At 44.5% G+C, this 72,089-nt stretch overlaps 2 protein-coding genes across 3 annotated transcripts in view; one reads left to right on the top strand and one right to left on the bottom strand.

Annotated features, from left to right (window-relative positions):
* Positions 1-6,844: 6,844 nt before the first annotated feature.
* On the bottom strand, positions 6,845-21,278 carry CCNQ (cyclin Q). 2 transcript variants are annotated; one of them, XM_032211795.1, is made up of 6 exons: positions 20,920-21,278; positions 19,226-19,337; positions 15,979-16,162; positions 14,579-14,711; positions 13,768-13,995; positions 6,845-7,262 (listed from the first exon to the last, which is right to left on the bottom strand). In XM_032211795.1, exons 2-6 carry the CDS (start codon positions 19,311-19,313, stop codon positions 7,176-7,178), a joined length of 720 nt encoding a protein of 239 aa, XP_032067686.1. In that variant the 5' UTR covers positions 19,314-19,337; positions 20,920-21,278; the 3' UTR covers positions 6,845-7,175. The 2 variants fall into 2 exon arrangements, with proteins under 2 accessions (XP_032067686.1, XP_032067687.1); XM_032211796.1 differs by lacking the exon at positions 6,845-7,262 and adding an exon at positions 13,487-13,632.
* Positions 21,279-70,825: 49,547 nt separating this feature from the next.
* The window catches only part of DUSP9 (dual specificity phosphatase 9), an 18,566-nt gene continuing 17,302 nt past the window's right edge, over positions 70,826-72,089 (top strand). The window contains exon 1 of the mRNA XM_032212092.1: positions 70,826-71,399. Coding sequence (XP_032067983.1) covers positions 71,042-71,399 — 358 coding nt within the window. The 5' untranslated portion in view covers positions 70,826-71,041. The remainder of the gene's footprint in view (positions 71,400-72,089) is intronic.

The raw sequence follows: 72,089 nt of genomic DNA on the forward strand, positions 1-72,089 counted from the left end.
TACTTGGCCAGTTAGCAATGTAGCCTGGATATGGAGTCCTTAGCACCCCAGGCATGGGGACATAGCCAGGTTTTTAGAGCCTTATGAAAATCTAACAGACTAACAGATCACCTCCCGCAGTGAATCGTGTAAATGTTAAATTGCAGAAAAGAGTACCCTGAGGCAACTACAAAGGGCCCATTGTCTGGACCTCTCTCCCTCTGTCAACACTGATTGGAACTGGCCTGGAGAAAGGAGGAGACCCAACACAATAGAGTTACCAGCCTAGCTGGAGCAAGAGCGGGTGCACCACTATCTCTTCAAGAGCCAGTACAAACAGCCCTCTCAAGGAGTTAACTATTGCCCAGACCTATTTACACATTCCCTCTGCGAGGCCTTAATTAGCCAGGAGAGGCATGGATCTAACACACAACTGGCCATAGTAGCAGCTGAGAGAGCCCCGTCTTTTTCTTCAGGTTCCACAGGCTCAAATGCTTCCCAGATCACTTGCAAGACATAGCCGCCACCACCTCCATTGACTCGGATATAAGGTAGGTGTTGTGGCCCAGCAGGAGCCATCGGAGCTGCCGATGGACTCCGATAGCGAGGAACCCTATGAGTCTGCTATGAAAGATGTGGAGGACCCGGGGCAGGGTTCAGACTCAGAGCAGGGACCAGAGAGGCTGGTTGGCCACCAAGAGGCACCTGAGGCATGGAGCAGTGGGGAAGATCAAAGGGAGTTTGTCCCTGACGCCAGGCAATGGAGGGGGGAGAAACGAAGGCAGCAGTTACGGAGACAGACTCATAAGAGATAATCCAGCCCAAGTGGTTGTGGCTTGGCCCCTCCCAAGAGAGTATATAAGAGACTTTGGGAGGAGTCCTTTTGCAGGACACAACCGTTCATAATAATCTGGAGAACTCCTTGTCTGGTCTGCCTTGTGTTCCTGTGTCTGTTGGAGTCTGGGTTGCTGCCAACTTCTTGCCAGCGAGTCGTGTCTGTGTTTTCAGCCAACGGGATTATAATTGCTGTGAATAAAGAGTGGCAAACAGCTAACCCTGTGTCTGTGTTCATTACCGGACCGGGGGGGGGGGCAGAACAGGTAGGGGTCCAACATACAGTGAATGCAACCAATTTTGTCTGCTAGGTGTTATGTTCAGCCTATTCTTCACAGCAACCCTTTAGGTGGACCTTGGTATTGCTCCCTCCAAGGGACGGAGTTGCCTGAAACACAGCTACTGAGCAACTATCAGCAGACACAATAAGGGCAGAGTAAGCTATAAGGTAGGCCTTAATAGTGGCTTTAGCTATGTCCAACTGTCTTTGCTCCTTCTCTTTTGTCAGCGACACTTTAGGCATCTCTTAGCCTATTTAGATTTCCTTAATTCCATCATATACCTCAGGGGAATGGTGGAAACCCTGGGCAGGGAGAGGCCATTCAGGAATAATCTGATCTAAAGCCACCAATGCTTTCGTATTCCATGCAGCCAAAGCTGCAATCAGACCAAATAGCAGGTTTTCCAGAATAACCATAAGTTCCCACTTGAACCCAATGGGTTCCATTAGTCCTGTTGGGCAGGCTGATCCAATAGTTATTCTAATCATAGCATTAATTCTGTAGGATTGTCTACACTAGAGTAGCTCCCATAAAACCATGTAGTTGGTGGGAAAGGGGCTTCTGGGCCTTATCATTGCAGAGAAAAGCATAAAAAAAGAATGTAAGACAATTTCTGCTCAACACTTTAAAAACACCAGATGGCATTATCAGCCTTTCTTTAAATTAGGAGATAGGGTTAATGGACCTCCACAAGCCTTCTCTTCCTGGAGATATTAAATATTCCTTATAAAACATATAGACCAAGTATATTCCAATCACACTACGTAAAGATGGGAGTCAATTTATAATCAGAAAGAGGCCTTTAACACAAATCAGAAAACTGGAGAACGAAAAACCAAGACAGAATTGGAATGAATCATACCTCCTCTGCATAATTAGCTAGAAAATTGAGAAGATACAGTTTTTTATCCTCAACTTCTCACCCCAATTCCTTCTTTCAATAAGCATTTCTATTATCAGAAGGAACACAAATTCAGAAGATGACAAATGGTACAGGCTTCTTCTGGACATGCCTTATCATTTGACCCAGAAGCACAAAAATACAGCAGTCCGATGAACCTTCTATTTTTTTTAAATCTACAACTGAAGAAAATGCAACAATGGAATCAGAATGTCCTTCAGATCCCACTGCACCGCACCTGGGATTTACCTGTTCTTTTAATATGCCACCCAAGCAGCTAATTGAAAATGTCCTCTTAAGGATCGTACAGTGTGAAGACCAAGAACTGCTAGCAAAAGATGAAAGAAGTTGGGACTAAACTAAGTTTGACATCAGGGTGTGTCTTAAATGTTTTTAAGCTGGCTCCTGGTGTGCCTTAAATTAAGCAATAAGATGTTGTTTTTACCCTCAGAGGCGCCGAGGTTCAGCTGCAGCTGGTAAATGCCAGGTCAGTCAATAAGGCTCCCCTCATCCAAGACCATATTGACCTGGCATGCAGCACTAAGACCTGGCTGACTCTGAAGGGGAGATGTGCCTAGGGGTTTAGGGTTTGGCACAAGCCAAGACTCCAGGGCAGGGGATTTGGGGATGGTGAATTACCTCCCTTCGACCCATCAGATCGCACAGATTAGGCCTCCTCCGAATTCCATCCGCCAGTCAGTGCCGACTGGCGACTACGCGGAGGAGAGCCTTCTCAGTAGCAGCTCCGACCCTTTGGAACGATCTCCCCGTGGAGATTCGTACCCTCACCACCGTCCAGACCTTCCGCACAGCCCTTAAGATCTGGCTATCCCGTCAGGCCTGGGGATAAGATCCTAATCTGCCCCACCCGAATGTTGAATGAATGTTGTGTTTTACTGTTTTATTTTATTTTATTCACATATTTTATGTTTTGTCTTGCACTCCTTCCCACGAATTGTAAGCCGCCCTGAGTCCCCTCAGGGAAAAGGGCGGCCTATAAATGATAAATAAATGAAATGAATCTCTTTTGGCCTTCAAGGGATTTGCTCTCCACGTTTCTGGCTGTTCCTGAAGCTGGGCTCACATAATCAGGTGGGAGTGTTGTTGCTGTACCAGCCTCCCTGCTGCATAGCAGCCTCCCTGATTGAGCTGCTGGTGGTAGAGGAATGGTGGTAGGGGAGTTCCTCGAGGTGGTTCCACCACAAATGCGCGAACGACAAAAGCGCGCCTGACAAAACCGCAGTGACAAAACCACGCCGACAAAACCGCGCCAACAAATGAGCGCTGAAGCACGCCAACAGCGCGCCGACAGAAGCGCGCTGTAACCCTAACCCTAACCTTAACTTAAATCGCGCTTCTGTCGGCGCGCTTTTGTCGGCGCGCTGTTGTCAGCGTGCTTTTGACATCGCAGTTTTAGTGCCGCAGTTTTGTCGGCGCAATTTGTCGTTCAGGCATTTGTCGGGTCACGCCTCGAGGCTTATGGTCCTGAAGACTTTAATCTGCCATCCCTGGGCTTGGCCTCAGAAGCCGTTCAGTTCAATGACTACCATGGCAGATCATCTCGGGCTCGACTCAGGACAGTACCATGGCCACATGCCGGACATTATTTTCTTGTCAGAGCAATGGCAACGTGACTGGTGGACCAGTCAGTTTCCCCCTTGTCATGGTCAGATCACGGCCTGCTGTCCTTCAGATTCTCTCATGCCATTCCCTTCCACAAGGAGGCTGGACCCAAACAAGCAACCTGCCCCTGGCAACTGATGGACCTGAATGAGTTCCAGAGGTATATTGTGGGGGGAGCTGAGGTGGCGCAGTGGTTAAATGCAGCACTGCGGGCTACTTCAGCTGACTGCAGTTCTGCAGTTCGGCTGTTCAAATCTCATCGGCTCAGGGTTGACTCAGCCTTCCATCCTTCCGAGGTGGGTAAAATGAGGACCCGGATTGTTGTTGGGGGCAATATGCTGACTCTGTAAACCGCTTAGAGAGGGCTGAAAGCCCTATAAAATGGTATATAAGTCTAACTGCTATGCTATTGCTATTTGTTGCAGTCCTGCCGAACATCTGGTAACATTCTGGAATCAAAAGGTGGCTGAGGCTTTGGACAGGATCATGCTTGTGCGGCCTCTTGACCCATCGCTCTCAACCCAACAGAGGAATTGCAGATTCTGAAAAGGATTAAAAGACGCCTAGAGCACCACTGGTGGAAAACGAGAGCTGACTGTGACCAGACACAATTTAGAGCTGCTATTAAGACCTATCTTATGGCAGTTAAGAGCAGTAAGACCCTCGTTTCCCCACCCTTATTGCATCTGCAGTGTTGATCTGCGGCCGTTCAGGATCACTCAGTCCCTCCTAGGGCAGGAGGCCTGGAGGGGAGGGGGATCATCTCCAAGACCTCACAGAGACATTTGTTCCACATTTGACAGATAAAGTTGCTCAGATTTGTTCCCAGGTGGAACCCCTGCTTGGTGCTGGTTCATGTGAGATGCTGGGGGAAAGTCTTGCCTGTTTATCTGGGAACAGTGATCCTGTTGGACCTGACGAAGTGGACTAGGTGCTTGATGCTGTCAGCGCAACCACCTATCAATTATATCCTCGTCTGTCCTAGTTGGTGAAAGCCTCCAAGATAACTGCCAGGTAAGTTCGAGCACTGATAAATTCCTCACTGCAGGAAGGGACGTTCCTGGGGCCTTTTAAGGTGGTCCTGATTTGCCTCCTCCTAAAAATAATCATCTCTTGATACCACCTCTGGACAATTCTCATTCCCAAAACGTAGGTTGCTTGGCAGCTTCTGCGGGTCTTAGATAAAAAGGGTTATCTTGACCCTTTTCAGTCAGGAGAAACAGCACTGGCTGCACTTGATGATGACCTCTGGCAAGAGCGGGATGGGGTAGTATAACTATCCTCATTCTTCTTGACCTCTCAATGGTCTTGGACACCATCGACATTATCCATTTGGGAGGGCTGCAGGGTATGGGGTTGGGTGACAAAGTCTCGCACTGGTTCGGCTTCCTTCTCCAAGGCCAGTCCCAGTCAGTTTGATAGGTCGAGATCCAGCCCATGGCTGCTTCGTGGGATGCAACAGGGCTTGGTACTTTCTCCACTCCTTTTTAACATACAAGAGAAGCCACTGGGCGAGGGCAACCATTACCATGGGTTGAAGCATCATCAGTACACGGATGATAACTCAACCCTGGTGACCCAAGGGATGCTATTGCTGCCCTCTCACCGTACCTGGAGGCTGTGGGGGTCTTGATGGGGACTAAACCCTGGTGAGAGTGAATGGCTTTGGGTGCATGGAGCTTCAACATCTAGGACATTTTGACATCTTTAGTTATGGGTGGGGTTGCACTCCACCAGATAGACCCAGTGCACTATTTTTTTTGGGGGGGGGGTTCTCCTGGACTTGCGACTCCTGCTCAAAGAGCAGTTGGCAGTTGTGGCTAGGAGAGGCTCTGCCTGCACATCTCTGTGTTGTGCCAAAGTTGCAACCTTTCCTAGATCAGGAATCCTCCACTCAAGTCATTCAAGCTCTGGTCAGCTCATGCCTAGACTATTGCAATATGCTCTATATGGGGCTACCCTTGAAGAGTATTCAGAAGCTACAACTGGTGCAGAATTCTGCGGTGTGGGAATTTTTGCGGCTCTTAGGGTACCCGCGTTATACCCGTTACATGAACTGCATCGGCTGCTGGCTGGTTTCTGGATACAATTCAAGTTTGATTTGATTTGATTTGTCTTGTATGCCGCCCACTCCCGAAGGGCGGCTCACAATAGACAAGGCAAAGGGGGGAAACTAGACAAAGACAACACTTTAAAAACAAAACCACAACATTCACAATTTCCATGGGGCTGGATATTTCACAGCCCACTCGGCCAGCTGGAGCAGCCAGGACTTGGTGGCTTTGCAGAAGGCCGGGAGGGTAGCGAGGGTCCGGATCTCAACAGGGAGATCATTCCAGAGGGCCGGAGCTGCAACAGAGAAGGCTCTCCCCCGGGGAGACGCCAGCCGACATTGGCTGGCAGATGGAATCCGGAGGAGACCTAACCTGTGAGATCTAATCGGTCTGAGGGAGGTAATCGGCAGGAGGCGGTCTCTCAGGTACCCAGGTCCGATGCCATGTAGGGCTTTATAGGTAGCGACCAGCACCTTGAAGCGGATTCGGAGACTAATGGGTAGCCAGTGCAGCTCGCGGAGGATAGGTGTGACGTGGGTGTACCTGGGTGCACCCACAATTGCTCGCGCGGCTGCGTTCTGGACTAACTGGAGTCTTCGAACACTCTTCAAGGGCAGCCCCAAGTTGGTTATCACCTTTAAAGCCCAGGGCACAGGTCCAGGGTATCTGAGGATCCACTTCGCTCCAATGGGTTTGACCCACCCCACTTAATGCTGGCAAAAGGGGCATGCTGAAGACCTCGTCAGTTAAGACATTTCTGCTGGCAGAGCCTTTTCTGCCGCATTTGGAACTCACACAACCAGAGGTAAGATCTGCACCCACCCTACTGACCTTCCAAAAGGACCTGAACACCTGACTCTGCCAGTTGGCAGAGAGCCCCAACAGGGGTGAACCATTCTGAAGACGGCTATCAGATTAAGAGAAGATTCGACCTCTACCCATGTACTTCACACTTCCCTCCTCCCCATATTTTAATTGTAATTTTTACTGTTGTTATATGCTGTTTTTATCATTTTAATGTTTACTGGTTTTTAATGTTTGTAAGCCGCCTGGAGTTGCAATCTAGATGAGATGGGCAGCACGCAAATCTAATAAATAAATAATTTCACAACAAGGCCAGCACAAGTAATTGCATTGAGGCTTGGGAAACCACTCCAGAAACACAAGTTAAGTATCTTGCCAGCACATTTTACTTGAAATAGGTGAAGAATCTTTTTCACTCATTTCCTCATTCCACAAACTTCCAATTTAGAACACTGTCCTTTTGTGGGCGATGGAAAATTAGTCCAGACGAATTCTCCACTGGAAAGTAATTCTATTAGGAGATTCTCAGGGCTATCAAGATGCTTCACTTGTTCAACTCCAGTGCTGTTCAGTGGGATGTCTCAAAAGAACAGGATGGACTTCTGGTATCAATCCCGTCAAGTATCAGTAATACTTCCACCATTATCCCAGCTTGAAACGTGACAATTCAGTACAGATCCTCGGCTGGAAGTAGTATACTTAGATCTCTGCATCCAAAGTGTAGATCTGTATCAGTTCCAAGACTATCTGGTCCATAACAGGTTTGGAAAGATCTTCACTGAACACCTAAAAGGTAAATTAAATTTAAAAGTTTTAGCAAAGCAGGAAAAAAAAAACGTCCTGGCAGGATCAAGTAGGGAAAATACTCTTCCAGAATATAAAGTACCCTGTAGCCAATTGGGATGTATATTTTTTGCATACTTTCCCTCACCAAGAGAGGTTTGAAGAATGCATTCAGCCTGACCACATTTGTCAAAAGGAGATAAGATATGGGTGTAAATACATCACATAAAATGATGCTAATCATTAATCTCATTCCGTTAACAACTGCAATCCTGTTTCCAATTTCCCCGTTGAGCATCACAGCATTGGCTTTTATTCTTATTCTGCAAGGAAGCTCCAATGCCTGCAACAGAAGATGGGTCTACAAAGCTAAAGCATCTATGCAAATGCATTTTGTTTGCTTTTTCAATATTATGATTTCCAGACTTTCTCCATGTTTTACCATTTAGCCTTCATCATCATCATCTCTATCTGTGAGATTTCACAGTTTTGATAGGGGCAAACCTAAATCTAAGCAAGGATGCAGCCTAATTGTCTCAATTAAAGCAGATCTGTGATTGATTCTCTCATCTTTTTGCAAACAAATGGATTAGGGCCACTGAACTGGGTGAAGATTAGCTTTCCTGCCCAAGGTTATTTATGTAGCTGAAATTGCTCTGCATATGATGTAGATGTCATTCGCTCGGTAGAGTACATGTATGTTTTAATTCAGTTCAAAGGAAGCATGGCCGCATTAGTCACTTAAAAACAAAAACAGGTAACCCCGCTATGGATACCTCAACTCATTTCACAACTCGAAAATTTATTATTAACAGCATGCTCAACTATGAGTATGTGAGATATTGCACATGCGTGCCCCCCCCCACCTGCGCGAGTGACCCCACCTGCGCATGTGTGAGCGACTATCCCACTGCACATGTGCAAGCGACCCCATGGAGGGGGGATTTTCACCCTCCTCAGTTTCCAGAGGCTTTCCTGAAGCCTGGGGAGGGCAAAAACGGACTCCCTCAGCCCTCCAGAAGGCCAAAAATCAGCTGGCCAGGGCGCGCATGGACGCCAGAGCTGAAGCCTGCCAAGGGCTGCCGTGCGGGCAAATATGGTTCCGTGTGCCACCTGTGGCACACATGCCACAGGTTCGCCGTCCTGTCTAGGTTATGTCTTATTGAATTGTGGGTGTTTACTTATATAATTTATAATTCACATACTTCAACAACCCTGGTTGGCTGACATAAGGTTAAAACTTCCAAAACGTTATGAGAAATAACAACCTCACCTTCAGCCAACATCGCCTGCCTCAAATGCTCAACCGAAAAAGCAGATTTTCAGTGTTTTCCTGAAATATCTAGAACTGGGGAAAGACCACCAAGAAACCCCAGTTCCATCCAAGAACCTGTCTCCTCCGCCTCCCAAGGAGCAGGGACAAGAGCGTCCCCTGCAAACTGATCGAATAGGACAGACAGATTCTCTCTGCGATCTGAGCCCAAGCCACAGAGTGGCTTCATAGGTTAAGTCGAGCTTCTTGAAAGTCCTCAAAAATCATACCGGCAACCATTGAAGTACCTACAATTACAGATTTAACTCTGCTATAGAAGCTCTCACTTGCCAACATGTGGGCTGCCACAATCTGCATCAACTAGTCTGCAAAGACAGCTCCAAATAGAGAGAAGTTCCAGTAATCCGATGTTGACATAATGAGGGCATGAGTAACAGATGCTAAGGTTTCACTTTAAAAGGGGGATAGGCACCTTAACCGGCAAAACATTCAGAGCTGGGCAAAGGCTCTTCCTAACCTTCTAGGAGAAACCATGAATCCAGGAGAACTCCCACGTTGAGCCTACCTCTCCAGAGGGAACGCAACACTATCCAAAGGCAGTGAATGCTTATCAGTGATGGGTTTCAAAAATTGTTCGAACCTACTCTGTGGGTGTGGCCTCCTTTGTGGGAGTGGCTTGCCGCCCATGTGACCGGATATGAAGATGCCGCCGACACTTGTCAGAACCACCTTAACTTACCTCACACACAGCACTGGCCTGCATAAGAATATGATGTAAACTTGTTTTTTAAAAGGCATCTTTGGTTTGCGTTAAAACAACTTCAACACACGCAATGTTCTGATTGCACCACAAACGCAGTAGTCATCCTTACCTTTCACAGAGGCACTGAGTTTTATAAATATGAGCATGATAGTGTAGAATAATCATATCCAAGGACCAGTGGTGGGTTTCAATTTTTTTTGGAACCTCTTCTGTAGGTGTGGCCTGCTTTCCGGGTCCACTGGTGGAACCTCTTCTAACCGGTTCGGTAGATTTGACGAACCGGTTCTACCGAATAGGTGCGGACTGGTAGGAACCCACCTCTGATGCTTATGTACAAATAGCAATTCTGTCTTGCTAGGATTCATACCCAAAGCCCTCATTAGCTTCACATTTCAAAGAACGACCAAAACTTGTAAGAAAGCTATCTACCACAAATACTGACAAAATCCTGCATAAGAATCCGTTCAACACTAGCCCCACAATGAGATCTAGAAGCTCGATAAGGTTGCTGGACAGCAATCTTAGGATTCTGCTGTCTAGGAAGGCAGCAGAATCCCTAGCTTGTTACTGGAACAGAATTTCAGAAGACACAATCAACCCACGTGCAGTGGGATATCTAGGAACAGCTAACTAATCCTAAGTCCTAAAACGTTTGAAACCCTGGATAATTCTCGAATGGGAAGGAGGGAAGGAAGGAGAGAAGGAGAGAAGAAAGGAGGGAAGGAAGGAGGGAATGTAGGAGAGAAGGAAGGGGGGAAGGAAGGAGGAAAGGAAGGGGGAAAGAAAGGTGAGAAGGAGAAAAGAAAGGAGGGAAGGAAGGAGGGAAGGAGAGAAGGAGAAAAGGAAGGAGGGAGGGAAGGGGGAAGGAGGGAGGGAAGGAAGGAGGGAAGGAAGGAGAGAAGAATGGAGGGAAGGAAGGAGGGAAGGAAGGAAGAAGAAGTAGGATTGTTGTAAGATAAGATGGATTTATGGGATGGTAACAAAGCAATTTCAAGTATATTGTCAACTGTAGGGGAGAAAAATTGTTACAAATACATATTATTAATAACAGTTATGAGATCATATAATTGTGAATGTATATACGAAAAATTTATAATTAAAAAATTAAAAAAAATTTTAAAAAAATTCTCGAATGGGTCTGGTCTCCATTCTCAGCTAACCATGTCACAATTATACACATTAAGTGCAACCTAGGGTTTGTTCATGGGGATGCGGTGGCTCACTGGCTAAGACGCTGAGCTTGTTGATCAGAAAGGTCGGCAGTTTGACTCCCTAGTGCCATGTAACAGAGCGAGCTCCCGTTACTTGTCCCGGCTTTTGACAACCTAGCAGTTTGAAAGCATGTACAAATGCAAGTAGAAAAATAGGAACCACCTTTAGTGGGAAGGTAACAGTGTTCAGTGTGCCTTCGGCATTTACTCATGCTGGCCACATAACCACGGAGACGTTCTTTGGACAGCACTGGCTCTCCGGCTTAGAAACGGACATGTGCCCCCTAGAGTCTGGAACGACTAGCATGCCTGTACGAGGGGAACCTTCACCTTTAGGGTTTCTGTAAGCCAATCTGTTTAAAACCACCTACAGCTCAACAGGACATAACAACACAGCCTGAATGCACAGACCAGGATTGAGGATTTTGTATCTTTCTCTTGTGTGTGTGTGTGTGTGTGCTTTTTCTAAACCTGAATAATGCTGGTTTGGGTTGACAGATACCAGGCAGCATCATAGGGTGTTTTTTTTTTTAAACTGTGATCGGATTTAAAAAATATGTAAGGTAAGGATTGTATGTAGTAAACAAATTAGGGACCAGAGCCAAATGCATATAAAAAGGTTATATAATATATTGATAGAAACAGATTCTGAAACAGAGTTAGTTAAAGACTGTATGATAAAATGGGCACAAAATTTTGAAGAACCAATAATGATGGAAACATGGGAAAAGATATGGGTAAGAAACATAAAATTTACACAAGCCCAAAACTTGAGAGAGAATTTTTATAAGATGTTTTATAGATGGCATTTAGATCCTAAAAAATTAGCTTGTGTGTATCCGAACTTACAATCTAAATGCTGGAGATGTGATTATGCTGATGCTACGTATTCTCATATATGGTGGACTTGTAAAAAAGTCAAAGCATTTTGGATAAAAATATGGTGGATTATTCAAAATATTCTTAAAAAGAGGATAAAGTTTACTCCTCAGTTATTCTTCTTAGGTATAATTACAGATTTAGCAATTTAATAAATTTATATGCCGCCCAATCCCGTAGGACTCTGGGCGGCTTACAGAAAGATAAAAATTAAAAATAAAAATAAAGAGAGATACAATTAAAAAACAACATACCAGACATTCCGTTTAAGTGGGGCTGGACTGTGTTCAACAGCCCCAGGCCTGCCGGAACAGCCAGGTTTTAGTGGCTTTTTGGAAGGCCGAGAGGGTGGGAAGGGTTCGGATCTCTACGGGTAGATCGTTCCACAGGGCCGGAGTAGCTACAGAGAAGGCCCTCCCCCGAGGGGCCGCCAGCCGGCATTGTCCGGTCGACGGTACCCAGAGAAGGCCCAACTCGGAGATTGTACAGTTATAGAGACTAATTTGATTCTAAATTTAACAATGGCAGCAAGATTGTTGGTGGCCCAGTACTGGAAGAAGGAAGAATTGCCTACTATTCAAGAATGGACGTTAAAAGTAACAAACTTAGCAGAGATGGCTAAAATATCAGCATACCTCAAGGACCATTCAGATGAGAAGTACAAGTTGGAATGGAGAAGATGGATTGATTATATTCAAAATAAATATGGGACTGAGAAATTTCAGTTAGCTTATGAATGAATGAACAGGGAATGTTATAATTTATCTAAAGTTAGCTTTACATAAGGGGAGTTAAAGTACAAGCGAACGTACGATGCTAAAGTTAGTTAGTTTATTTTAGTATATGATTGATAAATGTTTATACCCTTTATTTGCTCTGGGAGGTTGTGGGGGGGGGAATGGGAGGGGATGTGGGATTGGGCAGCAGGGAGGGAAGGGGAAAGGTATACAATTGTAAAACTTATTAAAACTTTTCAATAAACAAATAAAAAAAAGGATTGTATGTAGTTTAACATTTGCTTTGGTTTTTGGTATAGTGCTTCAATTTTTTTTTCCTAATATGGAGACCGCCTGAGAGACCGCCTCCTGCTATTTACCTCCCAACGACCCATAAGATCGCACAGGTTGGGCCTCTTCCGGGTGCCGTCGACCGGACAATGCCGGCTGGCGGCTCCCCGTGGGAGGGCCTTCTCACCGGACTCGTGGAACGAGCTACCTTTCTGAGATCTGGACCCTCACCACTCTCCCGGCCTTCCGTAAAGCGACCAAGACCTGGCTGTTCCGGCAGGCCTGGGGCTGTTGATTATTTCCAGCCCCACCACTTGATGGAATGGATGTTGCATTGTTTTTTAATTCTGTATTTTTAAATATTTTTAAATGCTTTATTTTTTATTTGTTGTGAGCCGCCCAGAGTCTCTAGGGAGTGGGCGGCATACAAGTCCTGTTAGTTAATTAATTAATTAATTAATTAATTAATTAATTAATTAATTAAGGCTGATTCTGTAGGCTGATTAAAGAAACAGCTGGGAGATCAGTGGGAGGTTTTCCACTTCTGGTGCAGGTCAGGGGTTCCACCACAAAACCGCGCTCGACTAAACCGCGCCCGACTAAACCGTGTCGCTGACGTCATCTACAGGGCGACAACAGCGCGGAGACAGAAGCATGCTGTAAACCCTAAACCTAAAATTAACACCTAAACCTAAACCTAACCCCCCTAAACCTAATCCTAACCCTTAACCTAACCCTAAACCTAACCCTAAACCTAATCCTAACCCTTAACCTAACCCTAAACCTAACCCTAAACCTAATCCTAACCCTTAACCTAACCCTAAACCTAACCCTAAACCTAATCCTAAACCTAACCCTAACCCTTAACCTAACCCTAAACCTAACCCTTAACCTAATCCTAACCCTTAACCCTTAACCTAACGCTAAACCTAATCCTAACCCTTAACCTAACCCTAAACCTAACTCTAACCCTTAACCTAACCCTAAACCTAACCCTAAACCTAACCCTAAACCTAACCCTTACCTTAAGTTGAATCGGCTTGCTTTCACAGCGCTATTTAAAGCACCCTTCTTTCTCCGCGCTGGCTGTTGTCGCCCTGTTGATGACGTCAGCGACACGGTTTAATCGGGCGCGGTTTAGTCGAGCGCGGTTTTGATGGGTCACGCAGGTCAGTTGATAGCAGTGACTTAATCTCTAAGAAACTGTGCACTACCCACACTTCAGTCTCAAGTGCAGAGGCTGTGAAGCAAGGATGCTAAATAAATAAGCAAGCAACCGTATAAACAAAACCCCACGCAGACCAGCTCTAAAACCTGGAGCCAAGGACAACAGAACGCCTTTTGAGCTGTTCACTTCTCACCCTGCCTCCCTTACCTGCCACCAGGGTCGCTCTGCTTCAGCATCAGCAGGTACTTCCACTCCGTAACACTGCAGAGCAAGGTAGAGGACTGCCACAGCAATATGCTGTGGAGGGTGCTGGAGGCACAGAGGTCCATGGTAACTGTCCCGCAACAGAGCCCAAGCTGCCGCCGCCACCGGGGTGCGTTCCCAGCTATGCCGATTCATCCAGTGCTTCAGGGACAGTAAATAATGGAGAAGGTACTGCATAAAGAAAAGGACATCTTTTAGGGGTAACTGAAAACATTGTGACCCGACAAAAGGGCGAACAACAAAACCGCGCCCGACTAAACCGCGTCGCTGACGTCAACAGGGCGACAACAGCCAGCGCGGAGAAAGAAGGGCGCTTTACAATAGCGCGTCGAAAGAAAGCCCATTTAACTTAAGGTAAGGGTTAGGTTTAGGGTTAGGTTTAGGGTTAGCTTTAGGGTTAGGGTTAAGTTTAGATTTAGGGTTAGGTTAAGGGTTAGGTTTAGGGTTAGGTTTAGGGTTAGGTTAAGGGTTAGGTTTAGGGTTACTTTTACAGCGCGCTTCTGTCCCCGCGCTGTTGTCACCCTGTTGATGATGTCAGCAATGCGGTTTTGTCGGGCGCGGTTTTGTCATTCGCCCTTTTCCCGGTGAACCAAAAACATGGAGGTGGAGAAGGGGAAAAAAACTTGGTATCAACTTTCCCTGTAACAGGACTGTCCATTCAGTGCCTAAAGGCAGAGAAGTAAATATTTAACCCCCCCCCAATGTACTTCATGCACCCCATTTCTCTCTTATGTCCCTGCAACGTAGCCTAGACCTTATGGGGGTGCTGGAAGGAGACACGGAAGCAGAGCCCACGAAGCATGAGCAGCTCACACTGGACAACGCTGTCTCTCAGCTCCCAGAAATGTGTGTCCAGCTCCAGGGGGTCACTCCGAGGATGCAAGTACCTGAAAGGAGTAGAGAAAAACGCCAATCCTGAGCCGGTGAGATTTGAACCGCCGAGCTGCAGAACTAGCAGTCAGCTGAACTGGCTGCAGTACTGCACCCTAACCACTGCGCCACCTCGGCTCTTATGATTACAAACATAATCATTTGGTTCAGATCCTACTTCATCTCCAGGAGGAACATATAGTATACACAGCAATCCTCTCCTCATACTTTATCCTTCTGAGAACAGTTAGGTAAAACAATGGACTCAAAGCTCCCCAATATTATTACGACTGAGGTTTGAAGCTGGCCCTGCGATGTAGAACTTTTGCCCAATTCTGCTTTCTTCATCTAGAATAAAGGTAAGAAAATTTAACTGGGAGGAGGGGTTGGGCAGATTAAAAAGCTAAGCTTCAGATTCTTCATAGAATTTCAAGGGTTTTTTTTCCCAGAACTATTATTATTTGTAAGTTCAGTTGGGCTTATGCCCCCATCCTACTTCATGAAGATAATCTTGGCTGTCCAAACTTAACTTTTTTTTTTAACAGAAGTCTGAGCTCTCTGCAGGTTTAGGAGATTCTGCCAAATCCCACTAAGTTCTATATTAAAATTTAGGTTTACCTAATGACTATAATGTGCACTGGTATATCTTACAGCTTGGAACAGGTTACAGAATTCACATTACAAGATGTAGAAAAGACATTTGGCTTACATGATATTCACAGTTTATATCTCCAGGGCTCAGAGGCAATGAATAACAATTGTTCAGGAGAACTCAAAAGCACAAAAGTGTAATTTTCCTGTTCTATTTATGGACTTCCTGAGAAAACCTGACCAAAATAAGAATGGATGAGGTCTTTTCCTAATCCACAAGGTCTTTTGGGGTTCCTGAATCTTACAAAGAAGTCTTGTGTATTAAGATGACTTAACACAGTTGGAACTAAAGAATCAGATAAGGGATAACGTGCATTATAATTTAAAGCTAGTGGACCTATGATCTAAGCCAATCTTCTTCCATTTGCTATTCTTCCAAGTATGTGGGGGATGCTATAGCCAGAATTCCTAACTAGTATGACCAAATACTAGGAATTCCAAATTTTGAAAAACGCCAGGTCCACCTGGTTACCCATCCCTTGATTCAATGGCTACTTTTACTGTAGTAGAGGTCCTCTTTGCAATGGGAAATGCCAAGCTGCAGGAAACTGGCTTTGCTGATTCTAAGCAGCTACTTCTCATACATCCAGCCTGCCCTTCCTAACTACATATCCTGATCCCCATGCTTATTACCTGTGGCTCACATTGATGATGTCTCTTATCCGCAAATGCTGTTCTTCTACCTTCCCAGCCAGATACAGTGCAGCCATAGCTACCAAGTAAGGGTCATATGGCTCCAGAGGCACCTCCATAAAAAATCGGTGATAAATGGTGCACGCTGTTGCAATAGGGACAGAGCGCAGGCTTAACTTCACACCTGTTAGCAGAAAAGATTAACAGATTAACAGAGTTGGAAGGGAACTTGTAGGTCATCTAATCCAAGCAGGAGACCCAACACTATTTTTGACAGATGGCAGTCCACTCTCTTTCCTTGAAAGCTTCCAGTGATGAAGCTCCCACAACTTCTGAAGGCAACTTCTGTTCCATTGGTTCTGTTTCCATCCATTATTCCACGTCTGACCTTCAAGTGCTTTGGAAAATAGCTTGACCCCCTCCTCTCTGTGGCAGCCCCTCAAATATTGGAAGATGCTATTATGTCTCCCCTGGTCCTTCTCTTCACTAGACTAGCCATGCTTGGGTCCTGCAACCGTTCATTGTACGTTTTAGCATCCAGTCCCCTAATCATCTTGATTGCCCTTCTCTGCACACTTTCTAGAGCAGGGGTAGTCAACCTTTTTATACCTACCACCCACTTTTGTATCTGTTAGGAGTAAAATTTTCTAACCGCCCACCGGTTCCACAGTAATGGTGATTTATAAAGTAGGGAAGTAACTTTACTCTATAAAATTTATAAAGCAGAGTTACACCAAACCCCTACCGCCCACCAAGAAAGCTGGAACGCCCACTAGTGGGCGGTAGGGACCAGGTTGACTACCATGGTTCTAGAGTCTCAACATCTATTTAAAGTGTGGTCACTAACACTGGATGCATTACTCTAGGTGTGGTCTTACCGAGGCTTTATAGAGTGGTATTAGTACCTACTTTATCTTGACAGTATCTCCCTATTAATGCAACTTAGAATTACATTGGCTTTTTGGCTGCTGCCGCACACTGTTGGCTCATATTTAATTGGTTGTCCATTAAGACTCCAAGATCCCTCTCACAGGTATTGCTATTAAGCCTGGTTTCACCCAGTCTATATGCATATTTTTGGTTTTCCTACAGGCTTACAGGAGATTCAGCAAGGAATTTCATGAAAGAATAAGGAAGAATGAATCGAGACACAACTTCTTGACTCAGAAATGACCAGGATCCACAAACGGCAGTAGATATAAGATTGTTTTGCTATTGGAGAGATACAGGTTGATAGATGGAAGAGTATAATTCAAAATTAGCTACACTTAGTTAAATTCAGTGATAATAGGTATAGTTAAATAAAAATTGATAATGATAGTAATGTATACAATGTTGAGCTGTTATGATAAGTAATAATTGGATATGAGAAGGGAAGGTTAGAAATATTTTTGGACTATATATAAAGATTATTAATAACAATAATAAAAAAGAACAAAATTAGACACAGTTATGTTTTAACTAATAGGGGGGAAATGTTATGAAATAGGATATAGTTAAATAAAGAAAGGATCATGATAATAAATTATATACATGGAAGATTAGAAAATTTTGGTATTAAATATTATGGATGTTTAGCTAAAACAGGATATGAGGATTTAATGTTAATGGAGGATTTTATAAATAAGTAAATGAAATGCCAGCATGTGGTTATGGATTAAATCTTGGTATATTTTAGGATGAAGGACATTTAAATAACTATAGTCAAATAAAAGTGGAGGTATGATGATGGTAATATAATAAATATTTGAGTTAAGATATTTGAATTAATATGAATTATATTTGATGACGGTGGAAGAGATGCACAAAAGCCTTTGGTAACCAGCTGATACACTTTCTACAGTATGTAAAGAAGGAGGATTTGTATGTTGGTTTTGAAGTCTATAAGTCTACTGCTAGTCTACTGCTATTGAAAATAAAAAAAATCTTTACTGTTGTAATATGGTTCCTTGTGTAGGTGTGTGTCCTCCATGGCCTAGGTCACACTAGGGCCTGCAGGGTCACGCTGAATCACACAGGAGACAACTGGCTCCGAGAAAGCCATAACATCCTGATAGTGAATAACATAACATTCTGAGATGTGCCCTACCAATGACGCCCAGGATTTGACCATATATAGAGAGAACTTTCCTGAAGCAGTAGATTAGAAATTGTACTGTTACAGGCTGACTACAAGCAGAGAATGTAAGGTAAAGCCCAGTGGTGAAATTCATTTTTTTTTTTACTACCAGTTCTATGAGCATGGCATGGTGGATGTGGCAGGGGAAGGATACTACAAAATCCCCATTCCCTCCCCACTCCTGGGGGGGAAGGATATTGCAAAATCTCCATCCCCACCTCACTCTGGGGCCAGCCAGAGGTGATATTTGCCGGTTCTCCGAACGACTCAAAATTTCTGCTACCTTTTCTCCAGCACCTGTCAGAACCTGCTGAATTTCATCCCTGGTAAAGCCCACCAGGAAGTTCATCTACACAAAATTAATGGAAGTTGAAATTAATAGAAATTGACAAGATCTGTCCTACTTGCAGAGTTCTTGTTGTAAAGCTGTTTAGGAATGCGAGATTTGAGGCCTAGTGGAATTGAAACAACACTGCCAAACAACACAGCTAAGATTCTAGGAAAATGGGAGTTGTAATGGTTCAAAATCCAAGTATTTTTATCCAGTTCCTCCATCAGAAATAAACCAGTTCCCACTTTCTAGAATTCTCACTAATAAATGCAAACACATTGGAAATGTCTGCACGTGTCTACTCAAGTATCAGACATGACTAAAGCTAAATAAGAAATAGGGTAAGTCATATCTATTTCATATTACTTCATGAAGGCTACCAATAGCAATAGCAGTTAGACTTATATACCGCTTCATATGGCTTTCAGCCCTCTTTAAGCCGTTTACAGAGTCAGCATATTGCCCCCAACAACAATCCGGGTCCTCATTTCACCCACCTCGGAAGGATGGAAGGCTGAGTCAACCTTGAGCCGGTGAGATTTGAACCGCTGAACTGCAGATAACAGTCAGCTGAAGTGGCCTGCAGTACTGCACCCTAACCACTGTGCCATCTCGGCTCTCCATCAATCTAACATCTTGTATTGTCTTTGACTTTAGGCCTATCCAGTTAAGTCCCTCTAACTCCAAGTGCCTCACAGATTGGCACTTTCTCCCAATACAGCAAATCCTTTTTCATAGGAATTGGACTAACCAAGGAAGGGAGATATTTTAATCAGCAGTAGCAACTCTTAGCTCACCTGCTTCCATGATGAACCTGCAGACTTTGAAGTGAATTCTGACATTTGCAGACAGCTGGCTGGTTTCATGCAGCCTAGTGGGATTCATGGATGTTGGTTAGTGACAGAGGATCTGAGCATAAGCAAGAGAAACAGTCAGTCAATTTAGCAAACGCTCTTTACAAAACTTATATTCTTCTCTCTACAAACAAAACTCTCCTCACAAGTTGCTATTAACCACATTCTACTTCGTTTCACTTTTTAACTGAAACTCAAGCATCAGCTACCCATGTTTTTCTACTCCAGGGTGAAGATAATCTAGGAAGAGTTACATTTTCTCAGTAAATTGAAGGACACTTGTAGAAGAAAGATAATAGCTTTCATCTTCTTATACAACCAACTAGAAATATGGGGTAGGAGCACTATAGAACTCCTAGGAGGAAGGACTGTAGCAGTAGCCTTCGCAACCCTATTGATCCTGTGGAATATTAAAACTTAAATACTGCCTCTGAAAACTTGCTAATATTCTTCTGAATCTACATTTAAGGGAAAGGGTGAATAGTACAGCAATATGTTTTACACAGAGATCTTTGGCAGAAGTGGACCAAAAAGTAAGGCTGCGGAGCTTCAGTCTGGGGATAGCAGACAATGGCTGAATTGATGCAGTCTGATGTTATCATATAATTAATTGAATCGTGTATTTAAAGGCCACTGCAACTGTGCCATTAGTTCTGCACGCAAAAATAGCAGTGTTAATTTTTAAGGGGATAGGTCCTCAACAGTAACATTTTGAGAGAGATGAAGAGGAGGGAAGAGACAAAAAAAAATCACTTAATAACTGTTTCATGGGTAGAAAATGTAAATACATCAAATGAGCACTATAACACTATAGGCATTATGCACCATTAATGAGTACAAGTTCCTCTTCTAACAGGGTGTGTGTGTGTGTGCGCGCGCGCATCTATCTATCTATCTATCTATCTATCTATCTATCTATCTATCTATCTATCTATCTACCTACCTACCTACCTACCTACCTACCTACCTACCTACCTACCTATCTATCTTATAAAATCAAAGATAATTGTGTTTTCATTATTTACAAAATCCTGAGAATGAATCGTCATCAATCTATAACCGTGTTTCTCAACGTTGGCAACTTGAAGATGTCCGGACTTCAACTCCCAGAATTCCCCAGCCAGCAAAAGCTGGCTGGGGAATTCTGGGAGTTGAAGTCCGGACATCTTCAAGTTGCCAACGTTGAGAAACACTGATCTATAACTAGATTATGCCTAGTTATAACAGACCCTATGGAAGTGTTCTTCAATCTGGGGTCCTCCACCTGCCATTGAAATGAGCTACCTTGATTCTTAAGACAAAATGAACAAAGAGTCAGTTTGGCCAGGACACATCAGCGTCGCCATTCCCAACATCTGAACGGCATCCTAAGGGGCAACGAGACCCCCAACCCACCCCCAACCTCTTGGGCACCAGGGACCGGAGCGGGCGTGGTTTTGCGTGCTGCCTGCATCCCACGAAGGGGGCTTCGCTTGTTTGCGCCGACCGGTTGCTGGGGAGATCCTCATCCTAGGGTGACCCGCCCACCCCTATCTTTCCAGACCCGGAGGGTCTATTCAGGACCGGCCAGAAGTCGAAACTTTCGCGCCGTCATGAATTTGATTCCCCCTGCAGGAGATGGTTGCATTGGATCTCACCTAGTACGCTCGGCCACTAGGATGGCGGACGGTTCGCGCCCCGGGAAAGCCCCCGGGCACTTGCAGAGAAGAGAGCACAAGTAGGCGCCGTCGAACCCCTTCTTGCTCAGTCTCTGTCCCGGTGGTCTCCTCGTACCCGGTTCACAGCCACTCCCGGGACCACCCTCGGGCATGTCTCCCCCCGGCTCTCTGTCCTTTAACTCGGCTGGAGAGAACCAGAGCGGGTTCGGTAGTCGCGTTGGGCTTCGTCCTCCGGCTTCCCCCCCCCCCACCGAAACGCCCGGGACGAGGCGCAAAGAGGAGCCTCCCACCCCGCCGCCGAAAGCAGCAGCGGCGGCCGATGCGCCCACGTGCACCAAGTCACGTGAGAGAGAGAGAGAGGGGGGAAGGGCGGGGCCTGCCGAGGGCGCGCGCTCCAGCCTTTGCGCGGAGGGTTGCGTTTCGGCGGGCCCTCTCTCGCGCGCGCGCGTGCGCAGTGCCTCACGGAGTAATCGATCAATGGAAGAGAACGCGCTGGGCCTTTTTGTTTTCCGGTTTTGTTTCGTTTTTCTTTTTCCTTTTCGCATCCTACGCAACGGGAGTAGTATTGTGAATAGCGTTGTGAAAACATTTCGTAACAAACAGCACTAATGTTAAAAACTGGCCGCTGAGCCAAAAAAAAAAAAAAAAAAAACCATTCCTTGGCTGCTGTGTGTAAAACTATTGTGCGCACAGAGCGTTACAACTCTCTCTCACACACACCCCCAATAACTAACCTTAAGACTGTGTGGGAAGTTATCATCCAGCCCTCTCCCAGAAAAATTAAATATCCTAGGAAATATTGAAAAGGCAGAATATTTCTCTGGATGTGAAAAGAAAGAAACATGTTTCAAAAGACAGAATAGCTGCCTGTAGCTTTCTGCTCATCCCCAGCTAATGGGCCATTAAGATGGCCAGGCTAGCCCACTTTACATAATAAAGACTTCTCCTCATTGCAGCTGTAGGGGGAAGGGATATTACTCAACTGACCACATGGCAACTGAGAACTGGTCACAGCCTAGAGAGTAGCCCCCTGCATGGCCCCATGGGAGTCTGACAACCAATCAGAATACATTTCTTACACAGGAACAGGAAACAGAGAGGTGGGACTAAACGGTATAAAAAGCCTAGCAAGCCCCTCCCTCAGCCCTTCTCTTCTTCTCCACCAACATTGAAGCATGTGATCACCTTTTCTGGTCAGGGCTCAACCCATGTGGCCCTGTCCAACAATAAACCACCTTTCCAAGCAGCCTCCATGTCTCCAGTGTCTTCTTCCCCACTTGGAGCTGAACCCAGAAGGACATTTCTTTCAACAACTGTTTACTGTCGACCTCACCCTATTCCTCAGAGGTCCGTAAAGGGGTCGTGCATAAGCGCACTAACATCCCTGTCCTATTGTCCCCGTTTTTCGAACCCATTTCCTGTGTTCGCGTCCATGTGTTGGAAGAAATGTCCTTCTGGGTTCGGCTGCAAGTGGGGAAAAAGACACTGGAGACACGGAGGCTGCTTGGAAAGATGGTTTATTGGTGCTAATGGTTCTAATCCTGTCTTGCGTTTTGTTAATTCCTCTGCCCTAAAATACTTCCCATGGAGCTGGGATTTACTGTAATTTCCTATTTTTACATTTTTGCCCTGAGCTAATCAATCTTTGTTGCCACCCTGACCTTTTCCTTTGCTTAAGGGTAACTTCTTCCTGCCCTTCCTAGGTCTTTTGTATTATTTTCTACTCTGCAGCTATTCCTAATTGTCCTGATATTTGTCCAGAATGCAGCCGCGTGAGTGATCGTGGGTGTACCTCGGTTCACCCACGTAACACCTATCCTCCGCGAGCTGCACTGGCTGCCTATTGGTCTCCGGATACGCTTCAAGGCCCTAGTCGTCACTTATAAAGCCCTTCATGGTATTGGACCTGGGTACTTGAGAGACCGCCTGCTGCCAATTACCTCCACTAGACCGATTAGATCCCACAGATTAGGCCTCCTCCGAATTCCATCCGCCGGCCAATGCCGACTGGCGACTACCCGGAGGAGAGCCTTCTCTGTGGCTGCTCCAACCCTCTGGAACGATCTCCCCGTGGAGATTCGAACCCTCACCACCCTCCAGGCCTTCCGCAAAGCTCTTAAAACCTGGCTGTTCCGACAGGCCTGGGGCTAAAGAGCTGTTGCCCCCGTCTCGAATGGTATGACTGCTGTGAGTTTTAAATTATATATTGTTATGCTTGTTTTTTAAATTTTTGTCTGTATCCCCCTTCCCCGGTTCGAGTTGTGAGCCGCCCTGAGTCCCCTTCGGGGGAAAAGGGCAGCATATAAATACAATAAACTGAACTGAACTGATATCCTGGTAATTATTCTCAGGAAGTTTCTTTTAGAATGTATATGCTGGCTTTGTTATTCTAGTGACTTCCAGTTTGGTTATGGGCTGTACTGGTCTACCTAATACTACACTTGTCTTGGTGAAGTTCCCTTCCCACAGTTGCATTCCTGAAAGTATGTAAGTATGTAATCCTCCCCACCCCCCAGCAGCTTATGATCTTTCCTCTGGTATCCTGCAGGTGTTTGAGTCAATGAGTCAGCTTTCTGCTTTTGCTTTTCTAGCAATAGCAATAGCAGTTAGACTTATATACCGCTTCCTAGGGCTTTCGGCCCTCTCTAAGCGGTTTACAGAGTCAGCATATTGCCCCCAACAACAATCCGGGTCCTCATTTTACCCACCTCGGAAGGATGGAAGGCTGAGTCAACCTTGAGCCGGTGAGATTTGAACAGCCGAACTGCAGAACTGCAGTCAGCTGAAGTAGCCTGCAGTGCTGCATTTAACCACTGCGTCACCTCGGCTCTTTTCTAGCCACTTTGCCTCCTTCAACACACTGCCTTGGCATTTGCATGCATCATCTCGGGAAGTAGAGATGGCAGCCAAGGTCTGCCTTGGCAAGCCTTCAGTTTCATTCATATATCAGATCAAGGACAGAGTTGAAGGGAGAATAGACGGCAAGGAGATAGGTGTGATGAAGAAAGCTCGGTCATTGGTGCTATGCCGAGGGTGTCAAACTGGTGGCCCACGGGCCGGGTGCATCACATGGAGGCCACACCCATCCCAGCTCCACAAATGGGGAGGGGGTGGTGGTGTCACGAAATGTCACGTGACAGCAACACAACACAGCAAGTTAGATACCCATGTGCTATGCTGAAGACCCTGCTGTAATAGCTTAAGATTCAGATGATTGGCAAGTTCTCGTAACGGAAGTCAAGCGACACAGTGGAAAAAAAAATGGCACTAACTATAAAAAAGACCAAATTAATGGCAATAGATAAGGCAGCCAGTTGTAGAAATGGCAAAAAATGAGGTTTCTGCCTTTATATTCTACTATTAACTGTAAATGAAGCAGTAGTCAAGAAATATGCTGCAGACGAGCCCTTGTTAGAGCAGCCTTGAAGACCCTGGAGAAGATGTTCAGATGTTGAGGTGTGTCTCCATCTACAAAGATCAGGATTTTGCAGGCAATGGTGCTTTTGTGACACTTTATGGAAGTGAAAGTCGGACTTTGAAAAAGCTGGATAGCAAGGGTATTTACACTTTTGAACTTTAGTGTTGGAGAAGGCTCATGAGAATGTCATAGATAGCCGATAAAGCAGCCGTGAAGTGAGATTTGGACATTAAGTGTGAAACCTACTGGGTCAGGCTGGACAGCCTCTTAGAATCCTTTTACTTCTATATTAAAAGTCACATAGACAAGAGTTGGAACTTGCAATAGAATAACAGGGACAGTTAGAAGTTACTTAAAGGAAGTGTCCCCATTCACTAACCACAGGATGTTCTCGCCAACGTCCCTATGTCAAAACTTGAGTTAAAAGTCCAAACCACAAAGTTCAATTAAAGTTCGTTAATAACACGTAAGCCATACCTGAAACAAAAGGAGAAGTAAGACCCTCATCTCCTGATAAGGCTTTCTCCTCAAGGTAACCACTAAGAAATGTGTTAAGTATTTCCGTGTTGCAATGCTTTTGAGAATGTATAAGAACGTGTGCTTCGATAATTAAGGGTGTTCAGAACTTGCAATGTTAGTCATAGGCTAGCTTTCTGAACCTGGCTGCCAAATAAACTTTTCCTGTATCCTGAGAAGTCTAACGCCTGTCATTTTCTGCAACACCAAGGAAACCAATAAAGGTATCATTGAAAAAATAAACCTGGAAATCTCACTCGGGGCAAAAATAACAAGATTCCAGTTATCATATTTTGGACAAATTATACAATGACCCAGCTTCCTTGAGGAGTCCATAATGGTGGAAGGAAAGAGAATAAGAAGAGTTTCAACAATGAGGTGGATGAACTCAATAAGCAATGATGGCCACTACTGAAGAGCAAGTTTGAGGACAGATCATCCTGAGAAAGTTTATCCATGTGACTGCTAAAAGCTGACACCATCCTGATGACACATAAACAACTGAATGGAAAAGAGGAAGCAATAGCCATGGCTTGATACCTAGAATTAATTCACTTTTTTCAAACTCACGGATATGCTGGCAGCTCTGTTGCTGGATGCTAACTAGTAACAGCTCCTCTTCCATATCTTTTTGAGAGCCTTAAAGTCAGTGGTGGGATTCAGCCAGTTCGCACCTATTTGGGAGAACCGGTTGTTAACTTTCTAAGCAGTTCAGAGAAGCGGTTGTTGGAAGAAATCTCCTTTTGTTTTTTCCCCACTTTACAGGGCTAATCCTGTAAGGAAGGCAGGAAGGAAACATTCTGGTGGTGTTCTAGCCTAATCTTTATTGCCCTGCTTACAGAAACTGCCTCTCCGGTTAACCCTTATTACATGGCCGAAGCGCCCATCAACGTGAGTGATGTTGAGTTGGCCGTGCCCACCCAGTCACATGACCACTGAGCACCGCCTATGCAGCTGGTCATTAGGGCAGAGAACCGGTTGTTAAATTATTTGAATCCCACCACTGCTTAAAGTACCGTAAAAACCAGCCAGGTTTCAGCCCACTTTTTTTCGAAATTATCTCCCCAGATTTAACATCCCATTTCTACTCCCTTATGTACACATCTAAAGCTTTACTATGCTACCAGCTTACTACTTGTAGCAGTGTTATTGTTGTTTTTGAAAATTATAGCCAGAAAATGCTTGTAAAAGTATAACTGTTCTCAGATGAATATTTCCTTTCTGGTGGGATCCATGATTGCTGGGAAGTAAAACACGAAAGGTTGAGAAATACTGAATTAGAAAAGCACAGCTAAGTAAATAAGTACAGGTAATCCTCAACTTACAACAATTCACTTAATGGCCATTCAAAGTTACAACAGCACTGAAAAAAGTGGCTTATGACCATTTTTCACACTTATGACCCTATGACCATAGCATCCCTATAGTCATGTGATTTACATTCAGATGCCTGACAACTGACTCGCATTTATGACAATTGCAGTGTCCTGGGGTCATGTAATACCCTTCTGACAGGTAAAGTCAATGGGAAAACCAGATTCACTTAATAAGTGTGTTACTAATTTAACGGCTGCAATGATTCATTTAACAACAGTAGCAAAAAAGAAGTCATAAAATGAGGCAAAACTCACTTAACAAATTTGTCAGCCACACATACATTGGGCTTAATTGTTGTTGTAAGTTGAGGACTCCCTGTATAATACAACATAGATTAGAAACAATTGTAAAAGATGCATGAAAATAATTCACTAGAGGGTGCTGTTTAAAATTCATTTACAAAATGAATGGTTTCATTTGCCAGGGCAATTTCAGCTTTTTCAATATAAACAAATTTTCTAGAAGTAAAATCCATTGACTGAAAGCAGTTGGTTTTAACATCTAAGTGTAGGAAGCACCCATCTCTCTCCGAGGAAAATGAAATTATTCTAGGAAATATTAAAAAGGCAAAATATTATATTTTCCATAAAGGACATGTTTTCTCAAGACAAACTGAGATCCTCAGCTGGAATGCCTGAAAAAGCCCCAAAAATGGCCAAAGTGTGTTTTTGGGCCATTTGGGGGGACCAAAAACTGCCAGAAAACGGCTTGGGTTAAGGGTCAAGTGTTTGGGGGGCTGATTTGGTCATTTTGAAAGTTGAGAACATGTGATCACGTTTTATTTTCATGTGTGCTGTGAGATTGCTCACACCTAAACAATTACAGGGTATTGATAAAGCAGAATACTGTGTATGCACTACTTTTCTGTGTTACTGTGCATATATCCAAATAAATCCTTATAATTCACTTGCAGGAAGTTAGCATCCACCCCGCTCCTAGAAAAACGAAATATCCTGGGAAATATTGAAAAGGCAGAATATTATATTTCCCTGGATCAGAAATGGAGAAACATGTTTTTAGGCAGGAAGCAGACTCGTTCTTAATAGCTCCCACCTTTGTGGGCCATTTAAAAAGCCTGGGCCAGTCTATTCTACATAACAAATATTTCCCCCTTAAGTTGCAGGGTGATGGGATTAAGACATGATAGTATTAGCCCTTTACCCATCTCACCACAGGGCATCTAGGAAGAAGCAATGCTCATCCAAACATGGACTCACAGCCTACAGAGTTGCCCCAGCATGACCCCATGGGAGTCTGACAGCCAATCAGAATACAAGATCAAGATCAAAAGCCAGAGAGGGCATAAACCCAGGAACTTTCAGCATCTCTGCCTCTTTTTCTTCTTCATCCAAAATCTGGAAGCATGTGATTCCCCCTTTTCTGTTCAGGAACTCAAGCCATATGATCCTGTTCACTGTTAAACTATCTTTCCAAGCAGCCTCCATGTTTCTGATGTCTTTTCCCCCATTTGGAACTGAATCCAGAAGGACATTTCTTCCAACACACTTCCCAAATACTTCCATCTTTTCCTCCCTGTCTGTTTCAGTTAGGGCAGGATGCCAAGGGAGAAATAATTAAATAATTAAATAATACATTGGAAAAAAGTATAATCCTACAGAGAGTGTTCATTTATCTTACCTCACTGGAACATTTTCTAAGAAGGATATTTAAAATGTTCCTTAGCATCCCAGTCAGATCCTAGATCAGGGATAGATAATCAATAGACTGTATGTACACCCTCCAACGAGCTTTGGAAGTGCAATTTAAGGTGACCAGACGTCCCGCTTTTGGTGGGACAGTCCCGCTTTTGAACGATTTGTCCCACGTCCCGCGGCGTTTTAAAAAGTCCCGATTTTTTTAAAAAAATCAAGAACACCCCCCCCCCCCCCCGGTCAATGGTGTCCCTCTTTACCAATGTTAAAATCTGGTCACCTTAATTTAGGCCCATTTTCAAGCTTTAGCATGGTTCCAAGTATGGGAATGGAATTAACATTTGGGAATCCATGTGTTCTTTTCCATAACTTTATTTCGCCCTCAAAGGCAGAGAAATGTCATCTATATCTCTCCCAGTGTCACAGCATCAACAGAGGGCTTAAAGCATCAGTTTCCAACCTCCGGTCTGTGGCCCAGCATCGTTCCATGGCATACCAGAAACCAGGCCACGCAAACAAGCGAAGCAGGCAGTATGGAAAACCACATCCCGTCTGGTCCATGGAAAAAACCTTTCTCCAAGGAACCAGTCCCTGGTGCCCCAAAGGTTGGTGGGCACTGGCTTAAAGCCTCTCAGAAGCGTAGAAGTTATGAGTTGTGATCTCTAAGCTCTCAAACATTGCTCATTCCAGGACTAGATTTCAGGGGTATGCAAACAAGTCAGTTGAATCAGAAAACAAGAGAGCATATTTCCAAATCGACCAGGTTTAGCGCATATTCAGTTCCACAAGAGAGTAGGATAAACACTAAGCTCAGTAGAACTCAAGAGGTTTTTTTTTTAAAATGCCTGGTTATAGTAAGCCACTATGACAATGAATTGTCTCCTCTTCATACTATGAGATGCATGAAGAGGTCTTGCTTACATCAGAGTGCTGAGAATTGGAGAAGCACACTGCCAATTGACTGCAAGCTCTTTGTGTACTATATTAGCAGAAATACACTGGATGTGTAATACCAAGTGGGAGAAAGGCAACGGCTTTTAAAATAAAATAGTTAAATGTGCTGATGAAAGAAATGTCCTTCTGGGTTCGGCTCCAAGTGGGGGAAGATGCTATTGCTATCTAAAAAAATGCAGTATTACCATCATTATTCTCATCTTCCTTATTACCTATCTTCTTACGACTATAACTTTGTTGCTTATCACTATTATTGTATGTACACTGAGAGCTTATGCACCAGAAACAAATTCCTTGTGTGTCTAATCACATTTGGCCAATAAAGAATTCTAAATATATAAGGTTAGAGCAGTGTTTCTCAACCTTGGCTACTTGAAGATGTCTGGACTTCAACTCCCAGAATTCCCCAGCCAGCATTTGCTGGCTGGGGAATTCTGGGAGTTGAAGTCCAGACATCTTCAAGTTGCCAAGGTTGAGAAACACTGGGTTAGAGCTTGAGACTGGAGCAATAGGCTCCACCAAGGTCCTCCATTCCGGCGGGAAAATACTTGAAGCTGATTGGCTGAGCCCTCTGGCAGCTCCCTATAAAAGGGCAAGCTATCAGACAGGCCAGTGGGACATACATAGTTTGTTGAATAAAGAGCTGTTGTTGTCACTGAAGCCTGAGTCCTGTCTCCTCCATTCACCATATTTAACATATAAAATAAAGTTCTTCCCATTTCCCTCCATGATAGCTGGCGATAGCTTTAGCACCACATTCATTGAATTCATTGAAAGCCCTCCCTGATTTTCTATCTGTTGTTTCTCTTTTACAAATAGAACAAAACACCCAAAGTCTGCAGCGGAGAGGATGGTATGTGTATCTGTTAATAATCGCAAACCTTTAAACAGATCTAATAAAAGTTATGCAAATGAATCCATTGCTTCATTAATGTCTTCTTGGCTCCTTTATAGGCATACCCAGGGGTGGGTTCCTGCCAGTTCTAACCTATTCTATAGAAGAGGTTCCACACATCTACCGTGCCGTTTAGAACCGGTTCCAGCTCCCTCCCCCCTGCCCGCCGGCATATCATCAAGATGAAGAGCGAGAGGAGGAATTCTGGGAGTTGAAGTCCACAAGTCTTAAAGCTATCAAGTTTGAACACCCCTGGGGTTTTTTTTCCTAAAGGGTTAGGGCTGCAAGGCTCTTGTAACTTGACAGCTTTAAGACTTGCGTGCTTCAAATGCCAGAGTTTCTGAGCCAACATTTTGGTTGCTAAGCAAGAGCGTTGTTAAATGAGTTTCACCACATTTTATAAGTTGGCCATGCCCACCCAGTTACATGACTGCCAAGCCACTCCCACTCGGTCACATGGCTACCAAGCCACTCCCACCCAGTCACATGGCCAGCAAGCCACTCCCACCCGGTCACATGGCCAGCAAGCCACTCCCACAAAGCAGGCCACACCTACAGAAGAGGTTCTAAAAAAATTTGAAACCCACCACTGGGCATACCTACATAGTTTTCTTGGCAGCAAACAGAAGTATAGTACCATCTTGTACCAATTATCTGGACATACCTTTAACAATCTTTGGACCATTATGCTATTATCCACTTTTAATGTCAATACTTTTAAATTATATTTTAATGTTAGTATTTTTTAATATAGTGTAAAAACTAATGTATATTGCTGGTTTTTGATCGTAATAAAGATCTTACTTACTTGGCAGCAAACAAATGTATTGCCATCGCTGTCTTCCTTTTCCCTCCCTGATTTTTTAGTCTGGCCATATAACTGTTTTTTCCTAGCAGTCTCCCATCCATGTATTAACTAAACCCAACTGTACTTAGCTTTTGATCCCACACACAATTAGTTGCTGCCTCCTGCTGAGAAATACCGTATTTTTCTCTCCATAAGACGCACTTTCCCCCCCTCAAAAAAGTGGGTGGAAATGTCTGTGCGTCTGATGGAGCAAATATGGCGAATAGCAGCCGGGTCGCACAGCAGGGTCCTTTTACAATGCTGAACACCATCTCTTCTGTCTCTTTTTCGCAGTGCAGGAGTCAATAGATAGAGCTGGCACATGAGAGAACGCCTATCTATGGTCCTTTTAGGCTCCACCTCCTGCCTTCATTATGCTGCTATTCCATATTAGGCGCACCTTATTCACAGTGAGATGGCGCTCCTTATTCATATTTTTTTCTTGTTTTCCTCCTCTAAATCTAGGTGCATCTTATAGTCAGGTGAGCCTAATAGTGCGAAAAATAGAGTATTTTTTTTAAGCATCCCGTCTTATCTTGCAAGTCAGTACAGATAGTCCTTGACTTACAACCCTTCTTTTAGCAATCATTCTAAGTTACCATAGCACTGGGGAAAAGTGGCTTGCGACTGGTCCTCACACTTATGACCTGTCACTGCATGCCAACAGTCATGTGATCAAAATTCAGGTGCTTGGCAATTATTTACGACATATGCAGCTTTCCTAGCCAGCTTCCAACAAGCAAACTCAATGGAGAAAGCCAGATTGGCTTAACAACCAGTAATTCATTAAGAACTGCAGTGATTCGCTTAACAAATATGCCCCCCCCTCAAAAAAATAATAATCCGATGCACCTCACTTAGCAACCGCCTTGCTTAGCAACAGAAATTCTCGTCCCAACCATGTATACATGCCTGTTCCCAATATTTCTGTGGAGTAGATTAGGCCTAAAAGTAGTGAGCTTTGGTAAATTTCTCTACTGAAGATTTAGTAAGAATTTTGGCCTTAGGGATAATCTATATAGACTAAGGTAGGAAATGAGACTTCACGCTAAAAATCTATCTTTATTATATAATTATGATCAAAAATACAAAAGGTGGATATTACCCAAATGTTCACACACACAGTTCCTTTTCAGGCACTTTTGCCAGAAGCTTTTCAGATCGCAGATGCTTGTGAAAGGGATTGGCTAGCCATGGCAGTCTTACCCAAAAGCCAATATCATGGAGGGGGGGGGGGGGGAACTACCCTAATAAGACCTCCAAGTTTCCATCTTTCGTGGACTTGAATATCATTCCAAGACTGGGATCATCATACCTCTTGCTAAAACAAAAAACAAGGATGACAAAACTGCCATTACCGGCCTCACAAAACAATCACCGCTAAAGTCAAATGTAATTATGACTTAGTGTGATGTGTGAAGGCAGCCAAAAGTTTGCTAATCGCTTCTGAAATGGTTCCCAGTATTATTGTGGCTGTAAAGACATCTGGAGGTTCAATAGCAGATGGAGAGATACCGGTAGGTGGGAACGGGTCTGGATGAAAAAGCATGTTGCCCCAGCCTTGTTCCATCTGGTGAAAGCAACGAAGGTTACATAGCAAACCCTTTTTCCTTAAGCACTGACCTTCCCACAAAACTATATATCAGTGTTTCTCAACCTTGGCGACTTTAAGTCCTGTGGACTTCAACTCCCAGAATCCCCTGGGAGTTGAAGTCCACAGGACTTAAAGTCGCCAAGGTTGAGAAACACTGCTATATATCATCCAAAGAAGCATGAAGTCAATTCTACATATAAGGAGAAATAGAAAGGGCCATAGAGTTGCAGAGTAAACAGGTTCCCACATTTCCTGTTACCATGGTTTCCATTCCCAGCTGGGGGATTCTGGGAGTTGAAGTCCACAGGATTTAAAGTCGCCAAGGTTGAGAAACACTGCTATATATCATCCAAAGAAGCATGAAGTCAATTCTACATATAAGGAGAAATAGAAAGGGCCATAGAGTTGCAGAGTAAACAGGTTCCCACATTTCCTGTTACCATAGTTTCCATTCCCATACGTGCCAGTTTGCTACGAAAAAGGCTTTTCCCTTGATTTTCTTCATCGGCTGGAGGAAGGTAAAGAGAACAGCTTTGCCTGAGAGATGATACCACTTAGCTAGAAATGATGTTGTTTTTCCAGCATCCTGCAGGAGATTCAGCCAGGGAGGGAGGGAGGGATCTACAGCCTAAGAATCAATCAGACCCATTAGGGCTACATCAAGCAGCTCGCCTTTTAAATATCTCAGGTATCACGTCTCCTTGAAGTCACCGCAGATCACAGGAAAGGGGGCAGAAGGCTAACTGCATACCAGAGTCCCCTGGGGGAGGAATGGAGAAGGAAACATTGCAGGTCAAGGGGGGAGAGAGAGGGAGAAGGGGAAGGGGAAGAAAGAAAAAGGAGATTCGAAAAAGTTTGTTGAGCAGAAGTACTGACAGCATACATCTTTGCCATTATGATTATCACCATCCTGCTATTTGATCATGATCTCACAAAGGGCTTGTTCTACTGTAGGAAGTTATCACCCAGTCCTCTCCCAGAAAAAATGAAATATCCTAGGAAATATTGAAAAGGCAGAATATTTCTCTGGATGTGAAAAGAAAGAAACATGTTTTAAAAGACAGAATAGCTGCCTGTAGCTTCCTGCCCATCCCCACTTTGTTAATGGGCCATTAAGAAGGCCAAGCTAGTCCCTTTTCATAATAAAGGCTTCTCCACTTCAGCTACAGGAAAGCATGATAATATTGGCCTCAACTGACCACATGGCATCTGAGAACTCAACCAAACCTGGATTCAAAACACAGCCTAGAGAGTTGCCCCTGCATGGCTCCATGGGAGTCTGACAACCAATCAGAATACATTTCTTACACAGGAACAGGAAGCAGGGAGGTGGGACTGAACAGGCTATAAAAAGCCTAGCAAGCCCCTCCCTCAGCCCTTCTCTTCTTCTCCATCAACATTGAAGCATGTGATCACCTTTTCTGTTCAGGGCTCAAGCCATGTGGCCCTGTCCAACAATAAACCATCTTTCCAAGCAGCCTCCGTGTCTCCAGTGTCTTTTTCCCCACTTGGAGCCGAACCCAGAAGGACATTTCTTTCATCACTACTATTAGGCACAGTCACGTGATGGCCTTAGATAGTAGACAGTGAGGAAAGCAGTAGTACTCCACACTGGGTTTGCAGGAAGCCTCCCTCCCTCTTTTAGTCAAGTCCAGTGGTCTTCAAAGTGGAGGCCACACACCTTTTTAAGGGGTGAGCAAGACTTTCTCTCAGGGAACAGGAAGAAAATAGTTGCCAGCCCCCCCCCCCCCCCAGCATATGCCAGATTAAGAAAAGAACTCCAAAGGAAAGGTTAAACCTACTTGATCAGCTATAGCAACAGATTCTGATTGGTTTTATGGCGTCCGTCCGCCCCCCACCCCTTATACTCCTGTGAGGGGTCTGTCTTAGACATTTTCTCTTCCATTCAGATTTTTTTTTTTCCAAATGAGTTGTACTTCTCACCTTATCACCCTGGAAATGGATCTGGCTTATCTCCATCAAAATCATCCTTCAATGCTCTGTTAATAGAATGCTTACTTATATTTATATATCATATCCATTCTCTCTTCCTTTTCCATTTGAATTTGGGGGATGTGATTTATGATATGCATGTATTAGCCTAGTGCAGGGCTGTTAAACTCGTGGCCCACGGGCCAGAGATGCGTCATGCCCAGTGTAGCGGGGGCCATTGTCGCATGACGACAATGTGACAATGAGAGTGTGATACCCCTCTGGTCTAGTGGTATTGCTTAACATTTTAATTGATTGATTCATATTATTATTATAAATGACAACTGCCAGCCCTATCAGCTTTTATATGTAGAACAGGACGAAGGGTGGCCATTTTATCCATCAGTGCAATAGCCTGCTTCCTAATATAGCAATAGCAGTTAGCAATAGCAGTTAGACTTATATACCGCTTCATAGGGCTTTCAGCCCTCTCTAAGCGGTTTACAGAGTCAGCATATTGCCCCCAACAATCCGGATCCTCATTTCACCCACCTCGGAAGGATGGAAGGCTGAGTCAACCTTGAGCCGGTGAGATTAGAACCGCTGAACTGCAGATAACAGTCAGCTGAAGTGGCCTGCAGTACTGCACCCTAACCACTGCGCCACCTCGGCTCTTGTTAATATCATGGCTGAGGAAGAATGCTATGCTAGTGGCAATCCCACCAGACCTCATAAAGTAATTGGCCATATCCTATGGGCCAGGTCATTTTAACTGCTCTTTTGCAATATGGATTATAGTGTGGATAACCTTTTGGTTTTCATCCAATTTCCGTAACACTTTCCAGCTTTTAATCATACTCTCCAGCATAAACAACAGCATGTTGCTGCATTTCAGACACTAAAATTTCATGGGCCAGCCCAAATGACCGGCAGTCAGGAGATGATGAAAAACAGCCCTCTGATTACTACTAGATAGTGTAGGAAGTTATCAGCCAGCCCTCTCCCAGAAAAATGAAATATCCTAGGAAATATTGAAAAGGCAGAATATTTCTCTGGATGTGAAAAGAAACATGTTTTAAAGGACAGAATAGTTGCCTGTAGCTTCCTGCCCATCCCCACTTTGTCAATGGGCCATTAAGACGGCCAAGTTAGTCTACTTTACATAATAAAGACTTCTCCATTGCAGCTCCAGGGAGATGGGATTAAAAGCATGATAATATTGGCCCCAACTGACCACATGGCATCTGAGAACTCAACCAAACCTGGATTCAAATCACAGCCTAGAGAGTTGCCCTGCATGGCCCCATGGGAGCCTGACAACCAATCAGAATACATTTCTTACACAGGAACAGGAAACAGAGAGGTGGGACTGAACAGGTTCTAAAAAGCCTAGCAAGCCCATCCCTCAGCCCTTTCTCTCCTTCTCCACCAACATTGAAGCATGTGATCACCTTTTCTGTTCAGGGCTCAAGCCATGTGGTCCTGTCCAACAATAAACCATCTTTCCAAGCAGCCTCCATGTCTCCAGTGTCTTTTTCCCCACTTGGAGCTGAACCCAGAAGGACATTTCTTTCATCAATATCTAATCCAAAAGGTGTGTACAGCTGGAATGGAATAGTTATGAAGTCAAGGTGACCTTGTCTTCCCAGTGGTCTTAGTTATAATCAAAATACATTGCACAGTAGAAGAAGCTGGAAAACACAGTAGAAATGGACCATCCCTGTCCCCATGAAATGACAATTTTGAAGCAGTGGCAATTACATTTGAAAAACTTCAGTGAGTGCTCCCATTAGTGCTTCTAATTCATCACATGCAGCAACTGAATAATATAGTAGAGCCCAGTGACGTGCGGTGAGGTTTACGGCTGGTGAGGCAGCATTTTTTTTAGACTTGTGGACTTCAACTCCCAGAATTCCACAGCCAGGCATGCTCAGTTCCGATTTAAAGCGACAGCATTTGTTTTTCTCCTTTGCTAAATAAGTTTCCTTCTTTCTTTTTCTTTTTCTTCTCCCTTCCCCTCCTTCCTCCATCTCTTCCTCCCCCCTCTCCCAAACACACAGACACACACAGATGCACACACAAAGTTGCACCAGGATTCAGAAAATTTAGCAATAGCAATAGCAATAGCAGTAGACTTATATACCGCTTCATAGGCCTTTCAGGCCTCTCTAAGCGGTTTACAGAGAGTCAGCATATTGCCCCCAACAATCTGGGTCCTCATTTTACCCACCTCGGAAGGATGGAAGGCTGAGTCAACCCTGAGCCGGTGAGATTTGAACCGCTGACCTGCTGATCTAGCAGTAGCCTGCAGTGCTGCATTTAACCACTGCGCCACCTTGGCTTAGGTTTTCCTCCTCAGCCCATGTTAGCAATACCACTAGCAGCATTTTGGCTGGCAGGTGTAAGTAGAAGTGGAAATTCATTCGACTGAAAACATTGTTTTTGCTTATGATTGGATAATTAAATTTTCAGAAGACCCAAAGGCATAGTATTAGAGTGTTACATAGTGCATAAACTAAAGAACTGTCTCAATATGCTCCCTCCCCCCTCTCTCAAAAACACACACACACACACACACACACACACACAGTTGCACCAGGAGGATGAAGTTTGAATTCCTCCCCCTCCCTCCGACCCACACGTACCTTCTCCAGCTGTTTCAGAGAGGATTTCAACTCTGCTCTTGCCTGCCATCATGGAAAGAAAAAAAAAATGTAAAAGGAAAAAGGCAAGAGCTGAGGTCAGGCTGAGCTAGTTGCTGCCAGAGTCACAGTGGATGACTCTGCTTAGTGCTTAAAAAAGCCTCTAAAAAGCACCCTCTACAGGAGGAGGCAAGAGAACGCCGTGCCTCATCTATGTCAGGAATTTTTTGGCTTTTAACCCTTGCTTAACTCTGCTCGAGTGATCATAAAACGCCAGACTAGATGAGGCATGTTATTTTTTAAACAGTTAAGCACTAAGCAGAGTCATCCATGGTGACTCTGGCAGCAACTAGCTCAGCCTGACCTCAGCAACTCTTGCCTTTTTCCTTTTACATTTTTTTTTCTTTTCATGATGACAGTGGTGAGGCTCTGCCTCTCCCCTGCCTCCCCTGACTGCACGTCCCTGGTAGAGCCTTCAGTGGGACAGTGGCACATACACACGGTACTTGCACTTATTTCTAATCAGGTTGTCTTCTTGGAAGCTTTTATCTTCATGGTTAGAGAATGGGAGTTTTATTTAGCATTGAAGATTATTTTAAAGGTTTTTTTTTTCACCCATAAACTTCTTTCGTCTCCTAGAAATTCTTTACTTTCCAAAAGTGTTCTCCTAAAAATGATTCTTCTGTATATCATGCCACAATTTACTATGGATAAGTCACTGTCCTCACTTTGCAAAACCATTTTTGTAATATACATTACAGTTGTAATTTGGTTGTAATGCATATCTTTAAATAGATAAATTCATATTAATTTCCCACAGCAATTTCTTTGATTTTCATGGCAATGGTAAGCCTATTGATTAGATTAGATTAGATTAGATTAGATTTAGTTTATTTGTATGCCGCCCTTCTCCGGGAGGGACTCAGGGCAGCGAACAACTCGAAAGGGGGAAAAGGGGATACAAACACAATACACATAATTAAAATACACAAGAGTCATACAGCCATACAAATCGAGAGGGGAAGGGAACTCATCAACCCCAGGCCTGCCGGCACAGCCAGGTTTTGATGGCTTTCTGGAAGGCCTGGAGAGAGGTGAGGGTCCGAGTCTCCGCGGGGAGTTCATTCCAAAGGGCCGGAGCTGCTACAGAGAAGGCCCTCCCCCGGGTGGTAGCCAGATAGCATTGGCTGGTAGACGGAACCCAGAGGAGGCCGACCCTGTGTGATCTAATGGGTCTTTGGGAGGTAATTGGCAGCAGACGGTCTCTCAAGTACCCAGGTCCAATACCATGAAGGGCTTTATAAGTTACGACTAGCACTTTGAAGCGTAGCCGGAGACCGATCGGTAGCCAGTGCAGCTCGCGGAGGATAGGTGTAACGTGGGTGTACCGAGGTGCACCCACAATCGCTCGCGCGGCTGCATTCTGGACGAGTTGTAGTCTCCGAATACTCTTCAAAGGCTGCCCCATGTAGAGCGCATTGCAGTCGTGGATTGCTCCTCTTGGAAAAAAAAAGGCTGGATTAAAACTTTGCCTTGTTACCTGCTATGTTTTCTAGATATAGGACATTTTTAATTGGGAAGAACACTCTGTCATTTGAGCCTCCACCTGAAAGCTGGAGTGGTACAATTTGGAGAACAATCTACCACCTCCTTAAGGTCTACCTCATATCTGTCCATCTTTGTAAGCAAACAGGAGCCTTTGTGCATTCAATAACGGATCTGAATTTTTTTCAAAGCCAGCCCTGCATAAAATATATCAGAAACAAATGCTTACAGCTAAAAAAATTCTACATGTTAATACAGTGAATGGGTGAATACTTAAACATCACCCCAAAACAGGGAGAAGATTTGTGTCATCAAATATAAGATTTTAAAACAGAATTTGGATTTAAGCCAAATGTCACATGCGTGCAAATTTAGAGGTGATTATTATAACCGGGGGGAAAAATCAGTTTATTTCAGTTATAATTTGGTGGAGTGGTTATGGCACCAGTCTAGAAACTTACTCTCACTCCCACTCTCCTCCTCTCCTCTCCCCTCCCCCTCCCTAGGAAAGATGCCATGGTAAACTGTTGTGGCCCAGCAGGAGCTGCCACCAGACTCCGACAGCGAGGGGCCCTATGAGTCGGCTCTGGAGGATGTGGAGGACCCTGGACAGGGTTCCTACTCCGAGCAGGGCGCAGAGAGACTGGTTGGCCACCAGGTGGCACCTGAGCCTTGGACCAGTGGGGAGGAGACAAGGGAGAGTGATCCAGAAACCAGCAGTGAGTTCAGAGGTGCGTTCCTACCAGTTCGCACCTATTCGGTAGAACCGGTTCGTCTAATCTACCGAACCGGTTAGAGGTTCCACCAGTGGACCCGGAAAGCAGGTCACATCTACAGAAGAGGTTCCAAAAATTTTTGAAACCCACCACTGAGTGAGTTGTTCCTGGATGCACGCCATCGAAGAGCTTCTCGGCGTCAAGAACAATTACGCAATTACAGGAGGTAATTGCGCTCAGCTGATGGTCATTAGGCTCCTCTCCAGACTATAAAAAAGACTGCTTGTGACACGCCCTTCTTGCAGAAGTCAACTCATTGACTAAAAAGACGTAACTAACTTGGCAGGCTGGATTGCTGACAAGGTTTAGCTGAATTGCACCCAAGGTTTGTCGGACTTGCTGCCAAAGTCCTTATCTGTTTGTTGGTTTGGCTTTCAGCCACCGAGATTTTGGCTTCCTGCTATTAAAAGTACATTCTAGTAAAGCTTGTCTCGGCTTTCATTACTGGACGGAGGAGGGGGTCAGAACAGTAAACCATTTCCAAAAGACATTGCCAAGAAAACTGCAGAGATATGTCCACATAGTTGCCAGAAATTTCAAAAAAAAACCTGACTTCAAGGAACAAAATTATAATTGAAATTAAACATTTTAATATAGTGGACCAAGCAACTTATAGTATGTACCTGTTTGGTCTGCTGCTCCAGGTATTAAATGTTGATGGGCAAAGAATCTTCTTGTGCCGAGGTGGCGCAGTGGTTAAATGCAGCACTGCAGGCTACTTCAGCTGACTGCAGTTCTGCAGTTCGGCTGTTCAAATCTCACCGGCTCAGGGTTGACTCAGCCTTCCATCCTTCCGAGGTGGGTGAAATGAGGACCCGGATTGTTGTTGGGGGCAATATGCTGACTCTGTAAACCGCTTAGAGAGGGCTGAAAGCCCTATGAAGCGGTATATAAGTCTAACTGCTATCGCTATCGCTATTGTGCTTTCTGTTATGGTTCTTTAGCCCTAAACAGGTCAGTCTTTCAAACAGAAAAACAGTTTTCTCTTTTTTTTTCACAGAGGATTTTCTGAAAAGCATATGATTCCCCACCACCACCACCCCAAACCCAGGCAAGACATTTATTGCATATAACACAACTCAATATTTGTACACTGTGAACCTGAACATTCCATGCCAGAGAAAATACGGGTAAGAGAAAAATATCAAAGTTCGTGGCACGACAAAACCGCGGTCCACTAAAGCGCGCCCGATTAAAGCGCGTCGCTGACATCATCAGCAGCGCGACAACAGCGACCGCGGAGAAAAAAGGGCGCTTTAAATAGCGCTTTGAAAGCAAGCCGATTCACGTTAAGGTAAGGGTTAGGTTTAGGGTTAGGGTTAGGGTTAGGGTTAGGGTTAGGTTAAGGGTTAGGGTTAGGGTTAGGGTTAGGGTTAGGGTTAGGGTTAGGGTTAGGGTTAGGGTTAGGGTTAGGGTTAGGGTTAGGGTTAGGGTTAGGGTTAGGTTAAGGGTTAGGGTTAGGGTTAGGGTTAGGGTTAGGGTTAGGTTAAGGGTTAGGTTTAGGGTTAGGTTAAGGGTTAGGTTTAGGGTTAGGTTAAGGGTTAGGGTTAGGGTTAGGTTTCGGGGGGTTAGGTTTAGGTTTAGGGGTTCATTTTAGCTTTAGCGCTCACAGCGTGCTTTTTTCGTCGCACTGTGATGACGTCAGGTATGCGGTTTCGTCAAGCGCACTTTAGTCGACCGCGGTTTTGTGGTGGAACCATCAAAGTTTTGAAATGGAACTTCTTCACCTCCCAGTGATTTAGGGATTATTTGAGGACATGCTTATCGGAGAATTTCTCAAAGAAGCGGTAGTTTCTTACTGAAATTAGAGCCCGTGGGCTGTTGCACTCTCAAAAAAAACAAAATCATGCTGAAGGTGTATTTAAACGCCTTCCCAGGAGCTGTCAATATTCTGCCTTCAAGAAAATGCCATCTTGGGCTTGAGGCCAATGGAAAGCCGAGAGAAATAAGCAAAGCAGCCAAGACTTGAGATGAAGAGGTAGTGGAGAAAGTGCCAGCCGTAGGCGATGGGAGGGTGGTTTAAATTGCATTCTGTCTGGCCTCGGAGTTATTGATTTTTCCCCTTTCTCTATTTATAGTCAGTGCACTCATGATCAGAACTCTTCCAGCGATCACAGACTCCAGCAAAAGTAGGCTAGCCTCCTTCTCTCTCTGAGAAAGTATCAACAAGGAAGAGATCTTGGAAGAAAAGGGGATCAGGCTGAGCAAGGAGAACACCGCCAAAGAAATGCTATCAGATACTGAAGAACCCATAACTGAAAAATTATTCATAGTAGTATTACTATTGTCTCTAGTACTCTAGGAAGTTAGCACCCATCTCTCTCCTAGAAAATGAAATATCCTAGGAAATATTAAAAAGGCAGAATATTATATTTCCCTGGATCAGAGGTGGGTTCCTACCAGTTCGCACCTATTCGGTAGAACCGGTTCATCAAATCTACCGAACCGGTTAGAAGAGGTTCCACCGGTGGACCCGGAAAGCAGGCCACACCTACAGAAGAGGTTCCAAAAATTTTTGAAACCCACCACTGGTCCTTGGATAGGATTATTCTACACTATCATGCTCCTATTTATAAAACTCAGTGCCTCTGTGAAAGGTAAGGATGACTACTGCGTTTGTGGTGCAATCAGAACATTGTGTGTGTTGAAGTTGTTTTAACGCAAACCAAAGATGCCTTTTAAAAAACAGGTGTACATCATATTCTTATGCAGGCCAGTGCTGTGTGAGAGGTAATTTAAGGTGGTTCTGACAAGTGTCGTCGGCATCTTCATATCCGGTCACATGGGCGGCAAGCCACTCCCATCTGGTCACATGGGTGGCAAGCCACTCCCACAAAGGAGGCCACACCCACAGAGTAGGTTCGAACAATTTTTGAAAGCCACCACTGCCCTGGATGTGAAAAGGGAGAAACATGTTTTTAAAGACAAAGTAGCTCCCTGTAGCTTTCTGCCACCCCCACCTTTGTCAATGCGCCATTAAAGCCTGAGCTAGTCTACTCTACATAGCAAAGGTAGAATTAACCCTGTACAGAAACTCACCACGAGGCAGCTGGGAAAATTACATCAGCCAGCAAGGCAACCAAACTTGGACTCAAAGACCAGCCTACAGAGCTGCCCCTGCATGGGCCCATGGGAGTCTGACAACCAATCAGAATACAAGCTCAAGATCAAAGGCCAGAGAGGGCATAAAACCAGGGACTTTCAGCATCTTGGCCTCTTCTTCACTCAACATCTTTTGCACATGAACCCCCTTTTCTGCTCAGGAGCTCAAGCCGTGTGAGCCCGTTCACCATTAAACCATCTTTCCAAGCAGCCTCCACGTCTCCAGTGTCTTTTTTCCCCACTTGGAACTGAACCCAGATGGACATTTCTTCCAACAGTACTACCAATAATAAATGTTGCAGCTCAGAGTGCAAATGTTTTCAGGCAGTTTGTTGCTTAGAGGTGTGTAGCAATGAAAGAACACTACACTATACCTCCCTTGGGAAAATTATGTTACTGGTATTAATGCCCCAGAACCCTGAAATCAGAACATGATTATTCTATAGCATTAGCACACTACAGATTCCTATTCCTATCAGCGTGACCCGTCAAAACTGCGTTCCACAAAAGCACGGTCGACGAAATCGCGTATGTGACGTCATCACAGCGCGACGAAAAAGATCAAAAAATTGAAATAAAAATTAAATTACAGCAAGCCGATTCACATAAAGGTAAGCATTAGGTTAAGGGTTAGGGTTAGGGTTAGGTTAAGGGTTAGGGTTAGGTTTAGAGCGTTAGCGTTACGTTTAGCGTTAGGTTAAGGGTTAGCGTTAGGTTTTTCGTTAGGTTAAGGGTTAGGGTTAGGGTTAGGGTTAGGTTTAGGGTTAGGTTTGGGGGGGTTAGGGTAAGGTTTTCGCTTTATTTTTACATTTTTCGATCTTTTTCGTCGCGCTGTGATGACGTCACATATGTGCTTTCATCGACCGCGATTTTGTCGTCCGCGGTTTTGTGGTGGAACCCCTATCAGTTCTTGGACACAGAATTTGCAAATGGCCCTGACTGAATTAAAACGCCCTCCAATCATCCTTCAGTCAGCAGAAAACAAAACTGGCATAAACATGGCAGCCCCCATAGCCACAACCTCCTATCTTCCCTATTTCATCCAGTGACGTGCAGTCAGGGGAGGCAGGGGAGGCACAGCCTCACCACTGTCATCATGAAAAGAAAAAATATTTAAAAGGAAAAAGGCTGAGCTAGTTGCTGCCAGAGTCACCGTGGATGACTCTGCTTAGTGCTTAACTGTTTAAAAAAGCCTCTAAAAAAGCGCCCTCTACAGGAGGAGGCAGGCGAACCACATGCCTCATTTAGTCTGTCTTTATGATCACTCGAGCAGAGTTAAGCAAGGGTTAAAAGCCGAAAAATTCCTTATGTAGATGAGGCACGTAGTTCTCTTGCCTCCTCCTGTAGAGGGCGTTTTTTAGAGGCTTTTTTAAACAGTTAAGCAGAGTCATCCATTGGGGACTCTGGCAGCAGCTCACCCAGCCTGACCTCAGCAGCTCTTGCCTTTTTCCTTTTACATTTTTACATTTTCATGATGGCAGGCAAGAGCAGAGTTGAAATCCTCTGTGATTGTGAAACAGCTGGAAAAGGTATGTGGGTCGGAGGGAAGGGGAGGAATTCAAAATTAATGTAATTTGTAAGTAATTGTAAGTAACGTGTGTTTGTGTGTGTGTGTGTGTGTGTTTCTTCACTCAAACAAACTCTCTCTCAATGCTTTAGTCAGTGGGGTGTCAGGGGAGAGGACTGCCTCACCTGCCATAAACCTCACCGCACATCACTGATTTCATCTCTAATCTTTTCTGAAGGATGCTGAATGCAGCATGACAGACAAAGCATTTGGCTGAGGAATGGACTGCCTACCTCTTTCAGGTTTTGCTAATTACAGTGTCAGTGCCCCAGCCAACCTCTTAGATAGCTCAACTGATAAAAAAAAATCTTAACCCTTGAGATATGGTTTAGGTTGAGAGTTTAGATTTTTTTTAAATGGATGAGAGGTAGGGTCTTCCCCAGGGAAGAATAAGAAGAATCCAGAGATGAGCAACGAAGATGATTAGGGGATTGGAAGCTAAAACATATGAAGAACGGTTGCAGGAATTGGGTATGTCTAGTTTAATGAAAGTAAGGACCAGGTGTGACATGAAAGCACTATTCCAATATCTCAGGGGCTGCCACTAAGAAAACGAGGTCAGCTTATTCTCCAAACCACCTGAAGACAGGACAAGAAGCAATGAATGGAAACTAATCAAGGAGGAAACCAACCTAGAACTAAAGAGAACTTTCCTGGCAGTTAGAACAATTAACCAATGGAACAATTGTTGGAGGTTTTTAAGAAGAGATTGGACACCAAGAAGGTGGTAGGATGCTATAGTTAGTTAACTTATGTTAGTGTATGATTGTTAAATGTTTATACCTTGTATTTTGCTCTGGGAAGTTGGGAGGAGGGAGGGTTGGCGTGGGGGGAGGGAAGGGGAAGGGGAAATATTTGTAAAATTTATTAAAACTTTTCAATAATAATAAAAAAAAGAAACAGATGCAGGCTCTCCCAGAGAGAGGAACAGAATCTATAGACACTTGTATTAAAATACTATCCATGGAAAATCAATTCACACTATGTAAAACTTCCAACACTGTATATATTAACAGTTGTTTTAAAAAATGTAGTTGAAGACTCTCCTGGATTAGAACATTAGCCGTGCAAATTAATCTATTAATGCATTAATTAATTCATGTAGTTAAGATTTGGGGTTTTTTCCTTCCTACTATAGTCCCACAAGTACAGGAACTGTTATTCTACCTCAATTCCAACAGTCTTAAAAATGACATATAAGGTCTATGCAATAAATATTTCTCCAATATATATAAAAAAAAGAAGAGATTGGACAACCATTTGTCTGAAATGGTGCAATGTTTCCTGCTTGCTCAGGGGTTGGACTAGAAGACCTCCAAGGTCCCTTCCAACTCTTCTGTTCTGTTCAGTATCACATAACTTAGCAGTGTAGGCTACCTATAGGAGGCACTGCACATTTTATCTGTGTTACTTTGTACTTTCAGTGCTGGGAAAGGAAAGAATTCATGCACTTTAAGCATGTGTTAAAAAATAAAAATAGAAATCCTAGAATAATTGATTATCACCTCTTCCCAAACTTCATAACAACAGGGGGAGCATTTTTGCTTTGTGAAGTGGGCTGAAGGCCATAGTGGTAGGGCCATGTCACAAAGTGTGAAAGACCAGGGGGAAATTGTAATGTCCTCAATTTGCGACCGGTCTTAAGTCCTCAACATAACGACTGACAGCCTGGAAACCAAAGGCTTGCACCTATTGGATAAGATGTGCCACGCTGGAAGCGGGCTTTTTATACTGTTACTATTGGCTGCTCTGCTTGACAGCTCCCGTATCAATAGCTGTCAATCAGAGCAGGGTGCTGAATTGTATATAGTTACTTTTGCGAGTGGTTCTGTTGAAAAAAACTGCTCTGTGGTCTGTCGCCTCATCTGTCGGTCCAGGCTTCTACATTAGCAACGAGGGTGGGATTCTGAGGAACCCCCCGCACGAACAGCTAGAAGAAAGAAGGGGAAAAAATTCTTTTTCTTCCCATTTTTGTTCCCCAGCTGGGTGAATTGGCTACAATGGCTTCTCTCCCGCATCCGGTTCCACCACGGAATCATGGGCTGGGTTCTTGGAGAGATTTGAATGCTTTTCAATAGCCAACAATTACCACCAGCTTCCTGAGGATCAGAAATAAGGTGTCTTCCTCAGCTCTTGCAGTCTCAAGATGTTCACGACCACAAGAGCCTTGGCCGCCCCGCTACCTGTCCACACCTTATTGTGGGACACGCTTATCTCCAAACTTAAGAACCACTACATTCTGACACCTTCCCGCAACCTACCTCCTCGGCCAGCACTCAACACCGTGCCCCCTAACTAACAGGAGCCCCGCTCCTGAGTTGCTCATGGGCCAGTACCTGAGGACCACCTTGGACAGGCTGCACCCTCAGTATGGTGACTTACAGCCCTACAACTTGGGGGAACCCCCATGCCAATTCAGGGAGGGGGACCCAGTCTATGCCCAGAATTTTACAGGGGATCCCAGGTGGGTGCCCATCACCATTATTAACATAACCAGCTGCTGTTTTTACAGGGTCGGCTTGCTGGAAGGACAAGAATGGCGGTGCCACTTGGACCAATTGAGGCGCTACCTTCTGACCGATTCATTCATTTCATTTTATTGAGTTTGTATGCCGCCCTATTCCCGAGAGACTCAGGGCGGCTCACAATAAAAAAGGGAGGGGATACAAAAAATAAAATAAAAAACAACAATTTAAAATTCTACAGCAGCTGTAACCTCGAATGGGGCTGGATAGTTCAACAGCCCCAGTCCTGCCGGAACAGCCAGGTCTTAACTGCTTTGCGGAAGGCCGGAAGGGTAGTAAGGGTCCGGATCTCCATGGGGAGATCGTTCCAGAGAGCCGGAGCAGCCACAGAGAAGGCCCTCCCCCGAGGAGTCGCCAGCCGACATTGGACGGCAGATGGAATTCGGAGGAAGCCTAATCTGTGGGATCTAATAGGTCTTTGGGAGGTGACTGGCAGGAGGCAGTCTCTCAAGTACCCAGGTCTGATACCATGTAGGGCTTTAAAAGTAACGACTAGCACCTTGAAGCGTGTCCGGAGACCAATGGGCAGCCAGTGCAGCTCGCGGAGGATAGGTGTAACGTGGGTGTACCGAGGTGCACCCACAATCGCTCGCGTGGCTGCGTTCTGGACAAGCTGAAGTCTTCGAACACTTCTCAAGGGTAGCCCCATGTAGAGCGCATTACAGTAGTCCAATCTTGAGGTGACGAGGGCGTGAGTGACTATCCGAAGGGCCTCCCGGTCCAGGTAGGGCTGCAATTGGTGCACCAGGCGAACCTGGGCAAAGGTCCCCCTGGTCACAGCCGACAGATGATGACCAAGGCTTTCCCCCAGTCAGGCTTCCCCTATGAAGCCACCGCCTGCCAGCAGCCGACTACATCACACCTCAAGCTGACGCAGCAGAACTTACCTGTGGAACTGGGCCAGCCAAAGGGGTTGGGTTTTCGTGACATCACCCGGAGCGCCACTCCCATTGGGGAGGAGCTACCACGTGAAAATCCTACCTCTTTGACTGGCGAGCCGCAACTGAGGCGTTCTGGGCGGGTCTGGCGGCGCCCTGCCTATTTAGCGGAGTACACATGCGCCACCTCCGCACATGCATCCTCTCAGGGTGGGGGAGAAGTTTAATGTTCTTGACTTGTGACCGGTCTTAAGTCCTCACCTTACTACTGGCCGCAAGTCCTCGACATACAACTGACAACCCGGCAACCAAAGGCTCGTACCTATTGACTAAGACACGCCGGGCTGGAAGTGGGCTTTTTACACTGTTATTATTGGCTGCTCTGCTTGACATCTCTCGTATAAGTAGCTGTCAATCAGAGCAGGGTGCTGAATTGTACATAGTTACCTTTGCGAGTTTTTCTGTTGAAAAAAAGCTGTTCCTGTTACTCAGTGGTCTGTTGCCTCATCTGTCATTCCAGGCTTCTACAAAAATAAAGTTTAAGGGCAACATTAAAATATAATTTTAAAACACGAAAACTGGTGAGTTAGTTTTGTGAAACTCATCCTGTTCTTTTATTATTTTCTTCCCGATATTATTTCTGTCTGTTATGTTCTTTCTTCTAGATTGCTATGACGCTTTTGAGAATTCCTCTCATGTAAGTTTTATTTGTTTCGCATACGGTTGTCTCTGTCATCCCCAGGAGTCATATATATTTCTAAAAAGCATTTTAATTCTTCTTTGCCTTTCAGTAGTATATCTTCTTGAAGAAGTAACATATCATCCTGGTATATTTGATCCAGTGACTAATACAGGCTATGTATCATCAAATAGAAAATGACATCACTGCCTGTTTTTCTAGGATAGGAATGAAATCTTATTTAAAAATCAATACCCAGAATTACTTGCTTTTCCCTTCACCACTAATCTATGAAAAAGCCAACAAGTGTTGTCAAATTGCCTCTTCTTCACTCAGTGTTTTTAGTTTTTAATATAATGTCTACTTCTATGTGTTTTAACTACTCACTTACCTACCCCAGCCTGAATTTATGTAGCCACTGAAAGGAAAATATTTCCAATAATCAACTTTTATTGCTCCCTGTCCTTCTCCATTTTTCTCCTACTCATATAAACATGATGGGTATCATCTGTTAATCTTTTTTTTTTTAATACCATAGCAGCATTATAAAAAGTAGAGCCTCTACCGATTTAAAATCTGGGTAGATAACGTGGTATACTAAATCTGTGTTTCTTAAACTTTTTTCCTCTCGGGATCCTTTCCCATTTTAAAAAATTATGGAAGACCCCCCCCCCCAAATAACTTTTGTTGTTATGCCTTATATTGGGTTAATTTACCACGTTAAAAATTAAAACTGACTTATTTGATGTCACTATCACTGCTCATTATTATTTGATAAGATTTTAATAATGTATTGTTTTTCAATAAAGACTGCAAATAATTTTCATTTTTTAGATCCCTGAGAAAACCTTGGCTTGGGGGACCCCCGGGGGGGTTCCTCAGGCTACACTTTGAGAAACTCTGCAATAGGTGCTGCCACTGATGAAAGAAATGTCCTTCTGGGTTCAGCTCCAAGTGGGGAAAAAGACACTGGAGACATGGAGGCTGCTTGGAAAGATGGTTTATTGGTGGACAGGACCACATGGCTTGAGCCCTGAACAGAAAAGGTGATCACATGCTTCAATGTTGCTGGAGAAGAAGAGAAGGGCTGAAGGAGGGGCTTGCTAGGCTTTTTATACCCTGTTTAGTCCCACCTCTCTGTTTCCTGTTCCTGTGTAAGAAATGTATTCTGATTGGTTGTCAGACTCCCATGGGGCCATGTAGGGGCAACTCTCTAGGCTGTGTTCTGAATCCAGGTTTGGTTGAGTTCTCAGATGCCATGTGCTCAGTTGAGTAAAGTTCCAACATTCCTTCCCCCTGCAGCTGCAGTGGAGAAGTCTTTATTATGTAAAGGGACTAGCTTGGCCTTCTCAATGGCCCATTGACAAAGTGGGGATGGGCAAGAAGCTACAGACAACTATTCTGTCTTTTAAAACATGTCTCTTTCTTTCCACATCCAGAGAAATATTCTGCCTTTTCAATATTTCCTAGGATATTTCATTTTTCTGGGAGAGGGCTGGGTGATAACTTCCTACATCACCTCCACTCTTCCATTTGCCATGCTTTTTTTAATGGAAGATGGAAAGACCAAAGTCCCTCTTGATTACAGTATTGTTAGGCTGGGAGTAGAAGCCAAACTTAGCTTAGGCTTTAAGAGGTGATGAGTGGGGTTGGGGCATGATAGGAATTCCCACGGGTGGGAAGCCTCCCTGCTCCCTCCAGAGTAATTGCCATGAAACTGTCCTTGTCATTTTTCCTTTGGACTGGAAGCTGAGTCAATTAACTTCTGGAATGAATGAGCTCATCTTTCATTAAGTTGTCCATGGCAAGTCCCATGCTGTCATAGAGATGTGCAAAAGTAGCTCTGATCTCACATCCGTGTGGTCCTAAGCCTGGACAGCCAAAAACGGTCAAAAAAACACCTGGAATCCTGGCTTCTAAAAGTTGAATCTTTTCCCAAATAAGAATACAGTACACAGTAATGAGTTAGAAAATGTATTTGAAGACAAGTGCCTTATTAAGGTCTAATACGAGGGAGACTATCAACACATGGTAATTGTTTTGCTAATTCTTTTGGGTTTATTCTTGGCACCCGTTGTAGGTTCTTTATGTTGCATGAATATTGTTCTTTTTGTTGTTTGATAAGGTGTTGTGAACTGCTTAAGAATCACATCTGCAAGATGGGCAGCGCTACAGATCGAATAAATAAATATTGGCAGTTAACTCAGATCAAAAGTAATTCTTTACTCAGCACAAATCGTATGGAATCTGCTTAACAAGATTTACTGAAATGAAAAGGACAGGGTGGACACTTGCTACTTACTTTCATAATATGGGGGACTTGTAAAAAGGTTAAAGCATTTTGGATAAAAAATATGGTGGGTTATGCAAAATGTTCTTAAAACAAGGATAAAGTTTACCCCTCAGTTATTCTTGTTAGGTATAATTACTGATTGTACAGTTGTAGAGATTAACCTGATTTTGCATTTAATAACCGCAGCTAGACTGTTGGTGGCGCAATACTGGAAGAAGGAAGATTTGCCTACTATTCAAGAATGGACACTGAAAGTAACAAACCTAGCTGAGATGGCTAAAATATCTGCATATCTCAAGGACCATTCAAATGAAAGATATAAACTGGAGTGGAGAAGATGGATTGACTATACTCAAAATAAATACTAAGAAATTTCAGATAGCTTATGACTGAAGAAACAAAGAATGATATAATCTGTTTAGAGCAAGCCTAGCAAAGAGGAGTTGAAGCTCAAATGAAAGATGATATTAACTTTTTTTTAAGTTTACTTTAGAAAGTTTTTGTTAAAGATTTATACCCTGTATTGGTTCTGGGAAGTCAGGGGGGGGGAGGTGGGGGGAGGCGGGGGAGGGAAGTAAATATTTGTAAAAGTTTTTTTTTCTTCAAAATTTTCATTTAAAAAAAATGAAAAAAAAAGAAAATGCCACTGAAACAAGAATTTGTATTTTAAGGTAGGCATTCTAAGGAGCAGCTCCCCTCCTGGGGAATAGTTTGCCCCCTCCCCAAAACAAGAGTTGACAACACTCTCATGGCCTTTTTGGAAATGAGCTAAGATCAGGGTCTTTCAGGAGACCAGCATCGGATACGGAGAAGATGTTATCACACTGTGGTTTCGCATTGTGGGAAATTATCATCCAGCCCTCTCCCAGAAAAATGAAATATCCTAGGAAATATTGAAAAGGCAGAATATTTCTCTGGATGTGAAAAGAAACATGTTTCAAAAGACAGAATAGTTGCCTGTAGCTTTCTGCCCATCCCCAGCTAATGGGCCATTAAGATGGCCAGGCTAGCTCACTTTACATAATAAAGACTTCTCCTCACTGCAGCTGTAGGGGGAAGGGATATTACTCAACTGACCACATGGCAACTGAGAACTCCTCACAGCCTAGAGAGTAGCCCCCTGCATGGCCCCATGGGAGTCTGACAATCAGTCAGAATACATTTCTTACACAGGAACAGGAAACAGAGAGGTGGGACTGAACAGCGTATAAAAGCCTAGCAAGCCCCTCCCTCAGCCCTTCCTACTCTTCTTCTCCATCAACATTGAAGCATGTCATCACCTTTTCTGTTTAGGGTTCAAGCCATGTGCCCCTGTCCAACAATAAACCATCTTTCCAAGCAGCCTCCATGTCTCCTTGTCTTCTTCCCCACTTGGAGCTGAACCCAGAAGGACATTTCTTTCAACAGCATCTTGCATTATGACTGCGCAGTATTGTGTTAATTTCCCGCACTGCAGTTCCATAGAAAAAAATGCTTTATAAATGTATACATGAGTATAAATATAAACAATTTGTGAGAAGCATCACTCCAGACATTCACCGTCTCTGGAGCAGGGCCTTGGCAGCAAGCAGGCCAGTTTGTAATGAATGGCATGGGGCTTAACACAAAACCAGACAATAAACCATGTTTGCTTCTCTCCTGCCAGCCTTCCCTCTAATGCTCTTGAGGTCTCCGTCAGTGCCTGATCCCGTCCTCCGGCCCAGCTCTGTGGAGGATACGGGAATCACACACTGGCATCTCTAAGCGAGTAATGGAGAAACCAAGTGATCCAGCCAAGAGATGAGATCATCTGTTTTTACGTACTGTTTCTTCCATTAAACTGCTGGGGAGGGGAGGGAGGCTTTTAAGGGTTGATGAAACCAGCCCTTTGTTTATCAGGATGATTCTTGCTGTCTCTCAGCTCCTTTGTGTGTAAGGCTGATGTGCTCCTGGCAGATCTTTCCCTTTCAAAAGAGATGATGTCATTGGAGAGGTAGCCTCGAAGGGAGCAGCAGCATTTCAATGGAGAGAATGGTCCACGGACCACAGAAGAATGCATGGGGAAGAAGAGGGGAGGAACTATTGACCAGCACAACAGCCCAAGTGGTTCAGACCAAGTCACCATCCATCCTGTTTCCCACAGTGGTCTGAGGGATGCCCACAATTACTTATATGTTTATTTTTTTAAATGCACACTGTATATCCTGACCTTCAAAGCAGCTCAAGGTAGTTTAATGATCCTTCAAAATCGCAGTTAAAATACTGAAGTAAGAACAGCAGGCAGTGATATTTGTATTTGTATTTTATTATTTGTATGCCGCCCTTCTCCGGGAGGACTCAGGGCGGCGAACAATTCAAGGGGGGAAAAGGGGAACATAAAAAGACAAAATACAAATAATAAAAGTAGACAACAGTCGCACAACCATACATGTCGAGAGGGGAGGGGAACTCATCACCCCCAGGCCTGCCAGCACAGCCAGGTTTTGACGGCTTTTCGGAAGGCCTGGAGAGAGGTGAGGGTCCGAATCCCTGCGGGGAGTTCATTCCAGAGGGCCGGAGCTACCACAGAGAAGGCCCTCCCCCGGGTAATAGCCAGGTGGCATTGGCTGGTAGATGGCACCCGGAGGAGGCCAACCCTGTGAGATCTAATGGGTCTGTGGGAGGTAATTGGCAGCAGGGGTCTCTCAAGTACCCAGATCCAATACCATGAAGGGCTTTATAAGTATAATATATTATTTATAGACAGCAAAAGTCCAAACTTCTGGATGAAATCACTTTAAAAGTTCCACTCTAGCCTAAAAATTAATATATTTAAAAATTAAATAAAATGTAATCTGGGGAGGGGGGATGGATTCTCTACCCAGCCAAGTACCAGGTTAGCTTTGCAGGGCAGAGAATTTCAAAGTTGGGAGACCACCACTGAAAAGGATTGCTCTAACTATTGTTATCACCAAAAGTAGGGACAACAGAACTCCCAAATTTACATTCTGCACATTCCTGGACTGTAAAATTCTAACCCCAACACAAACTTACTGGGAAGAAGCATTTAAAGGATTTTTTAAAAAACTTAATACCAAAATTGCATCTTGAATATGACCAGAAATGAACTGGAAGCCATTGAAGATGACCACAATCCATATTTCACTTGGCACTCTGGCTTTCAAATTACAGCCTAGCGGAAGCTTCTGAACAGTCTTTCTTTAAAAAAAATATCTGCAGTTTTAAGTAGACATTTTAGGGAAAATATAAAAACAGGAAAGGGGGGGAGCAAGAGAATGGAATATAGGGTAAGATGCAAATGAACAAACAAGGAAATTACAAATGTCCATATTATGATTTTGCAGTAAATGTTAATTGATTATAAATAACTGAAGTCATTATTTTGTTTTAAAAGCCGGTGAATCATTATTAAGCTCTAAGCGGAGCATAAATATCAAGGACCAAAGTATGAGTCATAGAATTAACTTAGGAGCTACACTAAATTCTGCCCACACCACTTTTTTTGGGGGGAAGGGAGTGCCTTTTAGTTAGTGTTGAGTTCTGGAGACTGCTAGGATACGTCCCTGTAAGATTTCTTTTTTTTAATATATATATTTATTCTTTTTCTTTAAAAAAAAACACATACAAAACAAAAGCAAGAAGAAAAAAAACTTTCCTCCATTTCATCAAACATGTCGTTTGGTTACAAGTTTTTGTGCATCAATTCTTAAGATTAAGAATAACATCACTGGTTTTGCATTAAATCAGTGACGTGCGGTGAGGTTTATGGCTGGTGAGGCAGCAATTTTTTTTAGACTTGTGGACTTCAACTCCCAGAATTCCACAGCCAGGCATGCTCAGTACCGATTTAAAGCGACAGCATGTTTTTCTCCTTTTCTCCTAAAGAAGTTTCCTTCTTTCTTTTTCTTTTTCTTCTCCTTCCCCCCTCTCTCAAGCACACACACACACACAATTGCACCAGGATTCAGAAAATTTAGGTTTTCCTCCTCAGCCCATGTTAGCAATACCACTAGCAGCATTTTGGCTGGCAGGTGTAAGTAGAAGTGGAAATTCATTCTACTGAAAACATAGTTTTTGCATAGTATTAGAGTGTTACACAGTGCATAAAGAACTGTCTCAATATGCTCCCTCCCCCCTCTCTCAAACACACACACACACACACACACACACACACAGTTGCACCAGGAGGATGAAGTTTGAATTCCTCCCCCTCCCTCCGATCCACACGTACCTTTTCCAGCTGTTTCAGAGAGGATTTCAACTCTGCTCTTGCCTGCCATCAAGAAAAGAAAAAAAATGTAAAAGGAAAAAGGCAAGAACTGAGGTCAGGCTGAGCTAGTTGCTGCCAGAGTCATCGTGGATGACTCTGCTTAACTGTTTAAAAAAGCCTCTAAAAAACGCCCTCTACAGAAGGAGGCAGGAGAACACCGTGCCTCATCTACGTCAGGAATTTTTCGGCTTTTAACCCTTGCTTAACTCTGCTCGAGTGATCATAAAGTCAGACTAAATGAGGCACGTGGTTCTCCCGCCTCCCCCTGTAGAGGGCGCTTTTTTAGAGGCTTTTTTAAACAGTTAAGCACTAAGCAGAGTCATTCATGGTGACTCTGGCAGCAACCTGACCTCAGCTCTTGCCTTTTTCCTTTTACATTTTTTTTTCTTTTCATGATGACAGTGGTGAGGCTCTGCCTCCCCTGCCTCCTCTGATTGCACGTCCCTGCATTAAACATAACTGAATATTTCGCTGTCATTGAGCATTATGTGTTTTCAAATTACCATTAATATTCTTTCATTTGTAACAATCCTTATTTCCTTGAATTCATAATTATCTATCAAATAACAATAAGTCTTTAAAGTATTACAATGTCACCTATCTCCAAGGAGAAAAAGCGGAGATTAGGACAAAGAATTCCCATTAATTTGTAATATACATTCATATTTTCAATTGACCATAATGTCACCAATCATCCAGAGTTCCAAGAAGAGGTTTCCATTATTAATTATTAATCCATATAGTGGTTAAGTATTTCAATTCATATGTATATCAATTGTTCATTACATCATCATTAATCCGTTTAATATATAAAGATCTTTCTAATATAAAATGGTCACTACATACAATTGTACCAAAGTGTTCAAATCATCCCACTCTTATACATTGAGATCATTATTGTTCTTTATATATCATGTGAATAGTGCTCTATATCATAACGGGGAAAAAAACCTTCATAACAATAACTATAACGTTCTATTTGTTTTGCAAGATTTCTGAAGTGGTTTGCCCTCACCTGCTTTTTTAGGGCTGAGAGTGACTGGGCAAGATCACCCAGCTAGCTGCAGGCCCAAAACATGGCTAGAACCGTGACCCGAAAAATGCGTGCACGACAAAAGCGCACCGACAAAAGCGCGGTGCTAAAACCGCGACATCATCAACGCGATGTCATCAACGCACCGACAACAGCGCACCGACAGAAGCGCGATTTAAGTTAAGGTAAGGGTTAGGGTTAGGGTTAGGGTTAGGGTTAGGGTTACGTTAGGGTTAGGGTTAGGGTTAGGGTTAGGGTTAGGGTTAGGGTTAGGGTTAGGGTTAGGGTTAGGGTTAGGGTTAGGGTTAGGGTTAGGGTTAGGGTTACGTTAGGGTTAGGGTTAGGGTTAGGGTTAGGGTTAGGGTTAGAGCACGCTTCTGTTGGCGCGCTGTTGTTGGGTTAGGGTTAGGGTTAGGGTTAGGGTTAGGGTTAGGGTTAGGGTTAGGGTTAGGATTAGAGCACGCTTCTGTTGGCGCGCTGTTGTTGGCGCACTTCAGCGCTCATTCGTCTGCGCGGTTTAGAACTTGTGGTTTTGTCACCGCGGTTTAGTCGGGCGCGCTTTTGTCGTTCGCCCTTTTGTCGGTGAACCGGCTAGAACTAATGGTCTCCCAGTTTCTAACCTAGTGCCTTAACCACTACCCACTACCAAAGTCCTATAAATTTGAAGTATGGACTTTGTGCATTGAGAAACCCAAATAATAATTTTGAGACATGGATTGCATGCGGTGCCAATCCGTGTCTCAAATTATCGTCTGGCTTCCAACTTGAATTAAATTCTGGATCAGACTTTTTTTAAGATACAAAGTTATTGTAGACTTTGAAATATCCTCTCATTAGAACTTATGTAAAATATTTAAGGTGGCTCCAGAGCGTACAGATATTTCTTGACTTACGACTGTAATTGGGACCAATATTTTCTTTGCTAAACAAGGCAGTTGTTAAGTGAGTCACATCTGATTTTTATGACCTTTTTGACACAGTTGTTAAGCAAATCCCTGCAGTTGTTAAGTGAATTGTGTTAGTGGTTAGCTCAGTGGCTAAGACGCCGACCTTGTTGATCAGAAAGGTCGGCAGTTCAGCGGTTCGAATCCCTAGGGCCGCGTAACAGAGTGAGCTCCCGTTACGTGTCCCAGCTTCTGCCAACCTAGCAGCTCAAAAGCAGGTAAAAATGCAAGTGGAAAAATAGGGACTACTTTGGTGGGAAGATAACAGCGTTCTATGCGCCTTCGGCATTTAGTCATGCCAGCCACATGACCACGGAGACGTCTTTGCACAGCACCAGCTCTTTGGCTTAGAAACGGAGATGAGCATCGCCCCCTAGACTCGGGAACGACTAGCACATACGTGCAAGGGGAACCTTTACCTTTACTTTAGCGACTCCAGCTTCCCCATTGACTTTGCTTGCCAGAAAACTAGTTGGGAAGTTTGCAAAAGGAAGGGCTTCACGTGACTCCAGGACTCTGCAACCATCGTAAATACGTGCCAGTTGATCATGTGACTGTAGGGATCCCACAATGGTCATTAAGTGCAAGGACCAGTAATAAGTCGCTCTTTTTATGTCATTGTAATTTCAAATGGTTGCTGAATGGATGGTTGTAAGTCGAGGCCTACCTGAGATTTAGGCAAGAGAAAGAGCTTAGTGCCTGGCCAAAATGATTTGTGGAGAGAATAAGGAAAAAAAATTCCAGAACCATAACATTATTAGCAATAGCAATAGCAGTTAGACTTATATACCGCTTCATAGGGCTTTCAGCCCTCTCTAAGCGGTTTACAGAGTCAGCATATCGCCCCCACAGTCTGGGTCCTCATTTCACCCACCTCGGAAGGATGGAAGGCTGAGTTAACCTTGAGCCGGTGAGATTTGAACCGCCGAACTGTAGATAGCTGAAGTGGCCTGCAGTACTGCACCCTAACCACTGCGCCACCTCGGCTCTAAGTACCCTCTTATTGAGGGTACGCTGGTTCCCATTTCTCTGATTTCTATTTCAAATCGCCTGCTCACTCAAGACAGTCTTTGGGATGGGGGGATGGGGTTGTTTGATGCAAGTATATTGATCTTTTATCTCTCTAGCAGGCCTATTGATCCTCCAGCAGCTTCACAGACCCATGAATCAGGTTTATAGATTTCATTATTAGGATTATTGGTCATCTGGGAGATCAAGAGTCCTGTCAGAAGAGGCATTAGTACAGAGAGGGGAAGTGGGGATCAGTGGCTAAATAAATAAAGCCAATTTAAGCTTGGAATCCCCGATTCATTCCAGGTGTACGTTCAGCTTTCCCACTGGTAGGCGATGCTGGGTGGAAGAGGAAAGGACCATAGGGAATCTACCAAATGCCACTCTGAAAGATGCCCACGTCGCACAATTATATGAGCACGGCTGCACTGCCTTGGCATTGTTGCTCAAAAGTGGTAACGGTTGAGTTCTACAACACAGTGCAAGTTATGTCAATATACTTGCCCCACAACAGGGAGACAGAGAGGATGAAAAAGCACATTAACATGGCTGTGAGGAAGAACTCCTGGCACGGAGTCTTTACTCCCTCGTGTTAAATTCGGTCACCACAATGGTAAGCTTGTACATTGATTCAGAATAATCCTTCCGCCCCACTTTTTAAAAATATATATATATATATATATCAAAAATGGTAGAATATATACAACATGAGGAAGAAAAGGGAAGGGGGCTTGGTACAAATATCAGTGAATTCTTCTGATGGTCCTCCTCCAGCCCTGTGATCTTAAGGATTGTGAAGTATCAGTGCCACGTTGCAGAGCGCATGCCTCTCTTGGATTGCTGCAGCTTTTACAGCTTGGGGAAAGATACACAATGGAATCCTCTGAGAACTGAAAGCATTTAATAAACTCCTCCAGAGTACTTATCACAGTCATTGGCACCTGGAAGTAGGCTTAGAAGGTCCCAGACTCCAAAGCTATAATTGCCTCCTCCACTACTGCATCTCTGATGCTCTGTCACCCTCGAGTTCTCACCGGCTCTCAGAAAAAGCCCTGGAATCCCTTATGTACTTTTCTGAAACTACTCAAGATCAATACAGTGACTCTTATTGGGAACTGTTAGGGGATGGCCTCGTTGCCTTGAGATCAGTGGGTAAGTGGCCAAGGTCTCCCCAAAAGTCAGATCCCATCTGATCCTGTACCAAGCAAGATGAAAAAGACAACATCTGCCTTTAATCTACTGTTGGAACTTCCTTTCTCAGACCTCTTCATACCACTACCTTTATTGTGAGGTCCCCCAGTCTGAAGCTGCTATTCCACTGAGAGCAGTAAAGCAATGCAGTAGACTAGTCTCTGTCATCATATGCCATGTAGGCCTAATCCAGTGGTGGGATTCAGCCGGTTCGCACCTATTCGGGAAAACCTGTTGGTAACTTTCTAAGTAATTCAGGGAACCGATTGTTGGAAGAAATCTCCTTTTGTTTTTTCCCACTTTACAGGGCTAATCCTGTAAGGAAGGCAGGAAGGAAGTTTCTAGCCTCATCTTTATTGCCCTGCTTACAGAAACTGCCTCTCCGGTTAACCCTTATTACATTGTCACAGCTAAGGTGAAGCGCCCATCGACCTGAGTGATCTTGAGTTGACCAAGCCAACCTAGTCACATGACCACCGAGCCCCACCTACCCAGATAGTCATTAGGGCAGAGAACCGATTGTTAAATTATTTGAATCCCACCACTGGCCTAATCCAATACTAAGTTTATTAGAATGGCTACAGATAGCAATAGCAATAGCAGTTAGACTTATATACCGCTTCATAGGGCTTTCAGCCCTCTCTAAGCGGTTTACAGAGTCAGCATATTGCCCCCACAGTCTGGGTCCTCATTTCACCCACCTCGGAAGGATGGAAGGCTGAGTCAACCTTGAGCCGATGAGATTTGAACCGCCGAACTGCAGATAACAGTCAGCTGAAGTGGCTGCAGTACATCACTCTAACCACTGCACCACCTCGGCTCTCCCATCCTTCAAGGTATTCCCTGTGCCTTTACATAGGAGGAGATTGTGAATTAGTAATTAACAAGGGCTAATTTTGAAAGCATCACTCCTACTCAAAGTAGGGCCTTTGGCCTTCATCTTAGGACAATGTTATCATTAGCTCTGCAGCCAATCACTATTGGGAAACATTTTCTTCCAGCGATCCCTGTGTTATCCAGCACATCAGAAACCCAGTTGCTGATAGTCTGTAATCTTCCTAATTAACTCCTCCATCCCTTAAATAATCCTCAATTAACAACCACTTGTTCAGTGACGCTTTGAACTTATGACGGTGCTGTACAAGTGATAGTTGCGTCCAGTCTTCAAACTTATGTAGATTGCAGCATCCCCAGTCACGATTGCCATTTGCAACCTTCTTTGCCAACGTCTTGCAAGCAAAGTCAATAGGAAAGTTGGCAGGAGGTCAGAAACATGACATCTTTGCTTAAGTAACTCACGGAGGTTAGCTTAACAACAGCAGCTGGAAGTGCTGGAATTTCTGATGCTACGTGATGTAGTCTTGTGACATTGCATTTTACAATTGCATCAAGGTGGGATCGCAGAAGTGTGACTTCCTGCACAAAACTTTAGTTAATTTTTTTATAAAATGTATATGCTGCCTGTCTCACTCTCAGAAAATCATAAAAAGATATTAAAAACATTGAACACAATGACAAGAAACAAAAAAAGGCACGATCAGCATGTGTTAAATGTTCTCAGCAAATCCACCAACCACCTCCAATGATGGGCACCCCTCAAGATCCCATGCTAACTGGCAGAGCCAGGTTTTAATGCCCCTCTGGAAGGCCAAATGGACAGGGCACACCACGTCTCAGAGATATTCCATACAGTAGGGGTCATGGCAGAAAAGGCTTCTAGACCCCATCCTTCTAGAGCCCATCAGTCAAAACTATTTGACAGCATCTGCAATGTGGTTCCACCACAAATCCACGAAGCCCTTATCCGCGGAGACATAAGCGCGAAGACTAGTTCGCGCCGTTCGAAGCGCTAAGGAAAAACGCGACCCTACCGCGATGACATAATCGCGAAGGGCAAATCCGTGCATTCCCAAGCACTCAGTACCCTAAACCTAACCCTAAACCTAACCCTAAACCTAACCCTAAACCTAACCCTAACCCTAACCCTAAACCTAACCCTAAACCTAACCCTAAACCTAACCCTAAACCTAACCCTAAACCTAACCCTAAACCTAACCCTAACCCTAAACCTAACCCTAAACCTAACCCTAAACCTAACCCTAAACCTAACCCTAACCCTAACCCTAAACCTAACCCTAAACCTAACCCTAAACCTAACCCTAAACCTAACCCTAAAACAAACCCTAAAACAAACCCCTAAACCTAATCCTAACCCTTACCTTAATTGAAATCGGCTTTCTGCCGCGGCGCCGTTTTAAAGCGCCCTTCTGTTGCCGCCCTGTTGTCGCGGCGGTGATGACGCGCGGTGATGACGTCGCGGCTTTAGCGACGCGCTTATGTCTTCGCGGATAAGGGCTTCGCGGTTTTGTCGTGCCACGCTGCAATGTGCCCTTTCTCCTGGACTGAGTGGAGAAGGCCAATAGTATCGGCCCAAAACCATTTATGACTTCTGGATTGTCCTCATCCTCCTCATTGCCTCCTGATGGTTTCCAAAATACTCTTTTGGTAGGATTCCCATTCCTGAAGGAAAAGGTTGACCTCAGACAAATTCTTCCACTGATTAGGTTTAGGTTTATTAGATTTATATGCCGCCCTTCTCCCAAGGACTCAGGGCGGCGTACAACATTAAAAGAAACACATAATACAAAGGTTAAAAAAAATTAAATAGAATATCCCAAACCCAATTAAAATTAACAATGACATTTTTTAAAAAAAGAATTCAAATTAAAATTAACAGTGATCAATAATTTGTTTTGTTCAGGCTACGTTTCATCGGCCCTGCCGGAGCTGCTGAATATGTTAGCTGAATTGGCGGTTGATTTCCCCAGCAGGGAGACAGGTACGTAACAAAAAGGCCCACCTGAACTCCAAGGCCCCATTTCACAAAAAGGGACTCACACCCACCTATCTGAGGCACAGTGACCTCCTGAGGTCTGAGACTTTCCCTAATAACCCCCACCACCACCACCCCACTCCTGCCCTGGGCTCTCGGCTGGTGAAACGCCCGGAAACCTGGTGGGCATAATTCACTAAGGGGAACACCCCCCCCCCTCTTGGCCCAACCAGGTCTCCGTAATGCACGCCAGGCGAGAAAGGACGAGGGCATGACTGTGCACAGAGCATCACAAGCATTCTCTCTTGGCTGAACAAACTTGATGATAAACATGACTTAAATAATTATTAATGGAGAAAATCACCCACTCATCATAGGAAGGGAAACTCCATTTTTGTTTTAACTTTTCTTACAAGATGAAAATGGGTATGTTGCCAAGGTGATTAGAACTGTAAGAGGAGGCTATGCCTTCCTTTGTGTGTGCATTGTGCTTTCATAAACTATTTTTGGAGATTTGCTTTGTCTATAGTCATTTGCTGTGACTCACAAATAACACTCCTACCCAAGTTGGAGGGAAGAATGGGATTCTCCGTGACAGAAATCAGGTTGTCGATGACTGTGTTCTGATATCCGGTGGAAGAAAGAAGAAAACATAAGAAAGTTAAAAGCATCGCTTTTTGTGCACAGTGACGTATAGCTCTTATCTTTAGGAACGTGGCACGACATAACCGCGAACGTCAAAAGCGTGCCAACAACACCGCGGCGCTAAAACCGTGATGTCAAAAGCGCGCCGACAACAGCGCGCCGACAACAGCGCGCCGACAGAAGCGCGATTTAACTTAAGGTAAGGTTTAGGGTTAGGTTAAGGGTTAGGATTAGGTTTAGGGTTAGGTTTAGGGTTAGGTTTAGGGTAGGTTTAGGGTTAGGTTTAGCGTTAGGTTTAGCGTTAGGTTTAGGGTTATTTTTAGGGTTATGTTACAGCGCGCTTCTGTCGGTGCGCTGTTGTCGGTGCGCTGTTGTCACGCGGTTTTGACGGTGCGGTTTTGTCACCGCGCTTTAGTCACACGCGCTTTAGTCTACCGCGGTTTTGTGGTGGAACCCTTTAGGAAATCCGAAAAGATATTTTACTTTTGTTCAAATTTCCAAGATTTTATTGTGCTTTAATTTAGTTGTCTTCATCTTATTTTGTTTCTCTTTTATATTTTCTGTGTGTGTAATTTTAAATTAATATAAATTAATTAATTTATATAAATATAAATTGATTTATGGGGAAACAAGCAACAGGGGGAAGAATGGACATGGCAACCTGATTGGAATGATCAAGGTCTTGAAGCCATAGCAAAGGTGTTTCAGAAGAAAGTATCGGACAGCTGGTAACGAAAGTTACACTTGGGAGAATACCATCAAGTACAGGTAGACCTCAACTTATGACCACAATTGAGCCCAACATTTATGTTGTTAAGTGAGAAATTTAAGTGAGTTTGTTCCATTTGACAACTTTTCTCGCCACATTTGTTAATTGAATCGCTGCAGTTCTTAAATCAGTAACCTGGTTGTTAAGTGAATCTGGTTCCCCCATTGACTTTGCTTGTCAGAAGGTCACAAAAGGGGATCACATAACCCTGGGGACACTGCAACCATCATAAATATGAATCAATTGCCAAGGATCCAAATTTCGATCGCGTGACCACAGGGACGGTGCAACAGTCACAAGTCTGAAAAACGGTCATAAATCATATTTTTCAGTGACGTTGTAGCTTCAAATGGTCACTAAATGAACTGTTGTAAGTTGAGGACTACCTTTGTACCTTTCCTGTCTATTCCACCCTCGGCATTTGTAATTCGTAATTTAATAAACTTATATGCCGCCCAATCCCGTAGGACTCCGGGCGGCTTACAAATACAGGAATAAAACAAAAATGAAAAAAAAAAAATAGGGAAAAGACGAGAACAAATTTAAAAAGAACACACCATACACTTGGCTTAGATGGGGGCTGGACCTCATTCATGGGTCAACAGCCCCAGGCCTGCCGGAACAGCCAGGTTTTGGTGGCTTTTTGGAAGGCTGAGAGGGTGGGTAGATCATTCCACAGGGCCGGAGCAGCTACAGAGAAGGCCCTCCCCCGAGGGGCCGCCAGCCGGCATTGTCCGGTCGACGGCACCCGGAGGAGGCCCAACCTGTGAGTTCTTATCGGCCGTTGGGAGGTATGTGGCAGGAGGCGGTCTCTCAGATATCCAGGTCCTAGGCTATGTAGGGCTTTAAAGGTGATGACCAGCACCTTGAAGCACGTCCGGAGACCGATAGGGAGCCAATGCAGCTCGCGGAGGATAGGTGTAACATGGGTGTATCTAGGTACACCCGATATTGCTCGCGCGGCTGCATTCTGGACCAACTGTAGTCTCCGAACACTCTTCAGGGGCAGCCCCATATAGAGCGTAAATGTGATCTTATCTGGAACAAGTTCTAATGTATTCAGCAACACTTGGCAATACTAATACCTCTTATGAGTTCAGAAACTCAGCTCAGCTTAACATAGCTGGTGTTTGGATGGGAGGCTTACCAGGACTATAGGAATGGATTGGGAAGTTGAGAAAAGCATTCACAAAGTAGACCCTAGCAAATTACTTGTCCTGATCCCAAAGAAATTACTTGAATGTCCCAGTGAAGCCACCATGAGTCAGGAATGATCTTTAGTTTTACTCTCAGATAAATGCATGAAGGATTAGCGCCTGTGTGAGCTTGTGCATCTATTCCAGAGATGGTGGCAGCCAGTTATTTTGGAAGTCATTAAGGGTGATCCATACTGCGTGGGCTTTGGGGGTGGGGGTGGGAGTTTTATTTTTACTTTATTGTATACCTGCACACTCGCTCTTGTTATGTACAAAGTGACCCAGAAACATGAAATTTATCTTTGATACAGCGTGGCATATAAATCACCTTCTAACAACTGGTTGTGTTCTTGAGATGTCTGATAGCAGGTGTAAGCAATTATAAGGTAACACCACTAGAACTTTTGTTATTCCATTTAAAAGGTTATAAGGTACAGTTTGGATTGTTTTGTTTACCATCCCTAGTGCCTGTTGTGACAACACCTTATTTTCTCTTTCTTTTCTTTTCTCTCTCCCTTCCTTCTCTACTTCCTTCCTTCCTCCTCTCCTTCCCCTTTCTTCCCTTACCTCTCCCCTACTCCTACCCTCTCTTCCCCTTCCTACCCTCTCTTTCTCTTTCTCTCCCTTCCACCCACCTCTCCTTACCTTTCTTCTTCCCTTACCTCTCCTCCATTCTTCCTCTTCCTTTCCTATCTCTCCTTCTTTCTCTCCTTTCCACCCTCCTCTCCTTTCCCTTCCTTCATCCCTCCCTTCTCTACTTCCTTCCTCCTCTCCTCTCCTTCCTTCTTCCCTCCCTTTCTTTTTCTATTGTTATAGGTGTCTCTTTCATATCTCAATTTGTGTTTTCTTGGGGATGGTATTTCCACAAACCCATATAGTTTCATATCATTTCCTTTTTTTCTCTTTCGTTCTACAATCTGTATACCCGCTATCGTCCTGAATTGATCATTTCACCATTCTTAACCTTCTTATTTTATTAATCTGTTTGTGTGTTTAAAATAAAAATTGTATTAATCATCTGGGCTCTCTCTTTTTTTTGGTGCATTCAGCCCATTCATATTTATCGAGGTATATTGTCTTTGGTACATACAGAAAAATAAAATAGAATGCAAATTAAAAAAAAAATACAACAAAAAGCGTTTTTAAGTCTGTATTTGGAGTAAGCCCGCTTCCCCCTCCTCTCCGAATTAAACCACCCGGCTCTGGCCTCGGTGGCCCGGCTCTGATGCAGCCGAAGAACCCGTTTCGCCTCCGATTGCTCAACGACCAGCCGGCCAAAATCCACCCTCCCGTTGCACCCTAACCACTGCGCCTGTAAGAGCCGAGGTGGCGCAGTGGTTAGGGTGCAGTACTGCAGGCCACTTCAGCTGACTGTTATCTGCAGTTCAGCGGTTCTAATCTCATCTGCTCAAGATTGACTCTGCCTTCCATCCTTCCGAGGTGGGTGAAATGAGGACCCGGATCGTTGGGGGCGATATGCTGACTCTGTAAACCGCTTAGAGAGGGCTGAAAGCCCTATGAAGCGGTATATAAGTCTAATTGCTATTAAACAGTGGCCAACAGGGCTGCTATCCAGAATTGCAATGGAGAAGGATCTAGTTATTGAATTCAATCATAGGTCTGAGGTCGGCCTCAGGAGGGGCAATGAATCCCTAGAGCAGGGGCGTCAAACTCGGTTTCATTGAGGGCTGCATCAGGGGCAATATGCTGACTCTGTAAAACCGCTTAGAGAGGGCTGAAAGCCCTATGAAGCGGTATATAAGTCTAACTGCTATTGCTATTGCTATTGCCTTGAAAAACGTTTCCGGCATCCAGATTCCCCCTCCCCTCGTGCGCGCGCACGGGAACCCTCCGCCTCCCGCGGAAGCCCCGTCCAATCAGGAGCCCGCTGGGCGGGGCTCCTGGCTGTACACAGCCACCACGTGCGGCATGGGGTGGGGACTGGCAGCCGCCGAGCATCCGAGGAGGCAGAGTCAGCAGCTGTGAAGCAGCAGCGGCGTCGGGAAACCTTGGCTCGAGGTTCTTCGCGCAAGGAGTGGGCGGCCGCCGGGAAGATCTCGGCGATCATTTGCCCCCATCGCCCATTCTTTCTCTTCCTCTGCTCTCTTTCTCCGGGGGGGATCTTAACAAAAAATAAAAACGTCGTTGCAAAGTTAGATGCCCCGATAGAAGTTAGCCCTTGGCAATCGAGCCAGGTTGCAAGCCAGCCAGCCAGCTCCCTTGATGGAGGGGCCCGTCCTCTCGCTGTCTCTCCCCGTTGCAGAGGGAAGCGGCGGATTACTTTGTCGCTGCTGGTGCTGCTGCTGAGACTGCAGCAACGGCGGTTCTCTCTCTCTTTTTTTTCTTCTTCTTCTTCCCCTGGTGACGGAAGCAAAAGAAACGGACTGAATCGGGGCTGGGGGTGGTGGGTGGAGTAACCGTGGAGATTCAGAGGAAACCGCCGCGCTGGTTGGATCAAACAGCATCACCGACCGGAGCAAAACACCCTCGGGGGCTGCACAAGGTTGGTTGGTTTGCCTGCCCTGGGGGGGGGATCATCTTGCGGAGATTGCTGCTTGCTCGCTCGCCGCCTTCCGAAAAAAAAAACCGGCCCTTGCTGCGGGATCTGAAGAAACGGCTGAAGTTGCGTGCAGGCGGGTTTCTGATCTGCGGTTGCCACCATCCCAACGCGACGAAACGGACCGCAGGGCGTTGTGGTGGGGGGAGAGAAAAGCGAGACCAAAACCGGGTAAGAGAAACGGCTTGCACTCGTTTCAGACAGCGGGATTACCTAACCTTTAGATGCGCTATAAAGTTTTATCCCAGTTATGCCCCTCTTTGGATGGGAACACCCCACACCCCCCCCCCAGTTCCCTTGTAAGTGTAGGGATGGTTTCTGGGCACGCGCAAGAGAGCCTTCTCCCTCCCCACTGATCGTGAGCCGTCTCGCGTGGTGGAGGTTCATCTCCCAGGCAAACGGTTCGTTTGTAGCACGTGCGGCGTGCCAGGCAGCCTTCCCCACGAAACCAGCATCCAAGGGCGGCAGAGCAAAGGAGGTGGAGAGAAAAAGTCGTTTTAAAACCTATCCTGAACGCGGGTGCTCGTTTTCCTGAGGGTATCTATGAATTGCATTAGCTGACATCAGCCTTATAAATTAGGCCAGTGTTTCTTTCTCAGCCTTAGCAACTTGAAGATGTCTGGACTTCAAGTCCCAGAATTCCCCAGCCAGCGAATGCTGGCTGGGGAATTCTGGGACTTGAAGTCCAGACATCTTCCAAGTTGCCAAGGTTGAGAAACACTGAATTAGCCCCTCATTGTTCCCAGAGATCTACTTGGGGCAGAGACTGATCCAGAATACGGGACCTTGATAAGCATTTATTAAGGGGAAAAACAGATTTCTTGATTGACCGTTTATACTGAGAGCAAAAATATTATTAGATCTAGCTACTGTCCATTCAGTACCATTATTACCGCTGACCCCAAATGATAATAATGAATTATGACAGCTAGTCCTGCTATTATTTTAATTCTGGAGGCTTCTAGCATTTAGAAAGGAGTAACGGGGGGGGGGGATAAAAAAACCTACTGTACCCTAATTCTCCTTGTAGTTAATATGAGGGGACAGCCTTCGAGAAAGTTTTCCAGTTTATTCTCCACGGAGGCTGGCAGAGGAGAAATTCTCCACTTTGTCATCTTTAATGGCTTCTAAGCTCTAAGGCACATGGAAAAAAATCAGCCATAGAAACACAAGCTCGTGTTTCATTTTGCTGTGGGATGACTGCATGGCCTATGGGGAGCTGCACAGTTTTGAGTTCTGTGAACTTGACAACGTAACCCACTTCATAAGGCAATAAAACACTTGACACATTAAAAGCTCTACCCAAGTGATAAATGGCCATTGCTTTCAAATTCTCCTGGGTAAATCAAGTTAACTTTCTAAAACAGAGAGCACCCCGTTTGAAAATAGATTCTGAATTCTGCTTCCTAAACCTTAAAAGAACTAGGAGTAAACTCTGCTTGATTAGCCTATTCTACGAGTCTTCCGGGATTGGGCAGCCTATAAATCGTAGAAATAAATAAATAAATAAAATAAAATAAATATTCCTTTTCACGGCATAAAGATAACAAAATAAGCACCTATGTTGTATAGCATCGACTCCTGGAAAGTAGCAAGCCATGGCCTACTTAACCATGAATTATTAAATCACACTTAAATCAAAACCAAAGCAGACACAAAGTAATATAATAGCATGATCTCAGCCTATATTTCTGTTTTGTTCCACTGGCTAAGGCAAAAAAATAGAGTTGAATCAAAGAGTTGAAGGGAGCTCTAATCATTAATCAGCCTACCTACCTTCCTCTCTCATTCCTTTCATGCTCCCAGATCTTGGGCTTAGTGGGCTGTCCAAACATCATTTTGTTTTACTAAATCAAGACTTGTCATAGATTAAATAGATTCAGTGTGTGGTGGAAGCGTTACCCATTGCTTTTAGATGTAAATGGGGATTTCAGCCTACGTATAGCTTGTTCAGCTTAGTCAGATCTGGAAATCTTTAGCAAAAAGCCTGACACTTAAAGCTTGTCAGTTTTTATGTTATTAAAAAAAACTTTTCTCCTGAAAGCATAGGGATAAAGCAGGTTGCTGATTGGCTGGCGACCCAATATTATGACTTAAGGATTATGAAATCTGTAATTAAATCTTCTTAAGTGCTCCTGCTCGTTCATAGATTTGTAACTGGATATAGAGGATTGCTTATAAAATAATACCAACAGTGAAATTGTTTTCAGGGATATATCCCATGTATAAGCAAAGCCCTGCTTCCTCTTTACAACTGTAAGTTGGAAGGTTGGCCCATTTCCTGGGATGTGTTACATGTCGGTTCTTGGCATTAATCTGCACATATTCAAACTCCTCAAAACTTTGTACAAGGCTGTAACCTCTACTTAGACCCACAAACCATGATACAAGGGGTCTTAATACTGGTTTACCAGCAGCCGTCACAGTAGAACAAGTCCTGGCCTCTCCTGCCTCCCCAGGGGTACAGCTTTTAGGAAAACAGGGGGCCTTTCAGCTTGAGGAGGGGAGAGATGACAATAGGAGTTATTTCAATGTTCTACTTTGCTGGCAGGATTACTCCTAACCCCAGTACTGAATATACTGAGTTTCCAGTGGATGTTCTTGGAAAAGTGGCATAGAGTTGTGAGAAGTTGCATTTTTTACCGGTATTCTGGCTGTGGTCACAAACATCCTTAATCAGTGCAAGGAAAGTATGAGATAACTTCTGATTAGTCCTAAGCTTGCTCATTTTTAGAAAATGTGCTGTGCAGAGCCTGTCCCATCCTACCTCCACCCACCCCCGCAATTTGTTCATGGATCAGTGAGTTGTGGGAACTCCATAAATACCGTAAGTTTAATCTTCTGGGGCAGCACTCAGAGACAAGTCAGATTCTGCTCCCTATAACTCAATTATATATTCCTCTCATTTTAAGATAGGGAATTGTTCCCAGCTTTATTTGATATTCCAGAGGTTACACTTGGGACCTTTTGAATGCAACACAGATGTTCTGTTGCTGAGCTACGGGCATTCAACAAACTCCCTTTTTCCTGCTTCCCTTGCTGTAGCCTCAGTCGCCACCACGTTCCTTGTGGATCAAAGACGTTTCTGACTGGCAGGTTGAGGCTGGCCACCTCTTCCCCTGTGAATGAAGTGGCCTTGGAGGGGGCTGCTGTGGGGGTCTCTCTTCCTGCTGCCCTCCAGTTCTTGGGAATTGCAGCTGTCTTCCCTTTGGCTGCCAGGAAGTCTCTCGTCAGTATCTGGCCAGGATGGAGGGGGGGACAGCAAGGTGCCAGGAAGGGAACACGCACTTCCCGTATTTCCCTTACCCAGCTGCTTGCTCTCTTGTTCCCCACTCCCCCTCTGTCCCTTGGCTTCTCCGCTGCAGGTTTGTGCAGGGATGGCTTTCGAAGCCATCCAAGCAACACCCTGTCCTCTGGAGTCCTGAGGCATCCCTCACTGCTCGCTTGCTGTGTGTCCCTGCCTGCGGTGGTCCTTCTTCGTTTTCCATTCCCCCTCTTCCCCCGCCGGCTTATGTGGATGCCTTCTTACCACAGAGCCACTTGGCCTCTGCTCGAGCACATCCTCTCCAGGGGAGATGGATAGATTGGATTTGGAAACACCAAAGGAGGAACTTCTCCAGGCTGGCCATAAATGTGGTGGCTCTGCTCAGCTGTGGCGGTAACTCAAACGAGCAGCAGCAGAAGCAGCAGCACGAAGGTTATTTCAGATAAACAAGATAAACACTCTGGATTTGCGGAGATGAAGTTTCATCCGGTAGCCTTTATAGCGGCCGATCTTTGCTAAGCCACGCTAATCAGGGATATTGAGAGCAAAGCAGAGCAGCATCTGAATACCGCTAATTGTTTGGGGCAATTTCTTCATCAGACCTTTTCTTTTCCAGAGCTTCTCCGGGAAGTCCCAGCCTTGTTTGATGCCCTCATCTTTCTTTGGAAAGGCTGCAGCTCCTTCTTTACCCTGTCAAAACGAAAGATGACTTCTGCTCACAATGTTGTGGTCTGGGATGCCCCTTTCTTGTTTTTCTAGCAAAAACTGGATGGAAGACAAGGCCGTTTACACTGGCAACACAATGTAGGCATTTCTCTGGAGCAAGAACTTGGGATCTTCCGGTCCCCTGATTTGGAGCATTCCTCGGGCTTCTGGCAGAACCATCCCCTACGTGTGTGCATTCCCTCTCTCTCCCTCTCTCTCGGTCTCTCTCTTTGTCTCTCTGTTCCTCCCTCCCTCCCTCTCTTTCTCTCCCTCTCTCTCTCTCTCTCTCTCTCTCTCTCTCTCTCTCTCACACACACACACACACACACACACACACACCCTTTTCAAGCACTGGAAGGGAGGGAAGCAAGTTAAGTGGCAAGTACAACTCTCCTCTTGATGCATTTTCTTGAGTGGGAAAATTCAGACGCTCTCCAGAAATTCTGCCAAGGTTGACCCAAGGCTTTGGGCCAAGACAGTTCTGGCCACCTAAACTGTGGCGTGCAGCCTTATGGAAGACCTGGGCAAGTCAACTCTGTGGCTGCAGGCCGAGTTGGCCTCTCCTTCTCCATGCTTGCATATCCTTGATTGCCGCAGCCGGGACCTGTACGATTCGTCCCACGTGGAGCGGGCCCTGAGCGTGGCCCTCCCAGGACTACTTCTGCGCCGTCTTCGGAAGGGGAGCCTGGCGGTCCGGTCCTTGCTGCCTGGGCCCCCTCAGGGGCTCTGTGAGAACATGGTTCTGCTGTACGATGAAGGGACAATCCAGCTCTCTCGGCCGGATAACCAGGAAGAAGAAGAAGAATCAGTGCTGCTCACACTCTTGCAGAAGCTCCGAGAGGAGGGCTGCCTGGCCTACTACCTTCAGGGTAGGTGTGCAGAAATCTATGTGGGAGAAAGAAATAACTGACCAATGCTAGCTTCTAGATTGATTCTTGACTGGTGCAGGAGAGTAAAAATGGAGCTGGGCCAAAATTGTGATTGCTGGAATTCTCCTTTCTGAGGTGTAAAAATCCACCAATAAACTGGGGGGGCTGGGAAATATAGCCGGTTTTCCTTTATCCTACTTATTTGTTGTTGTTCGCCGCCCTACCAGTGTGTACTTCCTCGACTTTCAACCTTTCAAATGGGTGAGAGTCGATTGTGCCACGAAGGAAGCAGTTGACAAATCCATTGGTTTAAATTAATGCCAACTTAATTTATTATACTTATTAATAAAAAAACATTGATATAGCCACCCGTCTTATAACCAACTCTGGGCTGCTCCCAGTTAAGAGTTAAGTTGTGCTGGTGGCGCAATAGTGGAAGAAGGAAGACTTGCCTACTATTCAAGAATGGGCATTGAAAGTAACAAACCTAGCAGAGATGGCTAAAATACCTGCATATCTCAAGGACCACTCAAACGAGAGATATAAACTGGAGTGGAGAAGATGGATTGACTATACTCAAAATAAATATGGGACTAAGAAATTCCAGATAGCTTATGACTGAAGAAACAAGGAATGATATAATCTGTTTAGAGCTAGCCTAGCAAGGAGGAGTTAAAGCTCAAATGAAAG

Source organism: Thamnophis elegans, chromosome 2 (genome assembly GCF_009769535.1).
Source record: "Thamnophis elegans isolate rThaEle1 chromosome 2, rThaEle1.pri, whole genome shotgun sequence".
Classification (NCBI taxonomy): Eukaryota; Metazoa; Chordata; class Lepidosauria; order Squamata; family Colubridae; genus Thamnophis; species Thamnophis elegans.

Bases quoted from the DNA above. Each gene is read 5' to 3' on its own strand.
- CCNQ (XM_032211795.1), bottom strand. From the start codon at position 19,313: ATGAATCCCACTAGGCTGCATGAAACCAGCCAGCTGTCTGCAAATGTC. The intron at 16,163-19,225 runs GTGAGCTAAGAG...TTCTGCTAACAG, and splicing joins CAGGTTCATCATGGAAGCAG to GTGTGAAGTTAAGCCTGCGC. The intron at 7,263-13,767 runs GTAAGGGAGGCA...TTTACCTTTTAG, and splicing joins CAGAGCGACCCTGGTGGCAG to GTGTTCAGTGAAGATCTTTC.